Source organism: Argentina anserina, chromosome 5 (assembly GCF_933775445.1).
Source record: "Argentina anserina chromosome 5, drPotAnse1.1, whole genome shotgun sequence".
Taxonomy (NCBI): Eukaryota; Viridiplantae; Streptophyta; class Magnoliopsida; order Rosales; family Rosaceae; genus Argentina; species Argentina anserina.
Window position 1 is genome coordinate 8879094 of NC_065876.1, and position 60948 is coordinate 8940041.

The 60948-nt window shown below is 36.8% G+C and overlaps 6 protein-coding genes across 9 annotated transcripts; 3 read left to right on the plus strand and 3 right to left on the minus strand.

Moving 5' to 3' along the window:
* The first annotated feature begins 14306 nt into the window (after positions 1-14306).
* On the plus strand, positions 14307-15770 carry LOC126793759 (leucoanthocyanidin dioxygenase). Its single transcript, XM_050520377.1, has 2 exons — positions 14307-14865; positions 14961-15770. The coding sequence occupies exons 1-2, from the start codon at positions 14357-14359 to the stop codon at positions 15571-15573; spliced, it is 1122 nt and encodes a 373-aa protein (XP_050376334.1). The 5' UTR covers positions 14307-14356; the 3' UTR covers positions 15574-15770.
* A 20199-nt stretch (positions 15771-35969) lies between these two features.
* On the minus strand, positions 35970-37485 carry LOC126795445 (transcription factor bHLH120). Its single transcript, XM_050522283.1, has 4 exons — positions 37386-37485; positions 36706-36758; positions 36226-36576; positions 35970-36117 (listed from the first exon to the last, which is right to left on the minus strand). Exons 1-4 carry the CDS (start codon positions 37483-37485, stop codon positions 36034-36036), a joined length of 588 nt encoding a protein of 195 aa, XP_050378240.1. The 3' UTR covers positions 35970-36033.
* A 6768-nt stretch (positions 37486-44253) lies between these two features.
* Positions 44254-50088, plus strand: LOC126793391 (zinc finger CCCH domain-containing protein 45). 3 transcript variants are annotated; one of them, XM_050519902.1, is made up of 10 exons: positions 44254-44416; positions 45035-45137; positions 47026-47255; positions 47337-47588; positions 47695-47768; positions 47858-48045; positions 48175-48221; positions 48646-48702; positions 49580-49633; positions 49715-50088. In XM_050519902.1, the coding sequence occupies exons 2-9, from the start codon at positions 45047-45049 to the stop codon at positions 49631-49633; spliced, it is 993 nt and encodes a 330-aa protein (XP_050375859.1). In that variant the 5' UTR covers positions 44254-44416; positions 45035-45046; the 3' UTR covers positions 49715-50088. The 3 variants fall into 3 exon arrangements, with proteins under 3 accessions (XP_050375859.1, XP_050375857.1, XP_050375858.1); XM_050519900.1 differs by having other exon boundaries at positions 49580-49629; positions 49715-50086; XM_050519901.1 differs by having other exon boundaries at positions 44255-44416; positions 45032-45137; positions 49580-49629; positions 49715-50086.
* Positions 50089-51296: 1208 nt separating this feature from the next.
* On the plus strand, positions 51297-52388 carry LOC126795135 (uncharacterized). 2 transcript variants are annotated; one of them, XM_050521958.1, is made up of 3 exons: positions 51297-51443; positions 51526-51641; positions 51787-52388. In XM_050521958.1, the coding sequence occupies exons 1-3, from the start codon at positions 51330-51332 to the stop codon at positions 52244-52246; spliced, it is 690 nt and encodes a 229-aa protein (XP_050377915.1). In that variant the 5' UTR covers positions 51297-51329; the 3' UTR covers positions 52247-52388. The 2 variants fall into 2 exon arrangements, with proteins under 2 accessions (XP_050377915.1, XP_050377916.1); XM_050521959.1 differs by having other exon boundaries at positions 51562-51641.
* Positions 52389-52875: 487 nt separating this feature from the next.
* LOC126794814 (subtilisin-like protease 4) lies at positions 52876-55662 on the minus strand. The gene has a single exon (XM_050521594.1). The coding sequence runs from the start codon at positions 55245-55247 to the stop codon at positions 52989-52991; it is 2259 nt and encodes a 752-aa protein (XP_050377551.1). The 5' UTR covers positions 55248-55662; the 3' UTR covers positions 52876-52988.
* A 2140-nt stretch (positions 55663-57802) lies between these two features.
* LOC126794648 (subtilisin-like protease 3) lies at positions 57803-60471 on the minus strand. Its single transcript, XM_050521411.1, has one exon. The coding sequence runs from the start codon at positions 60469-60471 to the stop codon at positions 58156-58158; it is 2316 nt and encodes a 771-aa protein (XP_050377368.1). The 3' UTR covers positions 57803-58155.
* Positions 60472-60948: the final 477 nt, after the last annotated feature.

Sequence of the window (60948 nt, forward strand, 5' to 3'; positions counted from 1 at the left end):
CTTTGTGTGATTGCCGCCCTTGTTTTGTGGTGCAATGGTGCCATCGCCGGCTTCCTTCCCACTGTCAGGGATGTGCCAACGGTGTTGGGACCAGGTCATATAAAATTCTCCTTTATTTCGGGAGTTTCAACCTTACCGGAATATCACAGCATTTATGTGCGATCTCGTCACTTTCGCAATATCAGTAAAGTCATTGAGCATCGAATCTTTGACTTTCTGGAGGTCGATAATCCTTTAAACTTCTTGCTTACTCAGAGCAGTATGAGATCTTAATAAGACATAGTATCACACCACGTCAATTCCTGGCGTTAAAACTAGAATGAGAGCATTTCATATCCCCCCCTAACGACGGGAAGTATGTCTCATCAAAGTGACCATCTGCGAATATATCGCAAGATAGAGATCCACGGTTGTGGATAGGAAATAGCGGACAAATGTTGGTGATTCATAAATAACCAACCAAAATACTTAATCGTTTCATGTAGACCCATTGAGATTACTACAATAGAAGCACATAAACAAATTAACCAAATAGTCGTTAGTGAAAGGAACGTTGGGATCATATTCAGTAAGTATCTAGTACGCACTAAACGCTTGACAAGTTGTGGGTTTGAAATGAATAAGTGTCATTGCATGCAACATCATTACATATCCCCATGCAAAGACCGGTAGGTTAGTACCCATAACCAAATCCGAGCCTCTGCTAGATCGTGTAGTGAAGGAACATGAGGAACAATATGTTCAACGACGATCCCAGTAGATATGCAAAACGAAATCATCAAAAGTCGTGGAGGTGAACTCTCCAACGGTATCCAATCAAATAGATTTCAAAGGATGGGAAGGGTGGTGAGCCCTTAGTATGGCGATCATAGCTGAAAACTTAGCAAATGCAACGTTCATTATGGAAACCAAAGCGACGTGTGACCAACGCGTCAATACTGTTAACATATACTATAAAAATACCCAAAAAATGTCTGCATTCAGTTGGATAGGGTCCACTAATGTCACCTTAAATACTTTGTAAGAATTGAATGTTCTTGGTTGGAACCTTATCAAATAAAGGATTTCCTTGAAATCTAGCAAGAAAACAAGCTTTGCAAAATGAGCAATAGGCATAAGAGATTGCCATGGAGGCATTAGAAAATACAAGAGGCATCACAAGCTCTTGTGAATGAGGGGATGCCGCCACCGACGGCTTGAATTCCATGGAGTTGCCGAGAGGGGTGGGCTCGGCCTCACCGTGCATGGAACGGATAGGCACGGCTTCACCGTGTGGATGATAGGAGCATTTTGTGCAACGTTCTCAACATGTTTTTACCTCAATTTTTACTTTGACTAGCCCTTATTGTTGTACTATTGAGTCATTGAGTCGTAGTAAGAGTCGTGAGCGGTATTGGATGCATTTTTGTGCTTACATGAGTTAAAATGCATAATTGGTTTAGAGTCCTAGTTTGACTAGGAATCCTTGTTAGGTTTTGAAACTAATTATCTCTTACTTATGATTTTATTTTCTTATTTTCAGATTGGATTGAAGAGATAATTAAAGAAAAAAAGATGGAGCCAAGTCATGCAACAATTAAATATAAGATGATCATTAAAGTCATAAAACATGGCATGTTTTAGAGATTAAAGCATGGCATGTTTTAGGGATTAAAGCATGACATGTTTTAGGGAATAAAACTTTCCATGATTTAAGGGATTAAAGCATGGCATTATTATAGGAAGAAAGAAGCAATTTCAAACCCTCTATCTTTCCTCTATATATGCATGGCTTTACCTCTCAAATATCAACACTTCTCATTAGCATTCAAGAGCCAAAACTCTACCAAAATGCCACCATAAATTTCCCTCACAAATTAGCCAAGCCGTCCACCCCAAAACTTTCATCATCTCCACCGAGTTTCACTATTGAAGACACACCTCCAAGGTTTCTACAACGTGTGATTCTCGCAACTCATCTCCATGGCTTCGTCTATTTGTGTTAATCTACAATTTTTTGTCTATGAAGATTGTAAGTTGTTATTTATGTGGAAATATTAGTTTTGTATTTGTATTCGAATTTTCAGATTGTATTTGATATTTTTTTAGACTATACCGAATTTATGTTCTTATAATTATTGAAGTTTGTATTTCTATTGTTGTGTTCTCATCATCTTTCTCATACTTTTAGATAATTTTTCAGATATGTGCATATGAATTTAGTGCTTGGATGCAGTCCCTAAGATTGTGTTTGAGTGCTAGATTCATCAACCATATTGACACATATCGAATCATGCCCTAAGTAGGTTCGGTTTGTGTTAATTAAAAGTGGTAAAAAAATTCTGGAAATTTGCATGTGAAACCATGGTGGGTGACGCTACACATGATACATGTCTCCAACAAAGATTTGGTGCTTAAATGTAATCTTGTTTGATTTCTACTCTAAGTGTTATTGAATTCGATTGCATGCAAATTTAGATTAGGCCCTAAGTCAATCTAAATATTAATTAAAATCTTGCATGATTAGATGATCCACTAAGGCTCTAATTGTATTGGTGTCTAAAAAGTATGTAATTGGTCGAATTAGAATGCATGATAGGTTCGAACTTGTAATTATGTGGTGTAATGGTAAATTTGGTTTAAGTTTGTTAAAGAGAAGTCGATCATGTAAATAGTAATTTAGGTTTTATTTTAGTAGTTAATAATCAATCTCAAACCCCCCATTATTTGTTAATACTAAAAGTTTAGAGTTCTCTTCAATTCCCCGGACTGAACGATCCCTCCTTATTCTATACTAACAATGATGTTTTACATGGTTTATTATAGACGTTTTAATTAACGCTCTATCAGTGGAGCACGGGTGAGGTGGTCCTCTAATCGCTCCGTGAACATGAAAAATAGATGATCATGTGAATTTGAAAGAACTCAAATCATCATATCTCGTTCAAAATGACAAAAATTGATCATGTCAAAACCGAGAATGCAGTAAAACCGAACCCATGATTCAAAGAATCTTGAGTTACATAAAGATACTGCTGCAGGCTAACAAAGGTATTGCCGAAGCTTGAAAAAGCTACTGTCAATTAAATCTGACATATTTATTGTTCTCCATTCTTAACATAAATATCAAGATGAAAATTCATCATTGACATGTACTGCCTTTTAAAACTGAGCAAGACACAAAGATATAAAGCACAATCTCCGCACGAGATCCATAAAACAACTACCTATCCCGTAGAATAGGGTGTGTGGTTACGCAATCAGCAAGACACTTGATTTCGCCGCGGGACATCATCAAAATAAATTAAGAGGGCCGACAACACAGGGAATAATTCCAAGCAATACCCCATAGGACATTGTCAGAAAGAGGATTGAAAACAAATAGTTCAATCCTATCGAATGTATCACATGGCAATATAACTACATTCTGCAACTTAAAAGTTGGAAAAACATGGTATTGAAGTAGTTGAATACCAAACAATTAGGGTGGTAAAAACCATCCAATTGGTGCAGGTGGTCACCAATAATAATAAAATCGTTTGAGCTATGAAACGACTTGGAGAAAATCGAAAAATTAACCAGAAAACCATGTCAAAAGAACTCAACACCAAGTGAAATTTGGACTGGGAAAACGTGCCAGCAAAAAACTGCGGGAAATATGTCGGAAAAATGACGAAAACATCGCCATAAACCGACAGCGCCGATTGTCAGAAAACCAGTCGGCGGCGACCGGAGATGGCCGGTATGGAGGTCAGAGCTGCAGGTCTGACAGGGGACACCGGCAGGAAACGCCGGAAAGTGGCAGGGAGGCAGCCAAAATGCCGGAAACATTCCGAAAATGCCGGAACAGTAACCGGGTACGGCCAAGGATAAAACAACGTCAATTTTTGATGTTCCGAGGTCCATTTTTCAAATTTTAAGATCCAAATTCATAATGTAGTGTTATTGGGGTTCCATGTAATCCAAAAACGGTCAATTTAAAAACAACGTGAGTTGCAAACGTTGACCATTCATGCTAAGTCAAGGCAAATAAAATTCTCACAACATCATCTTTTAAACAAAGAATACGAGAAATTTTATTGAGTATGTCAATCTTTAATACAATACAAACAAGCTTCCAATTCCAATAGACGACTTCAGCTAAAGTCGAGTAAGAAACATGGCAATGCCAACGTCATACATGATAAATAGTAAGCAGAAAACATAGTCAAAAGGGATTGAATAATCAAAAGTCCGTAGCAACAAAAATCTTGCATATCGGATCGGGCAGAGCCTTAGTCTGAGGTTCAAAAATTTTCTTATTTGAGAATGGAAGAATGTTACGTTTCCATCTCCAAAGTTCCCTCAATAAATAGATACATGTGCTAAAAATGGCATGTGCTTCTTGGATGTGGAGCAGGCATCAAGATCAACTATGGTATTACAACGTCATAGACAGTTATTGAATCACCTTAAGTGTGTCCCATAGAATTTGCTATTTTGTTTAGGGCTTTTGTCAGTAAATAGTGCTGCTTCAGAGTAATGGATGTCAACTCAAATAAATGAGTATGTAGACCTTGGGATTATCGTTTATAAACGCGAATTTAAGAAAACTCAAACATTCAAATAACAGTCGCGATGACGACGCATCCATAAGAAACAAGGGTTGTATAGGTTTCGAATAATCAAAATTATTCAAATATGTAACCGAAATTAGAAGGGTTGTGATGTATATGGTCACAAAATAATCAATGCATATCGGCAATTCTCATGATCGCACCCAAAACAACGGTGCACTCAGGCGACCACACGAAATCGATTTCTTCCCTTGAAATAATAATGTGACCCCCCAGGACCGTCACACGAAAAACGTCTACCAAGAAGGGAATCATATCCCTATTTGGTCTCATCGGCGTTATAAGAAAGACCTCAAAATGGACATGAAGAAGGCTAATAGCGCCTGATTATTTATATATATATGTTCAAAAGCAGCAACTTTAAGAAAAACATGAGATAATCTTCAAATATCTTCATGTAGAAAAGCTTCTTGATGAATTCATTTTCGATCTTCGTCCGATGACATAAAAATATTTTGAGGATACGATCGAAATCACATTAGATGACAAATCTTCCATCTCGGCATGAATGTCATCACCATAGTACGACAAGTGATCATTTTTCCTATTACGAGCACGTAAAAACGTAGTTAGGGACTAAATGTGCAATGAAACGATTAAATTATTAAATAGAAAAAATAAAAGAAGGCCTAAAGGCTGACACGGGTCGGTTCCGGAGATTGAACTGGGTCGGAACAGATCTGGGTTGAGCAAGCGGCTGTGCAAGGCCGCCCAATAGCGTCTAAGCGTTGGCGCTGAGGTTAAGCCATCGATTCCTGGGAGCAAGTTGTCGGAACGGCTTGATAAGGGTGGAGAACTGCGAGTCCTGGGTTGAGGAAGTAACCGGAAAACCAAGTGTCGGGCGCTGGCGTTTGGGCTGGGATGACGACAAAGTCGGGGGAGACTCGACGAAAAAATTGTAGCCGGATCAAAAAACCAGGTCACTGGCGGCGGGGTCGATAATGAAGGTAGGGTGCCCAGTGGAAAATCTTGGGTGCCCATAGAAATTACGATTTGCCATTTTTTTTTCTTCGACAACAATTTGTCGGATCAAAATTTCCGGCGATGCCAAAAAGAAAAGGCTGACGGGAGGGGGGGGTGGAAGAATTACAGGGCTAGGGATAAATTTCTGGTGGTAGCCTCGTCGTTCAGACATTGTAGAACAAAGTGTTGATAACGTGTTTGAGGAGAAACGAAATGAGAATAATAACAACGTAATGGAATAGAACGTAACCCTTTATTAATTGATAATGAGGTCTATATATAGGCATTACATAACCACAATGTCGTAGGATTCATTGTCCTAATCTATTACAGAGATGTGAATCTATCTTTAACAAGAAACCTAATAAGGGTAAGACACACAATGGTAGAATAGTAATTCTCCTGAAACATAATCTATCTTATTGCATATTCAATATATATATATATATATATTGTGTGCTTAATTTATTTTTGTATATATTTTGTGTACCTAATCAACAACGCACACAAGATCATCATCTTTTTGAGAAAAATGGACTGTAATCAATAGTGACTACTGCAAATATGTATGTATTCTAAATATGCATTAGTTACATTCATCACTATCTTGAAATTTCTATTTTTATTTTTTTTTCTCTTTTAATTACGGGAAATTTACATGATTAATGGAGATATGTACTGATATTTATAATAGCAGTATTATTTGTATATATAAATATTTATTATTTAGCATATTAGCATAATATATAATTAGATTATTTGTATATAACTATATATCATATATTTGCGGGCCGGGTTTCTCACCCCTTAACCAAGTTTGGCCCTCTACCCACCAAGTCGGGCCTATACGTGCTTTTATGCGTGCCGGGCTGGGCTTTAGTCCCATCGGACTTGTGGGCCTCCATCGGCCTACTTGATCCACAGACTTAATGATGAGGCCTAAGTTTGTCATAACATCAACAACTTGATTGATTCCCTTCCCAAGAAATGTGTATTTGTGAGATACGATAGAAGCAAGTTACTATCCGCATTCTACCCGCAATCACCAAGGCACGAGATGGGTACATTTAAGTTATTAAACTAAGGCAAGATCTTATTGTCCGACCATCTCTAACAAAATAGTTAATTTTTTTGTCCAACTTTCAATTTAGAGAAAATTAGATAAAAACCCATTATTGGAGAATTCTGTTTAAATTAAACCCACACCCATATTTTTTTTAAATCTACACCCAAAAGAAATATATCAACCTTCCTTTTAGGTTTTATTTCTATAATTATCATTTTTTTATTTTATTTTTTGTCCTTTAGTTATCACATCTCCTTAAATATAGTTCGACTAATTTTCAATTTAATTAACATGTAACACGTAACATAAACGTAACAATTAGAGAAAATCTAAGACAAGGAAGAGTCAAACAATTATAATAAGGAAATATATAAATCTGTCTGATTTTGAATATTCACTTAACTAAAAAAATTAGGATACAAAACTAAACTACTTATACAATCTAAATCGAAACAACTCCACAAAACAACTTTTACTTAATAGATTTGAAAGGTATGAACCAACAAAATAGAAGCAAAGTTAAGTACTACTCAATATGATCAACAAAAATCTACACAAATGATCTTACTAAACAGACTCGAAAGATCGATGTTTACCAACATAATAAAAACAAAAATTAGTACATATTCAACATAACAAAACCTCCAACTCACTTATACCTATCTTATAGAATCAAAGAACTTATTATACCCACACAAATCACAAGGAATAGAAGGAATAGTGCATACATACTTAGCGCACATGTTCCAATTGATTTGAATCAAACACGCATATTGTCCTACTGAGTATATATAGAAACACCAAACATACATATCGAATAGAACTCATAAAAACATATCATCAACTGTGCCTCAATGATTAGATAGATATGTCGCCACCCACTAACTTCTAGCAATTCACTTACATCACAAACTAAAACTACTGCATTGTATGATTAAAATTGGAGCTATTGATATTGATAATCTTCTTTGATATGGATATCATGTTTTTTATTTTTGAAAATATATAGAGAGAGAGATTGCATAGCTTCCTATTACCAGGGTATTGATTTTATTGCTTCAATCAAGGATGAGATTGAAATCAATACTAGATGCTTCAATTAAGGATGTTAATGAGAAAACGAATTTTGTTTAGGATAGTAGCAAGTTTAGTAATTCCAAGCAAGATTAGGTTTTTTTGTTCAACCCGAATAATATATATTTTATTTTTAATTTAACCTAAATTATAGGAAATCTATAGTCTTAAATGTGGGTTTACTTTAAAAGAGGTGTACAATTTTGGGTGTGTATTAAAATACCCCTCAAATTTAACATGTGAGGTAGATTTTAACAATTTAGAGAAATTTTTACTCCAACAAATTTGTCAAAACATATTTATATTTTATGAAGAAAGAGAAAAGTGAGACTTAGAAGAGAATGAAGGAGAAGGAGATATTGAAGGAGAGACAAAGTAATAAAAAAATGACTAGAGGTTTTACTATAGTCAAATTTGACATTGTTGCTTAGTAAAGTCATTCACATGGCAAATAACATCTTTGTTGGAGTTGTTCTTGAGATGTCAATTATAGTTGTTATGTTACCACATAGGATTGAAATATTTTGTTGGAGATGTCTTTTATTTTTGTCAAATTCAAAATTTGACGTCTTACATGGCAAATTTGACTTATGCGAATTTTGGCAAATGTTAACTCCAATGGAAATGTCAATTTTGAATGTTATTATAATGTTTAGTGATCTTTTATCTTGCTTTTATTTCTGCTGGTGTTATCATTTATGCAATTGTAACCAAACAAAGCAAGCACTTAGTTCATGCTTATTGTTGCATTGTCGCTATAGCCCAGATTGAAGAGGATTCAAATTATGCAAAAGAAACAAAGGTTGGTATGATGTCTACAAGTGCATTTGACTTGAGACTTCTCACAATATAACAAAAAAATGCCTCATACTTTGCTCTGGAAGCAAACCATTAGTCGAAATCCACTCCAATTCTACAAGAATCTTATATCTATATCCCATTTGCATATCCACCCTTCCCTTAATCTTTCATTTCCTATTTCCATCGTTTATCACTAATTAAACTTTATTTCAATGACCCAAAGTTGCAGATCAAGCCTTTGTTTGAATTTTTAAGGAGAAAGCTGATTATCAAACCTGTTTTACTTTCCCTCTCAAACTAGTAGTTTGGTCTGGGCAGTGTTCTAAATATTGGATATATTGACAATATTTAGAAACCGATAGGATATCCCCATATCGGTTGATTTTAGCAATCAATGGTCAAATATTGGTCAAACTCCAATATATCGGGTTGACTCAATTTTTTAATATTTTTTCAAATTTGTTTCCTTTTTTTTTTGGTATTTCGTTTTACACCCATTTTTCGAACATACTTTATAATAAACCCACCTATCATTTAATTTTAATTTTCCTTCAAATATTGACAATTAAGTTTATAAATTGTCTTTCGTTTTAACAAGAATTATATATTGCCACTATTTAAATTTGATTAGTCAACTATAATATTAAATTCTCTTTTAAAGTACCTAATTGTAGATTGCTTATGATTTCTTTTAACTCATCATTATTGCTAAAATTATAGAAATTATGTTTACAATTTTAATTCCAATTAAGGTAGATAATGAATGTAATATTTATGTTTTGGTAATTTAAATTATCTATCTTAAAGGTAAATTTTTATGTTGAAACTGAAAATTAGTAGGTTATTATTTGCAAGACTAATTTTTTTGTATTCATTCATCTCTTTATAATTAACCTAACATAAATGTAGAAGTTAAAATTTATAAATTTTATATTGTACTATCGAGGAAAACATGTATATAGAGAATTTTAATATATCTCAAGAAAATGTAATGACATATGGGAATTTTATAAATTTTATATTGTACCTCTTATCGAGGAAAACATGTATATAGGGATTATGGTATGAAGGATTATGGTTCGAAATAAGCTTTTGTGGGATGATAGATTTGCAGCGAGAGAAAAGAGACGAAGATGATGTCTTTGATATCTACAAATGTGTTTCGACAGAAAGAGAGTGGGAGAGAGACGAGAAGGAAAGATAGAAGGAAAAAAAGAAATCATAAGATATAGAAGACATGAGCGGCTCGGCCTGTCAAATTTGACAATTAAGGCCTCTATGTCAAATCCACTTGGCGCCATGTCTATATGCCTCATCAGTTGGAGAAGAGGTATGACTATCAAATTATAGCCGCGCGTTATGCACATCTGGCATAAACTAATATACCAGCCCAAGCAATTTACTTTAACTTTATTATGATTTTCAAAAGGAAAAGATGTGTGTGAAAATGTTGATAATTATTAAGGTTTAGTTTGGTATTGAGTTTAGAGGAAAATAAGTACTTATATTTAAATCATAATGGTGTTTTTCTGTGTAGTAAGTTTTTTTATAATTTACTTATTTGTAAAACATAGTTTTAATAATTACGATTTTAAAAAGCAAGTGAGATCCTACTTATTTAAAATTGAGTTTGACCATTTTTAAGTTTTTCAACTTTAAACCCAAACCGGGAATTGTGTTTGAATATAAAGCCAAACTTGAACCTCTTTCCCTTCCAAAGAATAAAGGAAAAACGATTCAAGGGTCAGCACCTTAAGTCTATATCAATACCATTCCCTTTCAAAGAACAAAAAGTTAAACTTCTTTACAGAACTAAAATTGATCTTCTATCTTTTTCCAGAATGTAGTATGTTACCAAGACTAGGCATGCATATAAAGCCGAAGACAACTACTTCTGTAAGTAGAAAACGAGTAGTAGATCTAGCTAGCTAATATATATTTAATTAAGAGATCGAGACCTTTTTCCCAAGAGAGACCTTTTTCCAATCTGAAATCATTTGTTTCATTCCAACCTAACAAATTAGATCGAATTGCACCTAGCTAGCTACCCCTCTCACAGTGACTTGATAATATTCATATGCACATTCATATCTTAAATCCAACGATCGACAGCTCACTTAGCAAGTTTGATGCTCCAAAATTGTTTTACCTACGTCGATCAGGTCAATTAAAATAAGGCAAAATTATTAAAATACACTTTAAACTTGGTTAAAATTGTCAATTTGCACCCTGAACTTGTATTTGAGTCAATTTATTTCCTAAACTTGGTAAAAATTGCTGATTTGCACCTCATCCGTTAAATTTAACTGTTTCTATCCAATTTTGCATCAAATATCATGCACATGAGGGGTAATGTTGTCATTTTCTATTTATATTTTTCTTAAAAACAAATAAAAATATTCTTTAACAGGAGGATTATTTTTTAATCAAATTATTTATTTACATCTTTTTTCTACATACTTAACCATACTTCGAATTATATATTCAACATACCCACTCATTCAAATATAGTGTTTTGTGTATATATATATATATATATACACATTGTTGGAGGAGGAATAAAACGATAATAATAATGATGTAATAGAACAAAACGTAACCGTTTAATTATTGATAATGTGGCCTATATATAAGCATTACATAACCACAATCCCGTAGGATTCGGAGTCCTAATCTATTACAGAGATGCGAATCTATCTCTAACAGGAAACCTAATAGGGCTAAGACACACACAATGGTAGAATATTAATTCTCACAGAACACACATTTATTTTTAATTTTCAATGTATTTATTTATATTTTTCTAATATCTTTTAACATATCATATTACGTAAACTAATAAATATATAAATCAATAACATGTTTCGAAAAAAAATTATAACAAGTATTCATCTTAAGTAATTTTATTAATTTATTTCATTATTAAATATGAATAAATATATAATGACAATATTGCCCCTCAAATGCATGACATGTGACTTAAAATTGGATGAAAAATATTAAATTTAACGGATAGGATGCAAATCGGTATTTTTTTTACTAAGTTTAGGAGGTAAATTGACTCAAATACAACTTCAGGGTGCAAATTGACAATTATGACCAAATTTAGGGTGCAAATCGGCCTTTTTGCCTTAAAGTAATGATGTAGATGTTGTCTTATTGACAAATTAAGGTCTAACGTACATTAATCTCAGTAACCTTAGTCATGTGCATGAACATCGTTATATCATTAAGTCAAGTATAAATGTTATATGGTATAGAAGTATATTTGATTGCTAACAGATTACAGTCTTACAGAACGACATTTTGGGACTACATTCAGAGCCAGCATGCTAACTCTTGGTGTTTTTTATATTTTCTAAGGGGGAAGTGATTTATATATACTATCGTTAAAGAAGTATTGATTAAGTTGATAATGTGTGATGAATGAGGATATAGCGGTAAGTACGTAAGACACGAGGCTCGTACCAAACCAGACCAACTTCAAAGCCTTCCTCTCGTTTAAGGGGCATATCCCGAATTCCCGATGATCTTCGTCCAAGACAAGTATTCTTCATCGAAGCAATATGGATCAAAAGAACAAAAGACCGATGACATAGAGGTTTATCCTAAGATATCACTAAATCACTAATAATGCATGCGTTTACTCAAGCTCCATATATATGGCTCCACACATATATATACTGCTTCTTGATTGCTGGCTCCAAATTCCATTAGATTGATATTTCTTTTTCCAACTTACTTTAGCAAGTAACCCTAAAGCTTGATTAAAGGCAATGTGAGTCGGTCCAAGCCACCTAATAATGGAAATGAATGAGACGTCAGACGTGTATTGATTTTTATATCACTATTGAAGCTTAAGATATATTCTCTCGGATATGGATAAGTAGGCAAAAGCATGACGGGTAGAAAGTCCAAGACTAAAATTTCAGCGAGAACGGAAATATCGAGAGTCCAAAAATTAGAAATTTTGACGGAAATTTAGGGAAATATCGATTTTAAAAAATAATTGAGTAAATTGTTAGAAATTTATATAAAAACATGGAAATTTTGAATGAAATTTTTAGAGATGTTTAATTTATCAATTATCTACTTTATTTCATAAGAAATTATTATATATATATATATATTAATTATAGTGAGTTATAGTAATCTGAGATGAAACAATCGTTGATAATTATTAAAAATCTACTAATACATTTGGAACTTGAAAAAGAAAGGAGTAGTGGCCGGTGCAACAATGTATTACATCCATTATAAATATATAGTGTTTTAATTTGAAACGTAGTTAGAAATTGAATTATAGGTAAATAATTCAAGGTAGAAAAAGATCAATTAAGTATATTAATTAGTTGGGAATTGGACGTATAACCAATTTTTTTGTTTATCAGATTTATTAGAAATAGAATATATATTATAAAGAGTCATAAAATAACACTGAATTGGCTTAGTAGAGTTGGCTAAGTGCCTAAGTCATTAAGCTTGTAATGAAGTGAACATGTTTCGATTTCTCTTAATAACTAGTTGGGTTTTATTTGAATTTTAGGTGAATGTTGAGACATGTAATACAATATATATTAAAAAAACTATATATAGAACTCCAAGTTGGTGTAGTAGAGTTGTCTACACCTTTGTGCTAACAAATAATGGACATAAATTCGATTTTCCTAACAATATCGGGGATTTCAAAAATTTCCTGATATATCGAGACATTTCAAAAATTTCTACGGAAAAATACTTAGTATGTATGTGATATTTCCATAGACCGAAAAAACTGAAAATTTCACTGAAATTTCGGGGAAAATTTCAGCCCTCGGTAGAAACGAAATGTTAAAAGAGAAAGCTCGAGAGAACGTTGACGGTGGAAGTTGCTGTGCTTACATTGAAATGATCGGTGGACTTGTTTAATTCTTTACGGGTTGGTGAAACGTGCTTGAGCAGTTGAGCTTATAATCAGGTCAACAATGAAGGGGGATATAACTCGATCATATAACTCAACGTACATATATTTTGCGAATACAGTGTATTAAATTCGTATACATATAAATTTGGATTACAGAATGATATACAAGTCGGACTTCGCGATCGATCCCTAAATTGGAACAAGTTGCACTGAGCAACGTCCACAACACCGATCCCTAAACCAAGTTTACTTCGTATACATATGTACTGTACTGCTCAATGTTCGACGACGGATTCCAGTTGATACAAAATGAACAACCTTCCATAAGCTCTATATGACTCTATAATTAGTGTAATTCTACAAGAAATGACTATTGTTTAATTAGCTAATTAGTTAAGTAGAAATAACATTAACTAAGGGACAGAGCGATCGTTTCGTTGGTGCAATAATACGTACTGAACCAAGGTAGCTAGATTTCTAGAAAGGGCAGATCGATCGATCGTTTTGACGACCCGAGCCAAGAGCCATGACGGTTAGGGTTCTCGATCATCCCCCACGCGATCTTAACTCTCAGTCAAACATGGTTTGTATGAAAAACTGAAAAGTCTGGTGGGTGAGGCATTCAGCACATGCTCCACCACCCAAAATTAACCCGGCCCCCATATTAGTATCTTCACTTTTCTAATTAACGCTCTCTCCCTTTCAAAAAAATGATAATAACGCTCTCTAAGTGGAAAACCATGGGCTTAATTAGCAGAAATTAATAAACTAATACCAGACGACCCCATAAGGTATTGTTCGGTTGTCATGCATCCAACAACTGCGGAGGTCACTACTTCGGTTATTGCTTCTATATATATCCTGCGAGGCGTAAAGTTTCCATCATTAAAGCATAACAACAAGCCCTAGCCAGGTGTGAGGAGCTGTTGCAATTAGAGCTAGCTATAAGCAAAGATGGTGACTGCTTCATCCATTGGTTCAAGAGTTGAGACTTTGTCCGGCAGCGGGATCTCAACGATCCCAAAGGAGTACGTGAGACCCAAAGAGGAGCTTATTAACATCGGTGACATCTTCGAGGAGGAGAAGAGCACCGAAGGGCCTCAAGTACCTACCATTGATTTGAAGGAGATAGACTCCGAAGACATCAAGGTGAGGGAGAAATGCAGGGAGCAGTTGAAGAAAGCAGCCAGCGACTGGGGTGTCATGCACCTTGTCAACCACGGCATCTCCGACGAGCTCATGGAACGGGTCAAGAAGGCCGGAAAAGACTTCTTTGATCTCCCAATTGAGCAGAAGGAGAAGTATGCCAATGACCAAGTATCCGGTAAGATTCAAGGATACGGAAGCAAGCTTGCAAACAATGCTTCCGGGCAACTTGAGTGGGAGGACTACTTTTTCCATTGTGTTTATCCTGAGGACAAGCGCGACTTGTCCATTTGGCCTCAAACACCTTCCGATTATATGTAAGTGTTACAACCCCACCTACACTTTGGCTCACACTGATCTCGCACTTGTGTTTGTACATTTTCTAATTGGCATCATATTCATATACGTGTAGTGTGGCTACAAGCGAGTACGCTAAGGAACTGAGGGGGCTAGCAACCAAGATACTGACCATACTGTCACTCGGCTTGGGGTTAGAAGAAGGGAGGCTTGAGAAGGAAGTTGGTGGACTTGAAGAACTCGTACTGCAAATGAAGATCAACTACTACCCAAAATGCCCTCAGCCGGAACTTGCACTCGGCGTCGAAGCCCATACCGACGTAAGTGCACTCACCTTCATCCTCCACAACATGGTTCCCGGCCTGCAGCTCTTTTACGGCGGCAAATGGGTGACAGCGAAATGTGTGCCCAACTCCATCGTCATGCACATCGGCGACACCTTAGAGATTCTGAGCAATGGCAAGTACAAGAGCATTCTTCACAGGGGGCTCGTCAACAAGGAGAAGGTGAGGATCTCGTGGGCGGTTTTCTGTGAGCCGGCCAAGGAGAAGATCATCCTTAAGCCGCTTCCGGAGACTGTCTCCGAGGAGGAGCCGGCGATGTTTCCACCGCGGACTTTCTTTGAGCATATCCAGCACAAGCTGTTCAGGCAGAGCCAGGAAGCTCTCATGTCTACCAAAGAAGCTGCTCTCAAAAGCAAAGAAGCTGCTCTCATCTCTACTAAATAAGCTACTTGATCATTCAAACCTTGTTTAATTATGGGTTAATTTATTGATTTAGTATGATGTTATTGTTGCATCGAAGTATTTCGATGTTTTTTTTTCTTTTGAGAAGTATTTCTTTGGTTTGGAGCTGAATACTTGAAGACGAAGCTGTGGGAAACTTGGTTATATGTTATTTATTTCATCATCATCTTCTTCTTCTTCTTCTTGTTTTCTTTGTTTTTTTTTTCGGTCGATCTTCTCAACCAGTGTCAAGTATGAATAATGTTGATTTTCTTCTCTATAATGTAGTTCTGAATTTATGGAAATCTAACACTTCGTTATCTATTAATAAACCAAAAAGAGGAGATTCAAATGGTAAAATTTTTAAACTATTAAAAAAACACATAGTTTATTAACTTTCACACAATTGAGCATAATGTATAAAATAAATTATTATAATTTAGACACAAAACTAAAAGTAAAATCATCTAGAAGATTGTGGGAGAGTAAAAAATAAATTAAGAGTTTTTGCTTTTGTACGGGTGTAGATGCAGATAGAAAGACTAATAAATTATAATGAATTCTCATTTATAAATTTATTTACTATCCATCAGATGCATGTTATACGAGAGCACATCACCTGTGCCAAATATGTCACCAATAAAGATTTAACAGCTGACTAATCTTTATTAGTAGCACGGGCATATAGATTTTTGTCACAAGTGATGTGCTTCATTTTTGATGTTACATCTCACGTCCGACTTTTAACATCAACTATTTTTTTTTTGACCCACTCTAAACTTGTCTTCTATCAAAACTCATAAGCGGTAGAGATATCAGATATGTATCATGACCCGACCTAATTTGGCAATGATGATTGGGTCAATAACCTAGTGGGAAAGTCGTCGCCAATGTACACACCAGACATGAAAAAAGCCCACGTACCATTGTCACTTGAAAGCAGTAAACACTCAAATGCCAAAAATAACACTGAAACTCAAAAGTCAAATCATATTTACTATATACTATTTTTGAGTTGGTCGGTGCCCTGTAGCTAAGTATTGTTCCCAGCTCGCGAGGAAATTACGGTTATGCCCTCTGTCTGCTTATAACTGCACTCTTGCCATTTGCGTCTGTGTAAGAGTCCACGATCGTCATTTTCTTATAACTCCCACATCCTTGCGTCGTTCTCCTCATTCCTGAGGCTTCTATAGCAGCCTCCATCGGTTGGTTCCTCCTCTATCCAGTTCATTGGAAATCTTCCTCATATTCTGGTATTTCGTTAGGGATATAGAGACAAAGATCGAGGTCAAAGGGCGATAGAAGAAACGATCTCTCTCCGGGTATGTTAATTGATTCTGGTACTTGGTTCAATTTTTGTTCGAAGTTTTTCCTTGCTGTGATGATTGAGCATATACTTGGGTCTTGGATTTTTTGCGATTTTAGATGTTTGGGCATTGACTATTGAACTCTATTTCAATGATCATGCGGCAGCCTTTTTTCTTGCTCAAGTAAGAAGTTAATAGGATTTGGCTCTTGCTGTGATGATGGAGCATATACTTGGGTGTTGGATTTTTTGCGACTTTAGATGTTTGGGTTTAATAGGATTTGGTCAAAATAGATGAAGACATGAGAAATCATTATAAAGAGCATATACATTGAGAAATCGTATCTGATTTCTGGGTTTCTGCAAATTGAACTCTATTTCAATGATCATGCGACAACCTTTTTTCTTGCTCAAGTAAGAAATTAATAGGATTTGGCTCTTGCTGTGATGATGGAGCATATACTTGGGTGTTGGATTTTTTGCAACTTTAGATGTTTGGGTTTAATAGGATTTGGTCAAAACAGATGAAGACATGAGAAATCATTATAAAGAGCATATACATTGAGAAATCGTATCTGATTTCTGGGTTTCAATTAGATTTGCAGAACTAGAAATCAATATAAGTTATCTTCTTTCAATTAGATTGGCATAACCAAAACCCAAGTATATTAATCAAAAAGAAGGCAGTGAAATAGGAAAAACAATAGTACATATATATTTTAATTTTTGGACATAATCATATGCAATCTGGTTTGACTCTTTTGTAAGAAGAGTTTGCAAATTTGGATTTGTATTTGTTTTTTGCAATTGTGTTTTTTTTATGAATTGTTTACCAACTCAGTCAATATTGGTAGGAAGACTTAGTGTGTTATTGCATTTTACTTTCTATTTGACTTGATTTTCTATCACCCAAACATGTACAGTTTGTGATAGGAAATTGCAAACTGTTCTATGAGGTTTAATGACTATTTATATTGAATAGTATTGACAAATTTTTAATCTATGAGTAGGTATTGAAAATTGTTTGTGATCCCACAACATACAGAGACCCATAACAAATTCTCTGCTTTTGAGTTTTATTTGCTCAGGTTATTTAGATTGTTGCTCAGAAATAAGGTACACTGTTTGATCTCCATGTTCATGTGAACTCTGATGCATAACCCATAACCCATCTCCTATAAATTTAAGTATTAACTATAATTGCTCTTTGATAGCAATGTTAGGTGATAAAAAACTTTCATTACAGTGTGTACAACCACTCTCCTCACTTTCATTAAACAACTTTTAATAGGAATTACCAAACATGTACAGGAAAATGGGACAAGAAAATGATTAAGCTAGAATTAAAGAAATATCTAATTACATTATTATAAGAAAAATATCTTTATACTCTATATTTTATAAAGATGTATAAATCAGAATAATAATGTAAGAAAAATATTAGAAGTTAGTACTCCTTTTATCCTTTGTTCAATAACTTGATGCACTTTTAAAAAATGTAAGACATATGATGGTATCATTCTTATTTGTACATTAGGTTTTTTTTTTCAATGGACTCTTGGTCAATAATGCTAATACTTAATTTTTAGTCTATGCTAATACTTAACTTTTAGTCTATACTAATACTGATTTTTTATTTTCAATTATGGTTGTTTCTTTCTATTTTTTCTTTAATTGCTCTTTGATAGCAATGTTAGGTGATAAAAAACTTTCATTACAGTGTGTACAACCACTCTCCTCACTTTCATTAAACAACTTTTAATAGGAATTACCAAACATGTACAGGAAAATGGGACAAGAAAATGATTAAGCTAGAATTACAGAAATATCTAATTACATTATTATAAGAAAAATATCTTTATACTCTATATTTTATAAAGATGTATAAATCAGAATAATAATGTAAGAAAAATATTAGAAGTTAGTACTCCTTTTATCCTTTGTTCAATAACTTGATGCACTTTTAAAAAAGAGTTTTTTTCACCAACAATCCCTCAACTCTGGTGTACCTACCAATGTGATACCTCAACTCTTAATCGTACCAATGTGATACCCAGACTCTAGTATTGCTATCATTGAAGTACTTCCGTTAGTTTTTTTAAACTTTTCCGTTATCTTGGTGACGTGGCAGGTAGGTGAGGCCCACAAAGAGGGTTAAAAGACAAAATTAACCTCATCTGAGAGGAGCAATGTTTTTCCCGCCCTTTACCTTGAGAAAGACACCCAACAATTCCAATTTTGGCGCCAATTTTCACTCCCTACTCCTTAATTTGTGTCTAATATCTAAACTAAAGAACTACCGCCAACCAGTCGACCACAATCTGATAAAACCTAGATCAATCTCATTTTCTATTTTTACCCTATCACTTGTTAAACTAACAGAATAAATATATAAATTTATATGGAACATCTCATTTCCACAATCTCATAAGAATATAGAAACACATAACTTAACGAAATTCAACTACATGTACCATTAGTTCTTACAAGCAAAAATCATGGCAGATCAACATAAAAGGTGGCAACTAATGGTACTTAAACATGTATTTGAATTTCGTTAAGTTATGTGTTTTTATATTATTATGAGATTGTGGAAATGAGATGTTCCATATAAATTTATATATTTATTCTGTTAGTTTAACAAGTGTTAGGGTAAAAATAGAAAATGAGATTGATCTAGGTTTTATCAGATTGTGGTCGACTGGTTGGCGATAGTTCTTTAGTTTAGATATTAGACACAAATTAAGGAGTAGGGAGTGAAAATTGGCGCCAAAATTGGAATTGTTGGGTGTCTTTCTCAAGGTAAAGGGCGGGAAAAACATTGCTCCTCTCAGATGAGGTTAATTTTATCTTTTAACCCTCTTTGTGGGCCTCACCTACCTGCCACGTCACCAAGATAACGGAAAAGTTTAAAAAAACTAACGGAAGTACTTCAATGATAGCAATACTAGAGTCTGGGTATCACATTGGTACGATTAAGAGTTGAGGTATCACATTGGTAGGTACACCAGAGTTGAGGGACTGTTGGTGAAAAAAACTCTTTAAAAAATGTAAGACATATGATGGTATCATTCTTATTTGTACATTAGGTTTTTTTTTTCAATGGACGCTTGGTCAATAATGCTAATACTTAATTTTTAGTCTATGCTAATACTTAATTTTTAGTCTATACTAATACTGATTTTTTATTTTCAATTTTGGTTGTTTCTTTCTATTTTTTCTTTGGTCTTAATGAAATCTCAGTTTTTTATCATACCATATCTTTGGGTCACAGGTATGGCTCCTAGAAAACAACAATCTGCAAGAATGAAATTCTTCCAAGAACATACTTTTGCAAATGACCATGCTGCTGAACTAGAACTTGGAGAGACAATATACAATGCCGTTGTAACAGGTGTGATGAATAAAGTTAACCGAATTATATCCTTAGTTTAATTTTCCTTACTTTCTACCATTATGGGTTATTCAATCAAATTGTAGCTATCTTCCTACAATAGCTCTCTATTGCTTTGATTGATACATTCACTATTGATTTTTCCCTTCTTTCGGTTTCTATTGTTTTTGTGATAGTGTTTGGATTATTTAGTTAGAAGAATCAGTTTGCTTTTTTTTAGTATTATGTCTATTTAATTTGGAGTTGGGTGACTTTGTTTGAAGTTAAGAGTTTAAGATAAATTAAGTTTGTTTCTACAAAATAGCTTCATCAATAAAGCCATACTATGTATCTTCTTCTTTGCTTCTTCTTTCTATTTGTGTTTGTATTCCATTTAGTTCGTGTTAGAAAGCATAATTTTTTGCTGTTGCATAGATCAATGTTTGTATATCATATGAATATGTAAGTCACTGTATTCACTCTACTTAATTACTGTTATGCTATTTCTATATTGTTTTTATTAATAGTAGATTGTTTAATTACATTACTGCGATATAAATCTTCATTGAACTTCTTTTACTTAACAGATATGGCGCTTAAAACAAGGATTACTGCAAGAAAGAGAAAATTGGCAGATTTGAGATGTGAGATGACATCAAAAGAACATCAAGATAATTGCTTGAATGATCTCGACCAATTTGATGAAAATGTAAGAAGAGATGAAGCAAGCAATGGAGCAATTTCATTATACGATGAAGATATTGATGTTGAGACAATTACTGATTTATTTGATTCCAACAATGAAAATGGAGAAACTTCCAAGTTCCTCAATGACGATGAAAACATTATTGGTATGTATCTGCTTATAATACTTTTTGTGTGTATTTCATTAGCCATATTTTCATTTTCATGATTTAAGGTAGTTGCACACTATAAATGTTTATAGAAACTACTGATATGATAAATCATATCTACAAATGCTAATTCAATTGTTTTTTGTTGAAAAATTACAGAGGACAATTCCAGTTTGAATCTATTTACCATTGGGCAAGCATCATATCAAAATAAGAGACAAGGTTAGAAATTCCAGACTTTAAAATTTATTTGCTACGTTTAAGTTAGTAGCAAAAGAACATATACTTGAAGAATAACTGAAGTTTACAAATATACTTCATCAAATGGTTGGACAGTAGGTTATATAAGCAAATAAGGTGTAAAAACAGAAACCTTATATATTCAACCAAGACTTAAATTCGTATGTCTTTAACATTTTACATAAAAAATAATAATTTAAACAAATTTCAGTTGCAGGTTTAGTCATAGAATATCAAGATCTGGGTGACAATGTGTTCCAATGTGTCCATTGTAAGACTTACTTTTGGTTAGCTGAAGCAAACAAACGAGTTTCTAGCACTGCACCTATTATATACACATGTTGCTGTAAGCAAGGTCAAGTAAAACTAGAACAATCAAAGCCAACGCCAAAATTCCTTCAGCAATTGTTAGATCAGAATAACAGCCAAGAGAGTTCCAATTTTAGAAACAACATCAGAATTTATAATTCAATGTTTGCTTTCACTTCAATGGGTGCAAAAATTGATAAAGATATAAACAATGGAACTGGACCCTATGTATTTAAAATATGCGGCCAAGTACACCACTTAATGGGTTCTGTATTACCACCTGAAGGTGAACCACCTAAATATGCACAGTTATATGTTTATGACACCCAAAATGAAATTTCAAATCGAATTAATGCTATTAACCCTTCCAATCATGATAAAAAAATAAAACCAGAAATTGTGGAAGGACTTATTCACATGTTTGATGAAGTGAATGAATTGACCAAATCATTTCGAACTGTTAGAGATAAATTTGAAAACAAATCTTTACCTTCATTGCACATGACTATGCTTAGTCGTCTGCCCATTGATAGTAAACAATATGAGCAACCAACCAGTAATGAGATTGGTGGTTTAATTGTTGGGGATATTGGAGAATTCAATTCAAATAAAGATATTATAATTGAATCTAATGATGGCCATTTGATGCGAATATTTAAAAATCACCCAAAGTACATGTCATTACAGTATCCGATACTTTTTCCATATGGAGAGAATGGATATGATGTCAATTTGTTATTACAACCCTCTAATAAAGCCAAAAAAAGAAATAGGATGTCGATGTGGAGTTTCATAAAATATTATATTCATGATAGAGACATAAATACATATACTTTATTGAAAGGTGGAAGATTATTTCAACAATACTTAGTGGATGCTTATGCAACAGTTGAGGAAAATGAATTAGACTATATTAGAAATCATCAAGAAAAATTCAGAGTTGAAAAACGTGACGAACTTTATAATGCGTATGCTGATGGAGTTAATGAAGGTCGTGATGTGGGACAAAGAATATATCTTCCAAGCTCTCATATTGGTAGTCCTAGAGATATGATCAATAACTATCAAGATGCAATGACAATTTGTAGATATTACGGAAATCCAGATTTATTCATCACTTTTACTTGCAACGTGAATTGGCCTGAAATAGTAAGACATTTTGCAAAGCCTGGATATAAACCAGAAGACAGACCTGATATAATTTCTAGAATTTTTCAGTTAAAATTGAAAGATATGATTGCATATATTAAATCGGGTGAATTATTTGGAGAAGTTCTGGCACATGTGCATACAATTGAATTTCAAAAAAGAGGATTACCTCATGCCCACATGTTATTTTGGTTAAAACAAGATTACAAATGTTATAACCCAAATGACATCGATTCTATTATATCAGCTGAACTACCCGATAAAAATACTCATCCAGAACTTTATAAAATTGTTAGCCAATTTATGATTCACGGACCTTGCGGAGAGATAAACACGAAATCTCCTTGCATGCGAGACGGAAAATGTTTTAAATTTTTTCCAAAGTCATATAATAATGACACTATATTTGAAAGAATCAAGCCACCTGTGTATAGATGGCGAGATGACAATACAAGATTTGTTATAAAAAATGGAGTTGCAATTGGAAACGAGTTTGTAGTGCCATATAATGCTAAATTATTGCTAAGGTACAATGCTCATATTAACATTGAATCATGTTCCCAATCTATGTTAATTAAATATTTGTTCAAATATATTAATAAGGGTCTAGACAGAGCTCGAGTTGCACTATATGATAATCATAAAGATGAAATTCAATCTTATCTTAATTGTCGATATTTGAGTCCACATGAATCTGTATGGAGGCTATTTGAATTTGCAATTCATTCAAGATATCCTGCAGTTCAACGTTTACAAATTCATTTGCCTTCTGAAGAAAATATTGTTTTCAAAGAAGCTGATGATCTTGAATCCATTTTAAAATCTAAAGCAAATGATTTTACCACACTTACCGCTTGGTTTCAAGCAAACAAGATTTATAAGGAAGCAAGAGAATTGACATACGCTCAATTTCCAACAAAATTTGTTTGGGATAAAAGTATTAAATTTTGGACACCAAGACAACAATATCAAACTATTGGTAGAATAGCTTATGTACATCCTATGAAAGGTGAATTATACTTCTTACGAATGTTATTAAATCTTCAAAAAGGTTCCACAAATTTTGATTCAATAAAAACTATTAATGGTGTTACATATGCATCATACAAAGAAGCATGTCATGCTTTGGGTTTATTAGGTGACGATAAAGAATGGATTGACGCATTAACAGATTCGTCTTTTATTGCAACAGCTTCTGAAATGCGTCAACTATTTGCTACAATTCTTATATTTTGTGAAGTTTCAAATCCACAAAAATTATTCGATACTCATTGGCTAACCATGTGTGAAGATATCATACACAATACTCGAATAGAATTAAGATTCCCTGATTTAAAAATACTTGAACCAGAATTAAAAAACAAACTCTTATATGAAATAGAAGCAATACTTAATATGTCATCGAAGTCATTACGAGATTATCAATTACCAATGCCAGATGAAAATAAATTAAAAGAACTTAGGAACAAATTGTTAAGAGAAGAATATGACTACGACATTCAACTTCTAAAACATAATCATGAAAAATTTGTAACTCAATTAAACACTTGCCAAAAAAAGATATATGATCATGTTACTAAACTAATTGAAGAAAAGAAAACTATAATGTTATTTATTCATGGTAGTGGTGGTACTGGAAAAACTTTTTTATGGCATACAATAATCAACAAATTGAGATCTGAAGGAAAAATTGTTCTAGCTGTTGCTTCATCCGGTACAGCGTCATTATTACTTCTAAACGGTCGAACTGCACATTCTCGATTCAAAATACCCCTTACTGGCGATGATTATACTACATGTCCAATTAAAAAAGGATCTCTTCTTGCAACACTTCTTGAAAAAACAGATCTAATCTTTTGGGATGAAGCTCCAATGTGTAACAAATTTTGTTTTGAAGCATTAGATAAATCTCTTCGTGACATTCTTACAAAATCTAATGAGACAAAAAGTGATACCCCATTTGGTGGAAAACCAATATTATTAGGTGGAGACTTTAGACAAATTTTGCCTGTAGTTCCTGGGGGAACTAAAGAAGACATTATCAAAGCCTCACTAAATAATTCATATCTTTGGTCTTCTTTCAAAGTATTTAACTTAACAGAAAATATGCGATTATCAAAAATTGGTTTGACTGAAAATGAAAAAAAAGATATTTCAGATTTTGCAAATTGGATATTACAAATTGGTGAGGGTCGAGTAAACTCAGCTTATCATACAGATGATAAAGACACATCTTAGATAGAAATTCCAGATAGTTTATTGATTAATTCATACACTGATCCTATTGAAGCAATATTTAATGCCACTTATCCTGAATTTAACATTAATTATAATAATATTAATTATTTAAGAGAACGTACAATTGTCACTGCACGTAATTCAACTGTTGTAAACATAAATAATTATGCAATAAACTTATTACCAGGTGATGTTACTACATATTATAGTCGTGACACAATTTCTGCCGACTCTGGAAATGATGAATATATTAATCTTTTATACCCAACTGAATTCTTAAACCAACTCGAATTTAATGGACTTCCATTACATGAATTAACTTTAAAAGTTGATATGCCAATCATGCTATTGAGAAACATAAATCAAACAAATGGTCTTTGTAATGGCACAAGATTGATAATAACAAAGTTGTTTGATAGATTAATAGAGGCAAAAATATTAACAGGAAACAATATTGGACAAAAATTTTTTATACCAAGAATTACTTTAATTGCGACAGAACACAAGTGGCCATTTACATTTAAACGGCGTCAGTTTCCCGTAAGACCATGCTATGCAATGACTATAAATAAAAGTCAAGGTCAATCACTCAATCAAGTTGGTGTATTTCTTTCTGAACCAATTTTCAGTCATGGACAACTTTATGTTGCATTATCAAGAGCTACATCAAAAAATCGTCTTAAAATTATGATACACAATAATAACAATATTCCAAATACATACACAAAAAATATAGTGTTTAAAGATGTATTGCAAAAGGTTAGAAGTTATGAGTAAATATTCATAAACGTTTTAATTTAGCATATTCACATTTGATAATTGAAATTAAAAAAGGAACTCTTCTTGCAACACTTCTTGAAAAGCAATATTGCCAAGCTGTGCCTGCAAAAATGGAAGAAGCTCAACTCTATGATATTTACAAATTCCATTGCAATAAAAATTACGCGCCAATAGAAATCAAATTAGCCGACCATAAAGCATAGCCACTCTTCCATGGATATACCAATTTTGTGCCTATCAATGAAACAACTCATCCACCTCCAAGATATGAATTTCACCTTCTTCAATTTCATGAATTCATTGCCCAGCTTGGCAGCCAAAAAGTTCTTGCAGGTTAAGCCTAATTTTTCAATGAGATTTTTTCCAGTTTGTGCATTACTTTTCATGCAGCCAAAAAACTCTCCCCATAAGTGGTTTTATATTATCAATTAATTCTTCCTTACATTTCTATGGTTACATTGAAATTATCTTGATTGAGCTAAAACTTTTTAAGGAAACCTACTAGATGAACACTAATTACATATTAAACTTTTTAAAATCTCTAAAATCAATTTAGTATCCACTTGCTTTTGAACTTTTCATAAGTCTTACCTCTTTATTGATATGCAAATCATTTCTTAAGGTGAAGGCTAGGATAAGGCCAAATCATGTGGAAATGACCGAATTTTTGGTACTTTTACAGCATTTTTGGTGAATCAATTCTCACAATGTCTTAGCACCAAATTCAGCTCTCAGTCATTAACCATATGACATAACCATATTCCTTCTTTTTGAGGCATACCCATCATGGACTAGAATTTAAGCAGCAACAACAACAAGTGACGATGAACAAGTTGGTCCTTGAGACCTTTCATTTCCTTGATTTAGGCTTGATTTAGGTTTGAATATTTTTCATGTAGGGAATTAAATTGATCACCATTTGAAGATGATGAATAGCTTCCTGTTGAGTCTGTGGATTTTCATTTCCTTGATTTAGGCTTAACTTAGGTTTGAATATTTTTCATGTAGGGAATTAAATTGATCACCATTTAAAGATGATGAATAGCTTCCTGTTGAGTCTGTGGATTATCGCTAAAGTGGAAACCTGATGTAAGGCCTCCTCCAACCCTTTTCAGTTTTACAAACCTTCAGTCTGTCCTAAACAATGGGTACCATGTTTTGTTGATGATGACTCACTTCACTATATATGGTAACAAATGTTCCTATTAACGACTCAACGTAACCTACACCATAGAGTAACAGGGAATTGATATGATCACTGTAGTTAACATATTTTATAAATGATCTCCAATTAATAATAGTTCACTGGTTTGTGCTTAAGCATGTTTTTGAACATTGAAATTTCTGGTTGTGTCGTTCATACTTTGATTTAGAAGGAGAAAATATGAAAACTAAATTTTGTACAGTTTATCGGTAACTTCTTTCTAATTTTCATTTCTAAAAACAATCTCACCAATCTTTCACTGACCTATAATGTTGTAGGGAAAGAATGCAAGACCTTGATGCTACGCAGTCTTGGTAAGATTGATTATCCAGAAATATTGAGCTCCACTTGCTGGAAGCTTCAAAAGAAAAAAGTGAGAACTGTTTTATAGCTACAACAAAATGTTGATCATGCAAGTTCCAACTCTTAGAGTTTGTTGATATTGATTTTATTAGTATGTTACTTATCATTTGGATTGAACTCTAATGGAGCATACACAAAGAAAAAAAAACAATTAGGAATATTATATATTCTTACTAATATAACAAGTACAGTAAAACATGCTGAAAGTTTAATTGTTAATAGCCAAAGTTTCCTACGAGCATACATATGCAATTTGTTTTCATATAGCTTGAGAAGACTAAATCTGATTGAAACTGATTGATGTAGGCAGAGGAACTTCATTACAAAGAATGAAAATTCGGTGACAATGCTCTCTGTTTTAGAATGTAGAGCATGATACGATCCGAACTATTTTAAAATATTTTGCTAAAGCTATACATTATGATCTTTGAGATGAGGAGCCAATTGTCTTTGTGCGCAGATAAAGAGATTGTAGTTATCAAAATTGAAGCTATCATTTTTTCCCCTGAAAGTTTATTAACATGTTGTGAGGTAAAGCTATTCTAACTTTGTATATTATTTTAGAAAGACAAAACAATGATCCACACTGTATATAAATATATGGATAATTAATAATCAAAACATGTCATTTTATATAGCTAAATGGATGATATTTTTCCTATAAACCTTCGTAATACAGATTTTACTTATATATATATTCAAAAATTAAATTATATTCAACCGCATCACTTGCTTTCTCAATATAGTCTACTTTGCATTTTAGTTAATAATAATGCACTAACTTTGATGAATATATATTGTAATCTCCTGAAATTGTGTATTACTTTTGAGTATTATTTGGTTAATATTCTCTTTGTTTTTTTATGGAAAAACTAAGTGAGAAAATAACAATTCAACTAAGTCAAAAAATACAGCTCAGTAACTCCAAAACATCATTCTTATTGCATATGCTATAACACTGCTATTTATATACAATCAGTCTTTTATGTAGACTATTATGTAGCTAACTCTTTGCATTCTAACAGGGTCGAGAGAAAGGTATAAATTAACAAAGCAGAAGTGAATGGAGCTAAGTAATAATCTCACCTTCTATTTTGTAGAACTGTCACCAAGTATGGATGTTCAGATTCACACGCTCTGTTCCTATCATATGTTAATGCCATTGGGCAATCTTTTGATGCATGATCAGCATCACATGCAATTGATTGTATATCAATAATATATTGCCAACTTTTGTATTTTTTTTTTTAGTTTCTTACCATGATGTACTTCTCCTTTACGAATGTTCCAAGCTTTTTTTGTTACTTTATTAGCACATAAATAAAAATTAAACTTAAATATGTAAATTACAATGTCCAAGTATTTGCCAATAATTCAGGTTCAATGAATCACAATGTATATTGATCTTTTCTTATCATTACATTGTCACAGACTTACAGATATAGTGAACACAATGAGCTTCAAAAAATGGAAACATGTCAAAAATTTGATAGAAGAAATTTATTAAACTCCCAGGTTTGTCCACTTTCATGTTTATGGTAAAAATGTTATTTATTTTCGACCTATAATGATAAAAGTAATCTTACTATATGTGTCTGCATCAACACGTGAACACCCTCTTCTCCTAAAATTTCAAGAGTTAATTGGTTTATTCAAACTTTCAAAGTCAAAACATAACAACCAGCTTAATTACTCTTAATCTCAATCAAACAATAGCATACATATTTTTATTTTATAATGCTTCCAGAATGTCTTGACACTTTTAAGAGTTTCACTGCAAATTAATTTACTCCCAATTTTAATTAAATGGTGGATAAACATGAATATACACATTTAATTTTGTGATACTTCTAGAATGTGATGGAATCTTTGAAAGTCTTATAGCAGAATAGCCACCACATCCTTATCTCAAACAGTACAAGATACACTCTCAACCATACAATTCTTTCCCTATATAAATCATCCAACCCATTCTGAATACGTCACTATCCTCTCTATCATAAACACTGGTAAGATTGAACTCTACATTGATTATCTTCTTCTCTTTCTTTATATTCTCTTCTTCTGTTTCATCCAACTTCATCATATTGCTTATTTCAAGCTTTGTATTAGCTGAAGCAATTCTTATTAACTTCTTCTCAATCTCTACTGCACTATTTCTTAATTGTTTTTTTCCCTGTTTAAAATTTTGGCTTTGTAAGTAAGCCACTTTGTCCTCTCTATTCATAATTTCTTTGTTCATATCTTACTGTTAGTTTCCAAATAACTCATGGTTCCTGTAATTACTTTCAGATTAAAGCTCCTTATCAGAAGACTAAATATCATCTTATCGACGATTAGAACATCTACTAATGGTAAATTTAAAAAATTCACACATTGTTTTACAACATGACTAATCCTCCTGGTAACCATTTGTTGACCAATCTACTTTCTTACTTTCAGGCATCAAAGGATATTGACAGAACTCCAACGCTCATTCGTGACATAAAACTGTTCACTTTGTATCACAAAATCAGAGTTCGTGTGAGCAGGATCTGGAGACCTAAAGTACACAATAGTGATGCATATGATGGTCTTCATTATCTCCTGATTGACGAAATGGTACTTCAATTAGAAACAAATCACAATTACTGATACCTATTTGTGAAATCTTGCCTAAGAACAAATATAATATCAGTTTCTTATAATTTTTCTTTTTTCCTATTCCTCTAGAGCTAACTTAAGTAATAACTTATATCATTAGCTTATATTATAATTTGGCTACTATTAGATTCTGGAAGCTGTATATTGTAGTTGGTACTTAAATTTGTTCATTTGATCAATATAAAAGAATAATTTGTCCAATCAATTAAAATAAATAAACATAGAAATAACTACATTGCATTTTGTAACCATAAACATGATTACTTAATGTCTTCTATCAATTGCAGGGGGATAGAATTGAGGGCATCCTTGAAGAGCAGTACTGTCAAGCTATGTCTGCAAAAATAGAAGAAGGACAAATCTATGATATATACAAGTTTCATAGCAGGAAAAATTACGCACCAACGGGAGTCAAATTGGTCAATCATCAAGCACAACTGCTCTTCAATAGATACACCAATTTTGTGCCTATCAATGAGACAACTCATTCACCTCCAAGATATGGATTTCATCTTCTTCAATTTCATGAATTCATTGCCCAGCTTGGCAAACAAAATGTTCTTGCAGGTACTTTTTCAATATTTTTTTTTTCAGTTTCTGCATTATTTTTTCTGTTAAAAATAAAAGGAATTATGTTGTCAAACTAATAATGCTTTCCTTTTGTAATATGAAAGATCTTTATGGTTGTATCAAAAGCGTATCACTGGATTATGAAGTTAATGTGAAATAGACAGAGAAAATGCAGACAGTGCGCAAAATAAAGATTGTAACTTGAGGTAAGACATTAACATACCCCAATACACAGACATATGTTATATATATAGCCAAGTCTGAAAAAAAAATTATATATATTAAATACAGGAGAGAATGCTCAAAGTGTCCCTTTGGGGTGATCCTGCAAAGAATTTTGATTGCAAAGCTATTCAGGAAATGCCACAACCAGTATTTGCTGTAATCACTAGCTTGAGAATAACAATGTATAAGAGTAAGGACCAATCCCAATAAAAAAAATTGCACTATTATAACCAAAAATTGCTCTTAACTCTTTAGTTTTCTAATTGGCAGATGAGCTGATTGTATCAGGTGGTGATCATACATGCATCATTTTGAATCCCGACATTGATGAGAAAGAAGAATACAAAGCAAAGTAGAGTTTCTCACGAGTGAATGCATTATACATTAATTCTCATATTTGAAAACATTGATGCCATAACTTAGAAAATTATTGCAGGTTCTCTGAAGTCGAAGATAAAGTGGAGATAGTCAAACCAAATGTATCAGAGAAACCGAACGAAAACAACACCAAAACAGTGTCTCAACTATATGAATTAAATCCAGAGTCTTGCAAGGTATGTAACTAAATAATAAACTAATATTTTAATATAATTTTAACTGAATTGGAACCATACTTTAAATCAATAATCCTAACTTATAATATATCACTAATACAGGATGATGCAATCTATTGCAAAGTGTCAATTGTTTGATTTCTAATTCAAAATGGTTGGTGGTACAAAGGTTGTACATTGCCAAACTGTTTCAAAATTCTCAAGAAAAATGACAATAATGAATTGGCTTGCATTGAGCATGACACTGACACTGGAGATAAATATCTACCTTGGTAAGGTTACACTTAATTTTAGTTGCACATTTCATTCTTATATTGAATTCATTCGTTTATAAACTTTTAATTAAATCTCATTATTAGTAACCAATCTCATTTTAAATTCCTACTGTATCATTAAAATTTGTTAAAGCTTTACTAATATCTACCATTTTTTAAATAAAAAACATTAAAAAACCATGTGTGCTTTCTATTATTACAGTAAGCAGTATATACAAGTTCAAATCACTATGTATATCAAATTATCCATATATTGCTTCCTCATCTCAATTTTATTTCACATTTATCAAACAGTTACCGAGTATCCATGATGATTGATGATGGTAGTGATGAAACAACTATTACATTAATGGGGAAGCAAGCAGAACAACTCTTTGGTTGCACCTGTGAAGAATTGGTGAACAAATTATCACCTGAGGCACAGCAAACTTTACCAAAAGCAATTGAGGACACCATTGGTCAAGAACATGTATTTGAAATAAAAATCAATAGATTTGGTGATCCGACTGTGAAACGCATCCTCTCAAAAGAACAAATTTCAAAATCAAAAAGAGAACAATGTCCAATCATGGCAACACCAGAGAAGATGAATGAGAGGAAAAGAGTAATGGATGCAAGTGCAACAACATTATTCACCTCACAACCAATGAAAAAACTTGAAAGGTAAATGCACTTCTTATTAATATATTTATCGTTCTTAGAAGCTCATATTGTCTACCACTCACATACTTAGATATACATGTTGATTTCTTTTTACACTACAGTCATTTTGTCTCATATCTATGTAACAGGCAAGTGAATGAAGGAACTTCATCTTTAACAAGCAAAAACCAGAACCAAAAGAAAAAGAACCAAATGTGAATATACCTATCTAACTTATGTAGGTCCACATTTCACTGCATTTTTGTTTGCTAGCAGTGAATATGCTAATGTGAGCAATGTTTTGTATAATCGCCACCTTTGTGGACCTCTGTTTTGTAAAATTAAAACTAAGGCGATTGGAGCATTTCTTATTTTGAACAGAATAGCTCCATGTATGTATATTTGTATAATATAGTTGAATGTTATGTATTTCCCCTGTGATCTCCAACCACAAATACCGCGGCAAAGCGCGGGCATATAACTAGTATCACATATGCGCGCCTAGCTAGCAGATACAGTAATAGTCACAAAATGACACATTTAAGTAGCTAAAGCAGTTGGTAGGCAAATGCCTATGATAGAACTTTGGGACTTTGTGTCATTGAATTATACTGAAGTATTAGAAGAAGACCAACAATCAGTAACAGGGGAAGTGATATCAAGTTCAATTGTTCACGTCCAGAGCAGCATTATCATCATAGAATTACCGGAACCGTCTTGGCTTGCAAAATCTACCGCCGCGCTATAAAATTATCATGAAAAATTTCAATTTTAAAACAAAAGTGAAGATCTTTTGAATGCAAGAAACAGCTTGGGAAACAGTACATACTTCAACCCAACACAATTGTGTATTTGTGTTTCCATATTAAAAAGGCCAATCAAAAACATATATACTCAAACATCATCAGAAAGCTTAGGACTAGGACCACATACTAATTGTCATCTGACCGATCTGAGACGATAAATGTAACCATGGACGATCTTATTCAAAGGACAATCGAATGTAGATACACACTCATTATTCTACATTTCTACACCCAATATATATATTGTTACGGGAGGATTATTATTCTACTCTTCTGTGTGTCTTAACCTATTTAGGTTTTCTTATTAGAGTAGATTACGCCTTAATGTAATAGATATGAATCCCTGATTCTTCGGGATACTCTGTATCTAATGCCTATATATAGGCCCCATTATCAATCAATAAATTGTTCGGTTATGATCTTCTACGTTGTTATTATTCTCGTTTCATTATCCTACATCACGTTATCATGCATTTTGTTATAAAGTATCTGAAAGACAAGGCCACCACCAGAAAAATAAACCCTAGCCCTGAAAATCCTATGCTCCGGCAACCCTTTCCTTCTTGGCATATTGTTGTCGGAAAAGACATGACAAACCAAAAATCACAATTGCTCTGGACACCCAGGTCTTTACTTTGAGCACCCCGCCTCTTTCATCGCCCTACGTCGATCGAATCGGCGACGCCGACCTTCCGCGTCCCTCTCCCAGTCGCCGACATCTGTCCAGTCTAGCGCTTCCCCGACGCTCTGACAACCTGCTAATGACGCCGCTCCTGAGTTTTTTTGTCGAGCCTCCTCCGAATCCGTGCGTCCCCAGCCTAAGACCCGCGTTGTGCTTCCCATCCTGCTCGTCGAGATTAACCCCGAACCGACAATCTTGCCCCAGCACGTCTCTTTAGACCAAATTAGCGACATAAGCACCCCCGACGTCATCGCTCTTCTCACCATCACGACAAGGACCCGACTTCGATTAGCTCGACTGCGCTCAACCCAGATTAGCAGCGTCCGGCTTGCATCTACTGAGCTCGACCCAGATATGCTCGATCCGACCCGTGTCTATTAACTCCTAGATCCGACCTGACCCAGCCAGATCTTATGGGCCTCAGGCTCTGTGAGCCCAATAGCCCTTTGAGCTTTGAACTCTATTTTTTCCTTTTCATTTCCTATCAATTTATTTATGTTTCTTTGCACATTTAGTTTCTAACTATTTTCACGTACTTGTATAGGAAAATAATTCATCATCGTACCATTGTGATGACATGCATGCCCGAGATGGATATTACTCAAGAGTTTTTTATGCCATCAGTACAAAGATCGACAAGAAAAAAAAAAGAATAAATCAAGTAGCTTTCCTGCATCACGATCGATTTGCAGAGCAATTTAATTATATGTGGTCTATTTGGCAAACCAACAAGTATGTTTTTTCTTAAAGTTGCAGCTTTTGAACACACACACACACACAGATCTAGCAAAATGAAGAATATGAAGGTAGAGAGAAGAAAGAGAACCTGGAGCAACTTTTCTCTCTTGATTAAAATGAAAATCCCAGCATAAGGTTCATACAGAGCAATTTACTATTTATAGCTACAGGACAAACTATAACAGAAAAGTCTAACTCAGCAACTACACAGTTGAAAGCTGGATTCTACTGAAGACTAATACACTGAATTAACAGAATTCTAGCTAATTAACAGCTTGATTAATCTTACTTCATTAACAGTAAAGAGAATTAGAGATCAACTCATCGATGAAATTCGCAATTTCAAGTAATTACTCGTAAATGCAGTTCAAGTTGAAGTTCTCATTCTCGCTGGTACTGAATCGTACGTAGCTCGTAGGGTTCATTATCTGCATACTGAGTTATCTAATTATCTCCATCAGTCCATCACGTACTGGCTGTGCTTTCGTTGGAATTGGTATTGCGTATGCACTGGATGACTGGATAAGTATTGGTACGGTTATGATGCTTGATAAATTAAGATCGATCAGGGCCGGCAATGATCGAAACTTATTATTTGCATGCGTTAATTAACTTCATACTGTATATGTATGATCCAATACCAGGCCGGCATGCAGATTGCCGCACGTACTATTCTTTTGCTCCCACATATTGCTGCAGAACAAGGAGAGAACATTTTATCAATTATGCAATCAAGGTGAATCTAAAAAATTCTAAACTGTTTTGAGTTGATTGAATTGGCTGCCGATCAAAACAGAAGAGAAAGCATGAGGACTAGTTTACAGTATGTATATTATGTATTAATTAATTTGAATTACGATATCGATGTTTTTCGATCACATGATGAATGTACAACCTTGATTTATGTTTGATTTTATCAATGAATCCATTGGAGTACTTGAAAAAAACACTTTTTTTTGGGTCAAAAACTTAATTAAAGAGAAAGTTGGATGTGACCGAACTCCAAATGCGGATACGGAGATCGATTGAGAGAGATGCTAGGTGCATGATGATTTTTGCATAACGATACTAATCACCGTACAAGAATAGAATTGGATTTGAAATCATGGAATGTCATTAACATTAACAATTATATGTACAATTTTTAGGGCCGAAATCAACAACGCCAACCTGCATGAGACTACTACTCCATTTCACGTAAATGTGCATTATGACAGTGGAGCTTGAAACAAGAGCTATTATCGAACTACTGATTAATGATAAAGATCAATTGACGAAAAGATCGTACTCCATCATTCGATCAAATCATCTCAAAACATAAATCGTACGCGTTCTCGCCGATCAATTAATCTTTGCATTAATCATATTCAACCACACACGATTAATGCAAATATCGAAGCTCTAATCCAAAACTACTAAATACAAATTCATGCATTGACACCAATCTGCTTAGACAAAGAATTGATGAACATACAGATTAATAGCAATATTCCTTGCGATCGAGCACCATAATTATATGAAGCCAGGCTCAGACGTACATTTTGCAATCAGTCTGTTTTGGAGCTCAGGAATATCGATGATTTCCCCATTACTCACCTGTTGATGACAATTCGAGTATGTAAGTGCCCAAGATTTAGGAAAATAAAAGAAGGTGGCAGATCGAAGTGCCAATGGTACACTAGTTTGATTACAGACTTACAGTACCTCAGATTCAAGGGTATAAAGCAACCGTTGGTTTCTTTCGGCCAACTTGCAGCTCACTATACCAAGTCCTTCTGCAACCAGTATGTCAATCAGTCTTGAGAGAGGAAGCCCTTGTTTCAATGGAGTATTAACGACTACCTCCAGTCCTACACAACCCGGTCTGACCAGCACGACAGTATCCCCCATTTTTGCTGGACACTCTAAATAAACCAATGCACCGGTACTAGATCTTGAACTATTGCATTGTATTTTCAGTTCATCCCTCTTTTTTTGCAGCTCCTCTATATTCTTTTGTATATGTTTAATGAAATTAGCCGCCTGGTATACATGATCTGATATAGACCTCTTTCCCTAAACCCAAAACAAGAAGATTACTTTGCTGTCAAACGTACTGTAAAACTCAATTAAAGAAAAATCATGCTCGATCCATATTGTAGAATAGCTAGCTAGAGATCAGAAAAATAAAGGGTATATAAACACCTTGAGATATTCGAGAGGGAGGTGAGATCGTAGAGAGACATTGTTGGCATAGGCTTATGCCCGCCATAATCAGCACAATAATCACAGCGCATTAAGGCTAATGTATAGCACAGTCTTACAATACTGACAGCAAGTCAGCCGCACTAGCTACGCAATGGGCCTCCCCGCGGTCCAAACTGACTACGGACGCGCCCTCACGCATCTCAAAGAAGACTCCAGATAACACCTTAATCGGACCTCGTCCCACACCGAAAGATAGGTAAACGATCTACCTCAACTCAACAATAAAAGGTCAAACTCTTGACCTTATAAGGTAGGTACACTAAATCCCATACTGTAACTCTGCATAAATTACCTACATCCTAACTTAAGCGTCGGAGAGTTGAAGACTACGCCGCCGTGATCTCTACTTTGACGACGTGTGCTACTTGTGACAGGGAAAAGACAAGGAGTACGGCGTATCACATCCACAAGGAATACGGCGTACTAAACCGAGTGTAATTACAACATCAACATTGACGCCGTCTGTGGGAAACCGCAACAAAAAGTCAACAAAAAATCACATGCAGCACTTAGCCAAACAACTACACTTCGACATGGGCACTATCAATCCCTCCCCCTCCGCTCCGGCAGACGGTCACATCGAAGACATCACAGACCTTAGCCTCAACCACCCCTACCTTCCGCCAATGACCCTATCATCCTCACACCTACACCCGGAACAGTCGTCAGCACTAACGCGACTCCGGATCCGGCAACCGCCGCAAGAATGGAAAACATGGCCCGAGATCTAGCCGAATGCCAGTAGCGCAAGGCACTTGAACGCGAGAAGGCAGCAGCTCTGCAGGGCGAGCTCGACAGGATGTGAGCACAGCTCGAGCGGGGCGAGCGTAGTCATTTACATGGCGAATCAAACCGCGAGGGCAGCGCGCAAACGAGAGGACAAGAACAAGTTCACTTGAGCATCAGCTTGACTCCCTCCGAACTCGCCAAGAAGCGGCCACCATCACCACGGCGTATCCGCAACCGCGAGGAAGGGAGCACGAGCGTCACCTCTTGTTCTAGACCCCACACAACTGCTCACAACAGCGAGTCTGCCACGCTACCTCTGATCTTGCAGCGACTAACCGCAATAGAACAACGGGATGCCAATACATTGTGCCAACCAGTGTTCGCAGCCAGGATGGGCCCCTTCACTACGCGAATAATGAACACCGTGCGCCCTTCTCAATCTAAGAGCCCAAAAATTACGCCGTACACAGGCGAAGGCGATCCATTCCGGCACATCGATAACTTCAAGAAAGTCACCGCCAGTAGAGAGTTCGACGACGCCACCTTATGCCACCTGTTCAGCGAAACACTAGATGGGGATGCCATGAATTGGTTCTTCGAACAACTGGCGAACTCTATGGATTCTTTCGCGCAGTTGACCACAACATTTCTTAATCGGTTCATCCTCATGGCCGGGGCCACCCACACAACTGATGGCCTATTTCAAATAAAGCAGGAGAGAAGGGAAACGTTGGGCGCCTTCGTCATGCGTTGGCAGACAGCAGCATCCAAATGTCGGAACCTGAACAAAACGCTCGCCTTGGCCGCTTTTAAGGAAGGACTACGGTAAGAGAACTTCTTATTCCATATCAATGTGGACCCTCGAATGCGCGGCGCCACATATGATGACATCATGACTGAAGCAGTACGATACGCTCAGGCAGAATACGTCACATGTGGGGAAAAACGAACCCCAGTATCATCAGACAAAAGCACTGCGCCGCAGACATCTGTACACACAATCCCCCTCCAACGTGAGCTCTTCCCTAACACAGAAGACCATAGCAGAGACAGGAAAAGAGAGTGGCATCAGGCCAATCACCGTGACGCGCGCAACAAGGATCGGCACAGAGGCCGGGACAAGAACATGAGACTTGGCAATGAACGTCGCGACAACAGAGACCCTCGTCAAGTTAACGCGATGGGACGCCATAGTGACCACACACCGCCTAGGGAAGAGACCCTGGAGGATTTTTTCCACAAGCATCAGGGGACGCTGAGGAAACCAGCAAGACCACTACGCCCTTAAACCGAAGCAGAAACTGGTAAGTGGTGCAGATTTCATGAAAATGGAAGCCATAACACGGATGATTACCGCACCCTCCGCATACTAAGAGCCAATGGCGACACGTGGGTTCGCCCGGCGCAGCAAAGGGTACAGCAGAACGTGGTGGCCGTAGTTGAGAACCTACGCCGCATCAACGTAATAGAGGGAGGAGCCCAGATGAAAAACATGTCTAACCGAGCAAAAAAACGCTTTGACCACAGCAATCACCCGAGGCAGGTGTACGCCATCACAGGAAGAAACGCTAAGCAACAGAAGGAATGGTGGAAACCGATCACCTTCACTGAGGAAGAGGAAATTGACATCTCCTTACCCAATGACGACGCCTTCCTCATCGACGCAGTTTTGGGCGGACAATGAGATGTAGGGAAGATGATGATCAACACGGGATCCGCAGTCAACGTCCTATTCAAGGAAAGCTACGAAAAGATGGAGCGTAGTGGCAAGAAGTTAGTACAGGACAACGAACCGCTAATCAGCTTCTCTGGCGACGTAACCCAACCCCTAGGCTCGGATTATATGACAGTACGCATTGGGACTGCACCATGCACGGTTTGCGTCGAAGCCGAGTTCATCATAGTCGACGCCTACAGTTCCTACAACGGGATCATCGGCCGACCTACACTTAACCGGATGCGAACTTTTATCGCTGGACACATGATGCTCATAAAATTTCCAATTCCGCATGGAACATGACAGGTCCGGGGTTCACATTCCGTAGCAAAAGATTGCCAAACACGCGCGATTCGACAGACGCGCAACTGACACGAAATCCTGGTAGTACATGCCACAGTAAACTTGACCGACAAGGTCGTCGACGCACGAGATGGAGAAACATCGAAAGGCAAGAGCAAGCAGAAGGCTACGTCATACGAGGCAAAAACATCGGCAAACCCTGAATCTTCGTTGAAAAGTATTACGCCATTCCCGCACCATCCGGAGCGCAAGATCAAAGTCGGCACAACTCTCAGTCCCACTGTTGAGAGAGACTTAACAAGTTTCTTGGGCGACAACATGGAAGTCTTTGCATGGTCCTATGAGGACATGCCCGGCATCTCGCCCGACATCATCATGCATGAATTGCACATCAAACCTTCCGCACACCCAATTAAACAAAAGCACCGAAACTTCGACGACGAAAAAAGCACGGCAATACTCCAAGAAGTTGACAAATTGAAAGGCATGAAGTTCGTCCGGGAAGTGCAATACCCTGAGTGGATCTCAAACTGCGTTATGGTCCGTAAAGCCAATGGTAAATGGCGAATGTATGTGAATTACAAGAACGTAAACAAAGCATGCCCCAAAGACAGTTTCCCCCTACCTAGAATTGACCAACTAATCGACGCAACGGCAGGTCATGAGTTGCTAAGCATGATGGACGCCTACTCCGGGTACAATCAGATACGTATGAACCCTGCGGATCAGGAAGCTATGACCTTCGTTACTGACAGAGGCCTGTACTGTTATAACGTCATGCCCTTCGGGTTAAAGAATGCAGGCGCTACGTACGTGCGTTGCGTCACACAAATGTTTGACCAACACATCGGTCGGGAAATTGAGGTATACGTCGATGACATGTTGGCCAAGAGTATAAAGGCCGAAGACCACGTAGCCAACCTCCGAACCATCTTCAATGTGCTCAAAAAAACAAGATGCGGTTGAACCCGGAGAAATGTTTTTTCGGCGTAACAAAAAGTAAGTTTCTAGGCTATATCGTCAGTCAACGTGGCATAGAGGCAAATCCTGAAAAGATACAAGCCATCCTGGATATGGCGCAGCCAGTACTCAAGAAGGACGTAGAAGCCCTCCAAGGTAGACTCGTGGCACTATCTCGATTCATATCAAGACTGACCGACAAGTGTGAGCAATTCTTCAAACTGTTAAGGCGTCCAAGAGCAAACTGATCGAATGGACACCGGACTGCCAAGAAGCCTTTCAGGGATTAAAAGACTACCTCGCCACAGTACCATTACTGTCGACCCCACAGCCAGGAGAACCTCTGTACCTTTACCTCGCAGTATCCGCAACCGCGGTCAGCAGTGCCTTAGTTCGCCGTGATGAAACTAAAGAATTGCCAGTTTTCTACGCAGGCAGGGCCATGAACGGCCCAGAGACAAGATATCCAACACTGGAACAATTAGCCCTTGCGCTCATCGTAGCAGCCAAATGACTGCGCCACTACTTCCAAGCTCATAGCATCCACGTACTTACAAACTAGCCTCACAAACAAGTACTACAGAATTCAGAACACTCCGGGCGACTCAGCAAGTGGCTATCGAGCTGACAGAATTCGACATCGAATACAAGCCACGACCCGCCATAAAAGGACAAGCCGTAGCTGATTTTATTGCAGAAATGATCCCCCGAGATACGACGGAAGTGGTACCAGATGATGTCATCAACCCCATCAAGATTTCGCCATAGAACTTACATGTAGATGGCTCCAACTGCGCCAAATATAGCGGAGTGGGGATCATCTTGAGGGGACCGGGGGGACTCGAACACGAGTATGCTCTAAAATTCAACTTTGCTGCCTCCAACAATGTAGCGGAGTACGAAACACTGATTGGGGACTACAGTTGGCCCTCAGCACGGGTGCCACCAACATCAACGTATTTAGCGACTCTCAGCTCGTAGTCAATCAAATCACAGGGTCCTTCACCGCCAAGGATGAGCAATTAGCAGCCTACCTGGCGTACGCCACAACGCTGTTAAAGCGATTTGAATTCTACCACATCAATCAAATACCAAGGGCCAATAACGCAAGGGCGGACTCCTTAGCAAGACTCACCATGGCGCAATCACACCAATGCCACAAGGATACCAGGGTTGAAGTTCTCCACCATCACTCCATTTACCAGACCTTGCAACAGATATGCCAAGTAGAGCGAGACCAAGCCTCATGGATGGATGAGATAATAGCATTCAAGCGTAACGACAGGCTACCTGAAGACGAGAATTGGCAAAGCAACTAAGGAGGCGAGCGGTAAGGTATTATTTGCGGAATAACACGCTCTACCGCCAAGGTCTGCTGAACGCCGACCTTAGATGCGTCACAGCCAAAGAAGGCAAGCAAATCTTGAACGAGATCCACAGCGGTGATTGTGGCAACCATTACGGCAGCCGCGCATTAGCTACAAAGACACTCCACACATGATATTATTGGCCCACACTAGCTCGCCAGATCTTGCCACAAATGTCAAATTCATGGACCCATACCACGCCAACCCTCAGAACCGCTATCTTACATAGTCAGCCCGTGGATCAACTGCCTCTGGGGAATGGATCTGATTGGCCCACTTCCCGTCGGGAAATGCCAATTCAAGTGGGTCATTATATGCATCGATTATCATTCCAAATGGATTGAGGTTGCGCCTCTGACTGCCATTACAACCGAGAAGGTCCAAAACTTCCTGCAACGCAACATCTTCTACCGTTACGGTACGCCGGAGTCTATCATCACAGATAACGGCACACAATTCAATAACGACCACCTTATCACATGGTGCACGGCAAGAGGGACTAAGCTCAAATTCGCATCCGTAGCACATCCCAAAACCAACGGGCAAGTAGAAGCCGCTAACAAGTTGATCAAATGCCTCCTTAGGAAAAAGCTGGATGAAGCCAAATGACTTTGGCCCGAAAAACTCGACGAAGTGCTATGGGCAATCCGTACCACACCAACAGAAGTCACGGGCGAAACTCCTTTTTGCCTAATGTACAACACGGAAGCAGTCCTTCCCATCGAAGTAATTCAACCAACGCAATGGGTTTCGCTGTTCGACCCCGATACCAATTCGGAAAATATGCAACTTGATAAAGATCTCTTGGAAGAGAAACGCATCGCAGCGCACCAACATAACATCCAGAACGAACAGCGCATGGCGCGCTTCTATAACTCCAGAATCAAGAGTAGGACACTACAACTAGGCGACTGGGTCCTAAAGAAGGTCCAAGCAAAGGTCACTGGATTACGCCCGAGATGGGACGGACCATACAAAGTCGTCGAAATCGTGGCACCAAACACGTATTGCCTAGAGGACAAGTACGGAGAGAGATTAGCCCATCCTTGGAACATGGAACAGCTTAAGTACTACTACAAGTAGGGGTCTGCGCGTAGCGCAAGACAGGGACTCGGACTGTTTGAGTACTTTTGGCACACTGCCAAAGCTATCTTTGTACAAAACGGCTACGGCCAGGCTATCAATGAAATGAGGAATTTTTCAAACCATTGATCCTTACTACGCTAGCGTACTACGGCAATTAAATTCCTTCGACAAACTATTTCATTGTGCGCACAACAAAGATAGCATTAAGCATGTAGCTGGAAGTATAAGATAACAATCACATAACATTGCTACGGAAATAATATAAACAAAATCACTTGGACTAAAAGACAACTTCTATTCATTAAAGATAGCGAGTTCGGCACAAAGACCATTACAGAAGAGAAAATGTAAAAAAAAAATTACAGAAATGAAAATGAAGCACTACGGGGACGAGGGACGCATTACAAAAGTCTTATCACCCCATCATACTCCTCCCTCGCAGCTTGATACGCCAACATCGCTCAGGCCGCATCGCTGCCTCTAGCTCCGCTGCTTGCCCCGATTCGCCTTGCGGCGGTTGTGCATCGTGATGCTCTGCGAAGGAGGAGTAAGAGATGAGAAGAGATATCAAGAAAATCTAGATGAGAGAGAGAGAGAGAGAAGACATAGAGTTGGGGAGAGATATGAAAAAAATTCAAATGAGAGAGAGAGACAGAGAGAAGACGAACATTTTTTTATCAATTTCATCTAGTAATGTCTCTTTAACTTGCACGTGCGTAACACCTTCACACTATGTTGGACATTCTTTTGTTTGAATTTTGAAATAAATCTTTAATATTGCTATAATCAAAGATAATCTTGGTTTAGAAAATAAGTTATTAATAGTTATTCAGTTATTTTAATACTAGATAAAATAATTTAAAAATAAAATATAAAAATAGTATAATATATATATATATATATATTATTTCGATACTTACAAAACGCACCCGCTTTCTTAATTTTTGAAAAAAAAAACGCTTTCCTTCCACGTACCCGCACTCGATTTCATTCAGCCTAGCTAAATGCTCAAACGTCTCCAAACTTCCTTGCGTTTTCGTGCATTAGAACTTTTCAGACCAACTTTTTTCTTGGTTTATTTCATTCGACAATGTTTGTTTTTGACTTCACTCCCACTCACTTCGTGTGACGACTACCGTTGTTTCGTAAAGTTGACAATATTAAAAAAAGAGAAATGAACCGATATTAGCTCTGGACATAAAAATCATTGAACTTTATGTGATAATTTCATATTAAGGGGCATTCTTCTTGTTCGTAAATGATCATCAAAAGGCATAAATAGCACAAGAAGAAAAAATGAAAAAAAAAAAGATACTTGAGGTCAAGTTTTACAAAGGAGTACGTCGAGTACTCGAGTACAGTACTATCCAGACACGTTTCAAAGCTCACTGACTGTAACTACCACTACCAAAACCTTACTCCTCGGAAAACTAGGGCTTCCGACCCAAACTCCTAATCTCTCTCTTCCTCATCTATATCTTTACTGGTATGTTCTTCCTTCTAAACTCGCGCGTTCTCTGCTAAAGATCTTGCCTCTGTTGGTGTTAGTTTCTTTCAATTCAAGTGTTGGTTCTTTCAGTACTTGTATTGGAATGGGTTGGCATTTTGTGTGAGTTCAATTTGTGATTTGATGGGTCAATTTTGCTTACTGTGGAGTTAGTGTTTATGGAAAGATAAACTTAACTCAATCGGATGGAGACTCGGTGTGATTTTACTTGTCGGTTCATAGTTTCATTTGAATAGGATCTGTTTGTTGTGTTAGCCATAATTACGCAGGTTTTTTTTCACACTGTACGAGTGTAAGGAAGTTAAACTTTCGGTTGTATTTCTGAGGCATTAGTCGGGAATTGAACAATGTTTTGATAAGGTAACACTTGACAGTGTGGCTTTGGTCAAGAAAAATCGGAGAAGAAAGGGTTTCTTAGAAGTGTAAAATTGGACATGGTTATTTTGGTCTCCTCAGTTGAGAGTTTGATCACTTGATGCAATTTTGTTATCATTCATACTAGTTTGTTACTTTGTTATGTCTGTCTTCTATATTTGGATAAGTATGGCAGACTGTCAATCTTTTGCTTACATTTTGCAATTGGTTATGGTGTAGTAGGTTGATAGGGATATGTCGTGTGATACTGCAAAGGAAAATGCATCTGTAGTGGATTCATCTGTTACTGATAGGAAAGAAGACATGGGGAATGGAGATGAGCCAGGTAATTTTTAATGAGAGTTTGTTCTTTATTTATATCGTATTCCACTTTTTACTTTGTTGGTATCTATTATGAATGAATTGGTGTGAACTGTGTGATATAGATTAAATATTTTAAGTTATTCTTCTTTCCCACAATTACAAATGAGTTGTAGCCTTGTAGGCATTGAAATATCCTCATATTGTTGCCGTAGTTTGATATGCATCAGCATGTAGATTCTCCTATAAATGCTCTCTGTATACTGTCCAGAGATTCTTACATAGTCATGGTATAGATAGTGTCACTAAAATGAAATCATATGCATTCAGAACTTTATGGTAGTGTCCTCTTTCATTGAGTTTCATATTATCACTGCCTGTCGTTTAAGAGATCACCCTGGACTCGAACCTAAACATTTTCCGCCCCTCCTTTTCCTGTGAGTGTGGGTATTCAAACATATACCCAGTTCAGTTTGTCAGTATATATTCATTATCTCTCTGAGGTCGGTGTAAGACTTTTATTGTTATTATAAGATATTGAAGTTGCTTGATGCTAACAAGATCTTGTTAACTTAACTTCTGTTTGGGATTGATAATTTTGGCATATATTGTCTAGGAGTGGTCTAAAATTTGTTTGAAAAGTGTGGCCATATTCTGTAGTTGTTAGATTCTGTGGATGTGTTTTTCCTATTAGGGGCCAAGTTTCCACTCTTGAGGTAATGCTGGATTGCTAGTGTAAAAAAAAAAAGGGGATATCATAATTCTCTGCTAGATAGGTTGCAGACTTTTTGTATTTTCGCTTTTTCATGTAAGATTCGATTTAAATTGAAGTGGATAACCTCATTGGTGGATGGTGTGGAAGTATCTACTGCTTTTAAACTGAACTAACTAGTACATACTGCACACTCTTGCAATTTTGTATAATTGCCATGCCAAGAAGCTTTAGCACTAATATGTGCTGCATTGGAGTACTTTCTTTGGATAATCAAAAAGTTATTAATCCATACATTTCTGGAAAGTGGTTCTTTTGCATTTGTTGCTGCTCAAATTTTCTTCACTCTATTATAGATGTCTTAAGGATGCCAATGTATATGTCAGTGCATCTTTAATTAAAGATTTCAGTTTAGAAGATATTCGTTGGCAGAGGATTACAGCTGGACTAGAGATATCTCAAGCAAGTTAGCAACACAATAGTTTAGTACTGAGAAACGAAACTGCAGCATATTAGTTTGGTGTCTTTTCAGGACTTGTAACAGAGAGCTTATTAATCCATTAGAGTTGTGCAATGAACATACTAATCTTGAGGCTTCTACCATGTACTTTAGTCTTTTACCTCCTAATAATGTTGCGGGCTTTGTGGTGTTTGACATTCTTTTTTATTGGTGATTCTTAAGTGCATGATTAATGATTTCTCATATTAGAGTTATGGGATGTGTTGGATGTAAAGTGTTCCATAATTCTCAGTTACAACTGGATGTTAAGTTTCTGTTATGAACATGTTTCTTCTGGAAATTTGTTGCTGGCTGTACATATGTTTTGAATTTACTGGCTGCTTAGATTTATAAGTGATGTGGAATTATAGGCTTGTCCTCTTTGATGCATTCGGAAAAGTTCCTTTGCCTTGGTTGACTTTTTCATGCTACACATCTCAGTTTTAGAATACGTGTATTGATACCTCTTCATTTCTGTGTTTGTCTGAATACATGGTGTTTGGTTCAGTCATCTCTTTTCTTGAAAAGGTTGGTTCAGTCATCTTTGTATTTATGGAAATTGAACATAAGTTGGTAGATATGCACAAGCATCTTGATTAATAATTGCAGTTACCTGCGTGCAAAAATCTTTCGCATGTTCTTGAGGTTTCATTATTCAATATGCTAATCTGGTCAGTGAATAATTTAATACTTTCTTGTCAGACAGTTCAAGTCAGAAAGTTACCGAGGGGGTTGAACCCTCCAGATCAGATGAAGTCAGGCACTCTCATGATCATGTTGGGAATTCACCTGTAAGAAAAAAGGCTAAATTGTATGGTACAAGATACTTCATCATCAAGAGTTTGTCTCATGAGAATATCCAACTATCAATTGAGAAAGGAATTTGGGCTACTCAAGTGATGAATGAACCAATATTGGAAGATGCTTTTCATGTAAGATGCTCCATGGTACAGTCTCATGTTTTGTTTCTCATATGTAGATACTTTATATAGAAGCATATGGTTGTGTTGCAGAACTCTGGTAAAGTAATTTTAATATTCAGTGTCAACATGAGTGGATTCTTCCAAGGGTATGCACAAATGATGTCTTCTGTTGGATGGAGGCGAGACAATGTATGGAGCCAAGGAAGTAGTAGAGGCAATCCCTGGGGGCGCAGCTTTAAGGTCAAATGGCTGCGGTTGAATGATCTGCCATTCCAACAAACTCTTCATCTCAAGAATCCATTGAATGAGTACAAACCTGTTAAAATTAGCAGAGATTGTCAGGTTCTTTTGTCCTATAATTTAAGTTTGTTCTGCTTAACTTTTTATTGCATTGGCTTTGCAGAAGTGTGTTCTAAAATATGACTCTGAGTTCTGTGTACTATTCCAGGAGTTGTCTCCAGATGTTGGAGAAGCCCTCTGTGAGCTTCTTGATAGGAAAAATGACCTGAATGACGTGAATAGGTAATACCTGTTGAAAGTGGAAGATACTATATCTCTTTTCGAATCATTCCTGGCCCTTAGTTACAATTTACAAATTTATTCTGGAACAGTATTGACTTAGATGATTTTCCCACAAAAAGGCCCCGTGTAGATCTTCCATGTTCAGTGGTGGAAGAAGAGTATAATTTGGCCCCAGTGGATCTTTCATGGTCACAAACTCCCATGCTTTATCCTTCCCTGTTTTATCAACATCAGGCTTCAACAAAGAGATTTCACCTAGCTAATGAGAAATGTAATGGTATTGTTCTTGCTTGTCAACTCAGTTACATCATAATTTACAAGGAAAAACTCTTCCTATTTATGAATACCAATCTATGAGTGCACAGGGATTTGATATCTCAGTTTGATGTTTGGGGTTTGTCTGCAGAAAGCCGGCCAACCAGTGTTCTGACTGAGGATGATTTTCTCGAAATGGTATTTTGTTCTATCTTCAGTTGTTGACCCCCACCACCCTCCATTGATTTTATAATTTAGTACCTAAGTTGTTTAAATTTTGTGCAAGGCAATGGCTGTTATCATTATTTAAAAAAAAAGTAGTTTATGACCTGCTTCTTTTCAGGTGTTAGAAAATTGTTCGTACATCATCTCTCTCTCTCTCTCTCTCTCTCTCTCTCTCTCTATATATATATATATATATATGTGAAATTCTTTTATGTCCTCAGTTATTGTGTTTTGGAAGTTAATGAATCTGACTTGGCTCATTATGGCTTAGCTAGAGTTATCTTCAATACAATTATTTTTAGTGAAATACCTGTTTGATTTATTGTTTTCTAATCTCATCTGGTTATATTTAATAATTTTGTGCTGATAGTTGTCATTTTATAACATGTTACTGCAGTCTTATGAAGAATACCTGGAGGTCTATGGCAGAAGTAGGAAGGAACATTATCAGCCTGTCAGTATTCTATCTAAGAATATTGTATTGATTCCTTATAAATATGTGCTAGTATGACCATGTTTAAAGCTTTACTTTTTTTCGAAATTAATACATTTCTTGCTCATGATTTATGGTTTCAGAAACAAATATGGGCCTTTGTTGTTTGATTATTTATCAGGTCGACCAAATGATTGACTCATCAAATTAGAAACCTACCACCATTAGGTGGCCCATTAGTTTGTTGTTCTGGCTGATGATTATGTTCATCCTAGGACTAGATACCATTACGGTGACAGATAAAAATACTTTCCTATATAGTTTTGAGGATAAGAGATATCAATGGTGTCCGAATTACCTTGAGAAGTTTATTTTAATTATAAAGTACCTGCAATCTGATTGGAAACTATCTGTCATTCTGTTTTTATAGAAATAACTGTTAATAAATGTTGAGCTGTGTCTTTCATTTGTCTTCACTACCTTGGTGGGTAGTCAGTTTTTTAAACACCGTTGTAAAGATTATATTTCTAAGGGATGACACTTTTTCCAGTCCAACAAGGTATGTGGAGTGAGTTCAACCTGAACTTGACTGTTACGACCATAAACTCGCTACAATGGACAGTTTTCCACTAAGTTGAAATCCAGGCAGACGCGTTAATCTTTGATTTCAGAGCTTCTGCCAATACCTAACTAAAATGGGAGTTTTCTTGCATCCTTATAGGATGATTGTTATCTTATTCTGCATAAAACACTATTAGTGGGACATTAATTCTTCTGCTTGCCAAACATGCCTCTTTTCGCTGTGGAACTTGACATCACTGTCACTGCTATCTGATTCAGCTGTGCATTGTTTGTGTAATTAGGTGTAAGTATATCTAAAGTAACTCCTATTTGACAGGGTTCTAGATCACAGAAGTCATCCAGAAGCAAAATGCACGACGATGACTTGTAAGTAAAAATTTTCCTGGTGAACGAATTTTTTGATGACCTTGATTTTGTATATCACTGATGAGAATGAAAAATCATTCTGCAGAAACTCAAGTTACGGAAGTAACCACAGCTGCTCAAGGAAAAGAGCTCATCAGTCATCCCATAAGCAATCACAATGTTGACATAACAAGATTCGCTTCTCCCTATTTTTTTCTCGGAAAATAGCTTGTCGTCTGATGGAATTTTTGATTTCCTTAGGGGCAATTATGCGGTCAAGCCAATTGTTTGGCCGACCTTTCTGTCATATTGTACACATTGTATGTACTTGTATCATGTCTTATCGTCGGCAATGGAGGCTCGTTACCACAACTTGTACAGTAATTCAATCGCCTAGATTAGATATATGAATCCTATCAACTTTATACTTGTGTATGTTACTCCGTTAAATGTTGCTGTAAGAAAATGATGGGGTAATTGTATGTGGATGTTGGAAAATTGATTGCTGTCATTATCTCGAACTAAACATGATGCTTAGTGTTTTAATCTCCTAGTCTCTTGGCCGAGTTGAAAGTTGAAACAAAGAAAAAGCATGATACTGTACTTATATGAAATTTGAAGGTGGATCACCTCATACCACGATGAAATCCTCCGATTTTTTACCGATATGCTACAAGCCTACAATCAGCTTACTGTGAGTCGAATTTATGACATCTCGCCTACAAAAAGGACTTTTATCACTAGACCGAGTAAGATCATAGGTAAAAGTACAACTACTTCAGTCCATACTCTTCTTATGAAAAGTTTTTGGGTAAAACCCGAAGTCCAACAATTTTACATCCAAAATGTTATTTTGTGGCCAATAACTATATTAAGAAGACTTATACATGGTGCACTCTTAGTGCCTTGTTTGCTCCAGGTAAGTGGCGAGTTTTTTGTTTTGTCAAATGGTCGTTACCTCCTAGTGGCAGGGTGAAGTTATGTGTCGTTGAAGTAGTCCGGCGGTAACATAGTGGGAAAACTGTTCAATTGGTAATTATGTTTCACAGTAATCGAGTTATTTTTCCGATATGCCACTGCTATCTTAAAACAAATAGAGTGACCATTATAGCACTCTTTGCTATTTGTTAGTTGGTGCTTAGTTGAATACATGTACGTAGAGATGTCTGAAATTATTTTAGATATTTGTAATCATGGGTATAGGCTTTATATCCCTCCTTTTGTATTCATCAATTTCATCAATTAAGGCTAGAGGGTAGCCGCACAAGCTCTCATCTTAAAAAAAAAAGAAGACTTATACATACAATATTTAGATATAGCCCTTTTATATATATATATATATATATATATATATATATATATAAGCTAAATAGAGGAGATATACAAAACTTTTAAAGACAATTTAGAGATAATAGAAAAAAATGAATTTAAGTGTGTATTTAAGGAGTTTTTACTAGAATTATGAAAATAACACTGAAAATATAAATAAAACTGACATAAATACTAAAAATGAATACAAATGAAAATTTTAGATACCAGGAGTAATTTACCAAAAATTGTTTTATGAAGAAAGTTACAAAATAGTTTTACGAAGAACTTTCTTCACAAAAATTGTTTTATGAAGTTTTTGCCTACTATACCAAAAAAAAAACTGGAAAAAACTGGAGGACTAAATAAAGTTAAAAACTCATTCAGTCGCAGAAAGCAAAAGCGAAAATCCAATGGAGTGCTCCCAGAATCTCAAGGTCACCAAAGAGGAGGTGCTAGCCAAGCTCAAAGACGACGGCGACTTCGACAGGCTCCGCCGCAAGATCATTCAAAAGCTCAAATCCAACGTCAGTAATTCGCTCTCTCTCTCTCTCTCTCTCTCAACAACTTTTTACTGTTTCCGAAAATCAAAAGGGTATTAATCTCCAGGAAGAGTTACGCGAAAACATCAGCTCAATTGTGAAGCAATCAGCGGCTCTGAATCGCCCAGGTGCTGAGACTATGAAGCCCAGGCAACTCTCTGATGACATTTATCACGACGTTGGGTAATTTAATTTAAATCAATCAATCAATTTCAATTATTGATCATACGAATTTCGAACTCGAAATGATTCTAGGAGCAGCAATAGGAGCAATGTTGTGAAATTCAGCTGTGCAGAGTTTCATTCTTAGTGTTTTTTGAATTGATAGGGAGAAAGTGATGAGCCGGATTTCGGATGGGCTGTGGGGGATCATCAGGTCTAGCGATGATGGCATGAAAACCGAAATAAGTGAAACTGTTCTGTCTGTGTATGATAAATTGACCAATCCCGGAGACAATGCAGATGGTGTATCCTCCGGTCGTGTTGTTCAAGTCGAGTGTAGTGATAATGGAGTAGTAATTGGTGCTGCCAGCGGCCCTGTTGTTGATGGTGTGGCTGACAATGAGCTGAAGGATCCGCCGCGGGGGTTTTCTATGTCCTGCAATCATCAGGATGACAATGACCGTGAAAAAGGTGTTGTGGTGGAGCAGCGGGGAATGTCGCAGGATAAGATGGATACTGAGGATGTGGATCGAGTAGTGGCCCCTGGATTTTACACGGACACGGAGCAGAAGGAGGAATGTGGTGGTAGTGATGAGGACCCTGATGTGCCTCCTGGTTTTGGCTAATGATGTTGTCGTGCAATTCAGTTTGTCAGTATTCAGCTGTATCGATTGTCAGGTACCGATGAGGAAGCATATGTTTGATCTATAACAATGAAAACATTTTTTTTCCAATTATCAATATGATTGGCATGATCAATATTAGTGATATTTTGTGTCATGAGAGCATTTGGATATGTGTAGGTTAAAGCATTTTTAAAACTGAATATAGGCATGGCGACATTAACAAGGGAGCTTCACAACATTTAGAATATTTGTCATTTTTGCATAAGGATTAATTTATCCACGGTCCTTTATTATTAACTAACAATTTGCGAAAAAGGGAAGAGATATGATCATCATAGTGCAAGTTAAGTGATTAGATTTCCATCGGGCCGTTTTTGTTGCTGGAAAGTTTAGACATTAAACTCAAGTTAAACATGAGAAAGTGGATTGTGTTACTAAATTACCCTCGGCCTTTTAGTCTTGGAAGTTATATGTACACTCTCCTCTTTCCGGAACTTTTTTTTAATTATATTTCATATTTTGTCTCTTTTTTTTGTTTACATCAATAATTATTCACCTCTCTGGTGCATTGTTTTTAGTTTCTTGATAAATATTCTTTGCATAGAGTTTGAGTTGTCTCCTTTAAGAGATTCACAATATATTTATGTAGATTAATGAGTAGTTATACATAAGTAGTCCCACACAGCACCATTAACTCTGATGACCCTGCAAATCACTGCAACTCCAATATACGACATGCAACTCACTGAAATAAAACAGAAACTGGACTCCGGACAACATATTTAGCAGAAGTCCAGGTTATAAATCCCTGAGTGAATGCACCAGCTCTACCTCCTGAGGTAGGACTGAATGTCACTGAATATGACGCTTTCTGGTTCACCTTTGTAAAGTATAAAGTGCTGGGTTTGACAGTCACGTCGACTCCTTGTGGTACAGATACCTTGACTGAATATGTGGAATATGGGGAACCAACATTTGTCACAGTTCTTGTGAATGTCTGAGATGGTCCCAGCTTGACAGAAAATGAAGGATAGTTCAGTTCTCCTTCAGGGATACTTGATACCTTCGAGCACGTTATTGTTCTGTGCGCGATGATACTGACTTCACTGTCCTTGTAGCCCAAGCCGCAAAGGTATGGAATATAATCATCAGGCTGAATATCATAAATTAGCCCTGGGTCAGTGGCCTTTGATGGATTGACATGGCCTGCACCGGTGGCTAAGATATCTGCCGGCTGAAGTGTTTCATCAAAAATCTGTTTGCCTTGCAAGTTTAGAAGATCAGCAGAAGTCATTATAGCTGATTTAATGGCAGCCGGTGACCAGTATGGGTGAGAGCTCTTGAGCAAAGCTGCAATTCCACTGAGATGCGGACATGACATTGATGTTCCAGAAATTATATTGAAAGTGGATGTTGATTTTGTGATGTTGTCAAGAGGGAATGGCCATGCAGCAAGAACATTTACACCTGGTCCAATAATGTCTGGTTTCAGAATTCCTGGACTTGCCAGGTTGGGGCCTCTTGAAGAGAAGGAAGCAACAGCCGGAGATGTTGAGTCTCCAATGGCAGTTCCTTTGAATAAGATTGTGCCTGTTGGTGTTCCTGTTGAATTCATGTATGCTTTGATCTTCAGTCCTGCTGCATGGGTCACATGTGCTGCAGGAAGAACATGAGCATCAGCTGAGGTACTAAATCCATCTGTTTCCGCATTCAGTAGAATCATAGCTGCACCCCCTGCATTTTTCACTTCCACTCCCTTGTCAATTCTTCCTATTCCTCCACCTCGTTCACACACAACCACTCTACCTTTCACACTAATGTTTTTTAAGGAACCTTCAGCGCAGAATGCAGACTCTGCTTTGCCATTTACTCCAGCATAAACAAGAGGCAATAATGTTGAAGGAAAATCTTTTGGCTGAAAGAGAGATTCGCCATCAAATACTAATCCATTTCCAAGCTTGGCTGAGGCTACAATGCGTCTGTCTAGGGTGCTTGCTCCAACGGTGAGAACCCAAGGGGCTTCATTAGACAATGAGCCGTTAAATGGACCAGAATTTCCAGCTGAGCAACTAACGAAAATTCCCTTTTGAATTGCTGCAAATGAACCGATTGAAGTACTATCCTGGAAAAATGGAACAGAATCTTGTCCAAGGGAGATTGATATCACATCAACACCATCATGAACAGCGGCTTCAAGGGCAGCTAGGATATCACTCTCTGGACAGGGTTCTCCAAAACAGACTTTGTATATTGCCAGGTGAGCGTATGGTGCCATCCCAACTGCGGTGCCTTTGGCATTTCCTAGCACATCAGCATTCTGCACAAATGCTCCACCAGCTGTGCTTGCTGTGTGTGTTCCATGTCCATCTTCATCAACCGGCGGCTCAGCTTTCTCTCCCTTCATTGCCATGGCTGCAAGATTGAACGACTGTGCTCCAATTAGTTTATTATTGCATTCTGACACGTTGAAGTCACACCTTCCTTTCCATTTAGCTGGTGGAGGTGGAATTCCTGCACCACTAAATGAAGGATGGCTGGGGAATACTCCGCCATCTAGTACTCCAATGATCACTCCCTTCCCAAAGTTTGAGTCTTTCCAAATTCCCGCTTGTTGAGTCAGCCCCAAAAAGTCGGGAGTGTGCGTGGTTTTCCGACGAAACACTCGTTCAGGATGTGCAGCCACAAAACCATCCATCTGTTCCATCGCTTTCACTTCCTCTTGAGTTAGCCTTGCCGAAAAACCACTGATCACAGTTTTGTAGGAGTAAAGCAAGCGTGTTTGCTCATCAGAGCTTGCCGTCGTAGATGGCAGAAAAGATCTGTGCCAACTCTCCAGGTCTCTTGCGGCGGCAAAAGTTTTACCCTCTGGTTGCATTACATGGACAATGTATGTCTGTAAACTGCTCTTTTTCGTAGAGACAATAGAAAGCTCGGTTTTCTGAGCAATCCCATGAGAGAAGCTTAACATGAATATGAGAGTAAGAAATGGAATCACAGCCATGATGACCTAACCCTTGGAATCCAAGTAGATAGAAGCTGTGATGCCTATGTTTCTGTTGAGAAAGCATAATATATAGGGAAAGGAAGTGGAGAGTAGGCCGGCTTTTTCATTCGAAAGTAGCAAGATATCTATTGGAGGTTTATGGTGAGGCATACTTGGAATTCAAAATGTTGTTATAGCCTGAATATGGTTTGGCCTCTGAGGAATATTATTTAGTGATTCAACTTATCCTTAAAGCGGCAAGAAGGAGCACAGTGTTGTATATATATATTTTGGATTGATATCAGTCCTACATGTGAACTTGTTTAGTTTCACCTATATGTCTGGCCCATTCAAGGATTTGTCCACTACTACTTGTTGTACACTTGAAATTCTTATCATGTGTTTAAGGCTTTCTTTTGGAAGGAACCCATAACAAAGCATTTAGTCCTGCATTATCAATAAATGGTGTCAATCAAGTGAGTCAGTTGAATAACTTATATTCTGTTCAGAATTACATCAGGTCAAGTGATGGCGTGAAAAGTAATACAAGTGAAACTATTCGTTCTGTGTATGATAAATTGGTTAACCAGAGGACAATGCAGAGGGTGAATCCTCTGTGTTGTTCGAGTCCAAGTCAACTGTAGTAGTTGTTGATTCTGGGAGTGGAGCTGTTGATAGTGTGTCTGACAATGAGCTGAAAGATCAGGATTACAATAACCATGATATGAGGGTATGATAGAGAAGCGGGGGATGTTGCGGGATAAGGTAGATTTTGAGGGTGTGGATCGAGTAGCCCCTGGATTTTCTACAGATACGAAGCACAAGCAGGAGTGTGATGGTAGTGATGACTCTGAGGTGCCTTTGGTTTTGGTTAATGGCGGCCATTTCAGTTTGTCAGTGTTATTGTTCAGCTATAACAAGTTTCAGGTACTGATGAGGAAGCTTATATTGTTCTTTTGCAATATAAAAGTTTCTTTCCAAATACCAATATAACGATGGCATGATCAATTAATAATACTGATGATGTTTTGTGTCATGAAGGGATCTGGATCTGTGTTAAAAATTGTATGGCTACCTTAAAACTGAATGTAGGCAAGCCAGCATTAGCAAAAAAGCTTGACTACCTTTAGAAGTTAGAACCTCTTCATTGTCGCATAATGATTTCTCCATGTTTTTTTTTTAAATTTAATCAGTGATAACAGTGTGCTAAAAGTGGAAGTAATAAGGTCATTCTAATGGGAGTTAATGGTTATTTTCTATTATTAATTTAGTTACTGTTATTGTTCAGTGATAACAGTGATTGCTCATCAGAGCTTGCTGTCACAGATAGTAAAAAAGATCTGTGCCAGCTCTCCAGGTCTTCTGCTTCGGCGACAATTTTACCCTCTGGTTGCATTACATGGACAATGTATGTATGTAAATTGCTTGTTTTCTCAGGCACGGGAGAAAGCTCGGTTTCCTGAGCAATCCCATGAGAGAAGCTAAGCATGAAAATGAGAATAAGAAATGGGATCACAGCCATGGTGAACAAAACCCCTGGAATGAAGTACAAGTGGATACAAGCTGTGATGCCTATGTTTCTGTTGGGAAAGCATTATATATAGGGGAAGGAGGCGGAGAGTAGGCCGGCATTTTGTAGAAGCTATCTATTGGAGTTTTCTGGTGAGCGCCTCTGAGAATTTCTATGATGTTGTGGCCTGAATATGGCTTGGCCCTTCATGAATATTATTATGTGAATCTACTTATTCTCTAAGCGGCAAGAAGGATTCTGTGCAGGTTTGCTTTTGTAATTATATTTTGGATTAATGCAAGTCCTATATATGAGCTTGTTTAGTCTACACCAATGTTTTAAAAAACTCGCTTCAAGACTCGTCTGAGGCTTAAAAAGTTTAAAACTACTTACATAACGCCTCTGTTTTTCGGTATGGACACCGAGGCTCGCCTTTTACACATTATGTTACATTTGTTTTACGCATTTTACGTATTTTACTACGCCTTAGAAAATAATATTTTTAAAAAGATACTTATATTTATTTATATAATATGTTTAATTTGATGAAAACTATCTAAAACGTTTGAATTATAAATTTCATTATATCTAAATGCAATAAATTGGTAAGTTCTTATGTATATTTATTTTTTTGTATTTGTATAATTATATATTTACACATTTAACTACTAATTTTTCTTATAACATAAGACTTACACTTTATGCTCTTCAAGTTATAAGGCTCAATCAAGGCTCTCAAGAAAACGCCTTGGGTACGCCTTCGTTTTTTAAAACAATGGTCTACACTAGACTTGACCCGTTCAAAAATTCCACTACAAATCACTGGAATATTGGTTAGGCTTTTCTATTGGAAGGAACCCATAACAAAGCATCAAGTCCTGCATTATTCATAAATGGTTTACTTAAGAGACCCATTTGTGTCATTTCTATTCCGTTCACATTTTGATGTCCACTGTTTGGTTCTTTGTGGCACTAACTATCAAGCAGCAATAATCCAAGACATCAGAAAAGGCAATTCTTGACGACTTACTGGTTCTGCTTCTCTCATCTGTTATTTGTATGCACTCATTTGCTTCAAGCTTAATATAATGTTGGGTATATTGTGTAAGCTACAAATTTGAAGCAGTTCAAAGAAGACTACCGGACCAATTACCAGCAGAACTCATACCTTTCCTACCTTTACTGCCGTATAAAAAGTTATTTGAATTACTATTAACTCATAAGATTGACTGCGTATACCAAATATCAGGTAAACATGACGTTATTGAGATCGTAAAACTGTAAGAGATGTTTGATCTCAGAAAAACTAAATCTTCCTCCAATTAAACCATTCGCATGGCAGTTATTCCGAGCTTCCATTCTTAGTTTTATTTTATCGAATCTTGCAATTAGCTTTTGCTGGATCCAGTTCTGATCTCACTGCTGGGTGTCGAAGATCACAGATATGGGACTAGTAACAGAATGCTGACCAGAGTACAACCTCAAATAACCCTGAGCAAATGGTAGATCCGACCCTGCATGTTGTTCCGGGATGAAATCTATACTGTATGTGATTGTCTGGCCAACCTCTGTAAACGTAAGCATCGCAGGATTCACACTCATTTGAATTCCATCTGGTATCAACATTTCCCAGTGGTAAGTTGAATTGGCTGGTCCAACATTTGTCACGGTCCTTGTGTAAGTTTGAGACTCAGACAGGTCCCGGAATATAAGAGAAAATGAAGGATAATTTAGCTGCGCTTCTGGTATGACTCCTACTTCAGAGCACTTCACCGTCTGTTGGGTGATTATCTGTATTTGACTTTCTGTGTAGTTCAAACCACACAGGTACGGAATGTAGTCCTCTAGTTTTGTGTCGTAGATTAGCCCGGGGTCAGCTGCTCTTCGTGGATTAACATGTCCTGCACCAGTGGCAAAGACATCTGCTGGATCAAGTGTTTCATCAATAATAGGCTGGCCTCCAAGGTTTACCCTGTCAGTAGTTGTCATAATTGCAGACTTAATGGCGGCTGGTGACCAGTCGGGGTGTGAGCCCTTGAGCAAGGCTGCAATGCCACTCAGGTGAGGACATGACATTGAGGTACCTGAAACCATGTTAAATGTGGCCGTAGATTCTGTCCCGTTGTCCACCGAAACAGGCCATGCAGCTAGAATGCTTACACCGGGACCAATGATGTCAGGTTTCAAGATTCCTGTGCTTGCCAGGCTTGGTCCTCTTGATGAGAAAGAAGTGACTGCGGGAGCATTTTGATCACCGATGACAGTGCCTTTGAACAAGATTGTGGCTGTAGGTGTTGCAGTGGAGCTTATGTATTGCTTGATGCTGACACCTGCAGCATAACTCAAATGTGTTGCGGGAAGCACATGAGGATCAGCTAAGGTGCTATAGCCATCAATCTCTTGGTTCATGAGGATCATGGCAGCACCACCTGCTCTTTTGACTTCTTCTCCTTTGGCAATTCTTCCAATTCCTCCACCTCTTTCACACAACACAACTTTTCCCTCAACACCATTAAGGGTTCCGACGTCACACAGAGCTGTTGAATCATTGCTATATGCACCAGCATAAACAAGAGGTATCAAATCTGGACTAAAGTCTTTATCCTGGAATAACGATTCCCCATCATATTCTTGCCCATTTCCAAGTTTTGCTGTTGCTTTTATGCTTCTGTCAACAGTGCTTGCTCCAACAGTTAGAATCCATGGGGCTTCATTAGATAAAGTACCATAACCAGGACCTGAGTTTCCAGCTGAGCAGCTGACAAAAACTCCCTTTTGAATTGCACCAAATGCACCAACTGCTATTCCATCTTCATAGAAAGGAGCTGAGCCACCACCAAGTGAGAGGGAGAGCACGTCGACTCCATCGGCAACAGCAGTGTCCATAGCAGCTACGATGTCACTTTCAGAACAACCGGCTTCAGAGCAGATTTTGTACATTGCCAAGTGAGCATAAGGTGCCATGCCAGAGGCTGTTCCATTTGCCATTCCAAACACGTTTGCGCCTTGCACAAAATTTCCTGCAGCTGTGCTCGATGTGTGTGTTCCATGTCCTTCAACATCAACTGGTGGATCTCCAGTAGATTTTCCCCCCTGGAAACTTCTGGCACCAATAAGCTTGTTGTTACAGAATGCACCACTGAAATCACACTTGCCTTTCCATTTAGCTGGAGGAGGTCCAACTCCTTCATCGCTGAATGAGGGATGACCTGGTGTTATTCCAGTATCCAGAACTCCAATGATGATGCCTTCACCATAATTTGATCCTTTCCAGAGTCCCGATCCTTGGTTCAACCCCAAGAAGTTTGGAGTATGGGTAGTGTGCAATGGGAGAATCCTTTCTTGATGAGCTGATATAAACCCATCTTTGGTCTTCATTTCTTTCACTTCCTCTGCTGTCAGCTTTGCTGCAAAGCCAGTAGCCACATGGTGATATGTGTATACCATTCGGTCATCCGTCACCTCATTTGAGCTTGCAACAGTTTTTGGCAAAAATGATTTGTACCAACTCTTTAAATCTCGACGAGATTCTGAAAATAGCTTCCTTACCGGCTTTTTCACCCAAACAATGTAAGTTTGCATGCCACTCTTTTCCTCCTCTGCCTTAAATTCAGCTTTGTGGTGGAGTAATCCCATGCCTCCATCAGTTATTGCTAGTGATAGGCAGAAGACGAAACTCAAGCCAAGAAGATATATGATCTGCAGGGCTACCAGCTTTTTGTTGTTCTCCATCTTTTTTATGATGAAGAACCTCAAAACTGAAACTGGTTTGTGTTAGAAGACTTCTGCGACTACCTATTTATATTAGTTAGCAGGAGATCGTTGGAACTTGGAACTTGCGGGGTTTTGATGTAGCAACAAGTTCAAATGCCGGCTTTTCTTGTGCTGCAGATGATGACAAAAGAATGTGAAAGGTGGCTGGTTGTGACTTAGATAACAAGATTGCCAAATAGGGTTGAGCATAAGAGTTTGAAAGTATTGCAGGATCCAGTTTTGGAAGTAATATACATGGGCTTAGTAATGCTCGCTGAACCTTACAGAGTTACCTAAGTGGTGATATGCCTTATGTAGAAACTAGCCAAGACTCATTTGTCTTGAATGGGAGGCTGCTCTAGTGCTATTTGTAGTTTATAGATGTCAACTGTTTATATGTTTCTCCTTGAGTACTTGTTGAAAGCTGAAATTATTCAATAATGAGAAGAATATGAA

Excerpts from the sequence above, each read along its gene's own strand:
- LOC126794648 (XM_050521411.1), bottom strand. The coding sequence starts at position 60,471 with ATGGAGAACAACAAAAAGCTGGTAGCCCTGCAGATCATATATCTTCTT.
- LOC126793391 (XM_050519900.1), top strand. The coding sequence starts at position 45,047 with ATGTCGTGTGATACTGCAAAGGAAAATGCATCTGTAGTGGATTCATCT. Across the intron at positions 47,769-47,857 it reads GACCTGAATGACGTGAATAG|TATTGACTTAGATGATTTTC; the intron begins GTAATACCTGTT and ends ATTCTGGAACAG. Across the intron at positions 48,046-48,174 it reads AGCTAATGAGAAATGTAATG|AAAGCCGGCCAACCAGTGTT; the intron begins GTATTGTTCTTG and ends GTTTGTCTGCAG.
- LOC126793759 (XM_050520377.1), top strand. The coding sequence starts at position 14,357 with ATGGTGACTGCTTCATCCATTGGTTCAAGAGTTGAGACTTTGTCCGGC. Across the intron at positions 14,866-14,960 it reads CAAACACCTTCCGATTATAT|TGTGGCTACAAGCGAGTACG; the intron begins GTAAGTGTTACA and ends ATATACGTGTAG.
- LOC126795135 (XM_050521958.1), top strand. The coding sequence starts at position 51,330 with ATGGAGTGCTCCCAGAATCTCAAGGTCACCAAAGAGGAGGTGCTAGCC. Across the intron at positions 51,444-51,525 it reads TTCAAAAGCTCAAATCCAAC|GAAGAGTTACGCGAAAACAT; the intron begins GTCAGTAATTCG and ends ATTAATCTCCAG. Across the intron at positions 51,642-51,786 it reads GACATTTATCACGACGTTGG|GGAGAAAGTGATGAGCCGGA; the intron begins GTAATTTAATTT and ends TTGAATTGATAG.
- LOC126795445 (XM_050522283.1), bottom strand. The coding sequence starts at position 37,485 with ATGTTTTCCATTCTTGCGGCGGTTGCCGGATCCGGAGTCGCGTTAGTG. Across the intron at positions 36,759-37,385 it reads GATAGGGTCATTGGCGGAAG|CCTATGCCAACAATGTCTCT; the intron begins GTAGGGGTGGTT and ends GGCGGGCATAAG. Across the intron at positions 36,118-36,225 it reads TTTATACCCTTGAATCTGAG|GTGAGTAATGGGGAAATCAT; the intron begins GTACTGTAAGTC and ends TGTCATCAACAG.
- LOC126794814 (XM_050521594.1), bottom strand. The coding sequence starts at position 55,247 with ATGGCTGTGATTCCATTTCTTACTCTCATATTCATGTTAAGCTTCTCT.